We start from the raw sequence: 60,948 nt of genomic DNA, 5'->3' as shown, positions 1-60,948 counted from the left end.
GAAAAACTCCATTCCAATTAAAAAAGGAAGTGCTAGATTATCAGAAAATAGAAAAAGAATTGCTCACATTCGCATGTGATGTGTCTATTAAGTTGCTATTTTATTTCGTTTTACTCAACAACTGTAAAAGTTCAATTATATTGGTTGATGCTGAGCTGTATTTCGAGTTAGATACACTTACCAAAATGAATAATACAAAATAAATAAACTAGTGCTTATTTATAGAATTCAATTCATTGAATATGCGTCTTGAAATACAATGTTACATTGTAATCAGAACATTAAAATAAATCTAACAAGATAATTTGATTGAATTTATGCAACTATAGACATACACCAAAAATGTAGAACCACGCAATACAGTAGCCATGAATTATAGCAGCTCTCAACTCTGACAATATCAAGAATTTCAGTTTCCCTGGGCTATATGACACGCGAACTTGAATCTGCCATCTAGTCTAATTTTGCTTGTCAAGTTTCGTCATGCTTAAAATTTGGGTATTTATATTCACAACCGTTTCCAAGACAAAATGATAAAATGAAGTTAACCGCGCAATCAACATTAAGAATCTTCATCCCCATAGTTTATTGATCCATTTGCTCCACAGATGTTTAGGATGTTTGGAGATGGAGCTTCCAAAAATGATTCTAGAGTTGCTCTAATAGAGTGGTGTCACGAATAAAGGTGGAGGGCTAGGAAGGTTTCAAGATTATATCATATATCACACTTTATGGAAACGAGACCTTGAAAGGAGCAAGTAGGGTGCATTTCAATCATTGGCTTGGGGCATCATGAATCTGATCTGGGAGCAGTAAAAGATGAAAGAAGTCCAGCTGCATGAGCAGGTAAAATATCTCCAAACGAGGACATGGCAGCTGCAGATCTATCTTTAAAAATGCCAACTTGTCCATCAGTTAGTATGGATCCCAGTTTAAAAGTACTCTCGCCGAACCTGCTTCCAACCTAGAAAAAAAAAAAAAGAAAAAACCGGTATCAAGTACCTACACAACTAAGCAATCAAATAACGTATTCTAGATCACAATTTAGATATAAGAATGGAGGGTATCGGTATATAAATGCAGATTTAATATGATAATGTTACCACAAAAATTTGCATATATGCAGCTAATATGTAAACAACGCATTTAGGAATCTACTTGGTTAAGCAATACCATATTATATGCTCAAACATAGCAAGAAAATATTCTGCTACAATTATAAAGAATTTGCATCACAAATAAAACAAGCAATCATAAGTGAGCGGATAACCTTTTCCCGGCTAAAGTAATACATAGTACTAGTAATGGATAAAGTTTAATCCGGTCTAAGAATTTGAAACGACTCGGCATTAATTATGTCAAATACCGCGGGAGAGCTGACCAAATATCATCACGTTTAGCTTATGTATTGTAATTTCGTTTAACAGTTCTCTACAGTGAATAAAAATAACTTGTTTTAAAAATACATTTATGTGGCTGCATAAATGGATGGAGTTCACTGCAGCATTAGTGTCATAGATGTGTATGAATATAATGTGTAGATGAATGGAGTTATGGATCAACATCTCATAATATCTTAATTAAAGAATAAATGTACAAAATTAAACTGCAATAAGGCAAGAAGTAGTACCGATATTTGAAAAGGGCTTACCTGCATAAAAGACTTCAGTAATGGTGCTGCCACCCCCAGACTTGAACTGTCATCCAAATTTATCTTCTGAGAAAGTTCTCCATTTGTTATTGAATTCCATGAGCTCCTTGAAGAGATTTCATTTGACGAAGGAGTAAATGTCTTCTTTGTCCCTCTAGAGGACAATGCCGGTGCACTGAATTTACCAAGAAGTTTGTAAATACGATATGACATTTAGAGCATTAATGACTTGCTTCGTAGTGTACATCAATAGGTTTGTTAGCAAAAAACCACCCACAAAAGTAGTCAGTGAATAAACCATTACATTTCAAGCTAATTTAAATTAAATAAATAAAATGATGGTATTGGAGACCAGTTCGTAACTTTGCATTATGAAATGATAGACAAAGCAGAAATGAAACAAGATCAGACTAACCTGATGGGGAGGTATTTAAACCGGGGAACTGTAGAACACCTCAGAATATTAGATTCTGAATTAGTAGGCAATTTCTGAACAGTATCTGTGTACATGCGGTTAAGTTGCACGAAGAAACCAAAGAGCACAGCATGTCGTAGGTATGATTGTCTCTCATTCTCCCAGAGGTATGGTTCATACCTTTAAGATAAAGAAAGAAGATTTCAGACGACATTGCAGAAATTAATATAAGTTCTTCAAATCATTACACAACCAATTTAACCCTGTGCGAGAAATGCATCTACAGATTTTCTCTAACCATGGGTTTACAGCAAAGAAAAGAAAGAAAGAAAAAATGTTTCAAATTTCAGATTGAAAAAATGGACCATGCATGTGCAATAGATGTACTTTCAGATTCCACGCTATTGCTTGAAATGAATTACGGCCTCGTTGAAATCCCAGATTTCTTTTAGTAATCTATTTCACTCGCACCCTTTGGAAATTTTTGTGCTCTATTATTCTATTTTCTAATTATAAACTTACCTAACTTTGCAACTTCCTTGCATATGTAATCGTTATATAAGGCATCTGTTCATGGATTGCACATCTCATGTCCCTTCAACATACCAAAACAAAGAAAGGAAAACTTTATCAGAAGAATAGGATACTTACGTAAGCCAGTCTATGGGATCCAGCTTCTGAGATAGACGAGTTAACAATTGATCTGAACGTTCTTTAATGGCAGAGGTTGCAGAACTTTGGTCTTGTTTCCTTCTGACAGGTATCTTTGCTTTTGGCTGACTAGATGGTACCCCAACCACATTTAAATCACCGCCAGAGAGAATATCAGTAGCAAATTTGACATCTAACAAGACCTGTAAAACTCCTTTTTCTGAAACTTGGTGAACACCACTCTCTTCGGTGGAGAGGAATTCCTCAAAGATTCCAATTACCTGTATAATAAGATACAAACATTGTAGATGTACATGCCGTCAAGAAAATAGCAGAACAGTCATTGGAACAATAATGCATGATAACTTGATAACCTAGAAAATTACAAGCAAATGTTAAACAATTGAATATAAAAAACTATTAAAAAGGAACTGGAATTCAGTCTCAATCTCTGGAGTAAGGATCTCAAAATAAATAGGGTTCCTTTTACACTTTAATTAAGCTGGATTACAGAAAGAGTGCGTCAACAATGACCTTTGCACAATAAATTGATAACTCACTGCCTAGAAAACTAAATGCAAAAATTAAACAGTTGAGTAGAACAAAATTATTAAAATGGAACTCGAATTCAGTCTCAATCTGTTTCTTGGGGATCTCAAAATAAAATAGGGTTCCTTCAGCACTTTAATTAAGCTGGATTACAGAAAGAGAGGGTCCCCAATGACACTTTCGTATGAGTCATATTTGCTATGTACCTGTGTTCACGGTAAAATATAAACAACAAGGCACTATAAGCCGTTGTAAAACTTAACTCGAGTGATCACTAGAATTGGAAACTGGTAATATGGCCAGTCTGGGCACCTCTATGGATAGGTTATGCACTCAACTTGATACGGACGGTATAACTTGGCTGGCTTAGACTGGAGCTCACATCTAACTGGCTGAGACGTATACCTTTATAAAATGATTTTAGAAAGAAATAGACAGAACTTGCTCAGTTTGCAGAAAGGGAACTTGCTGAAGGTTGAAGAAGGTTGTTGCAGTACACATATAGAAGTAGAGAAAAGGAAATAGAACGAAACTATGTAAAGAAGGGATCGATGGTTCCTTAATTCATTTGCCCAGAAAAATAATCCACTGAATTCGAGAAATAAATTGGAGCCCGGTGCTCCTTCACCCCAAAAAATGAGATGGTTGAGCTTTGTGAAAGGAAGAAAATATTGAATTCAAGAAATGAATGAGAACTCAGTACTGCTTCACCCAAAGGTACTGAGACATGGATTTTGTTTAAAAAACGGAGGAAAATTGATTAGACCTGTAGTAAGCTTATTGGGCAGTGTTAAGATGTTGATGGAATCAGTTTTACAATATAAATGCGAAAAACACTGGCATTTTAAATCAAACACTCACAACCTTGGGCTGGTAAAGCATACTTTAGCCACTATGCTACAAGTCATTTTAAATATAATATTAACAATTCAATATTGTAATATTTACGTACAATACTAGTTCCTGCAGTTATCATTGACACACTATTTCTATCACTAATCCAGTACCCTGACTAAATAAATGATCAGCCTTATTTTATTTAGATAATGTTGAAAGAATTAGTGACAAAACAGGTCACGGATGATGGTACCGTAACTAAATCAATGATCGGTCTCATTAAGTTAATGCTGAAAGAATTAGTGATAAAACAGGTTATGGATGATGGTAGTGCTTCGGAACCATGTCAAGAAGAGAGAAACCGAGAAGGAATATAAAGAATTTTGTGTGTTGTGTACACACATTAGTCTTCTTACTAATAATGAAGAAGTGATACAACAATAATTAGATTTAGGCTACATGCTGCAGAAGAAATTAATGATTTAATGGTAATTTTACATTTTTCAATGTTTTTCATCAAAAATACGTTTTCAAAAGGCTTAACCCATGCATTGCGAAGGCCAAACTATTTTTTTGCTTTTCTGATGCTACATTGCAAAAAGCATGTAATGCCAGCTGTCAATATTATGCCAATGTAAAAAATAAGAGCATAATTGAAAGCGACGTGCACTCTCTCATTTAGTATACAGAGAAAAATTTAACCTTCTAGATTTCAGAAACTTCTATAGCCCTTTTGAATACCAAGACGCACCAGCTCATTCACACAAGGTATACTCATAGGAACTTCTCAGTTTTTTGTCAGGACACACTTTCAAATTTGGTTTACACCAAGAATAAGAACCCATGTGCAAAAGACACACTAGTGTTTAGTTATACGTAGCTCCCTCGCAAAAGCATATAATGCCAGCAGACAACATTATGTTAATACGAAAAAAAGGTGGGTCTACTTGCATGCCCGTGTTTCTATTCACTCTCATTTAAATCCACTCTCGTCAATTCTATGCAGATAAAATTTTGGCCTTCTAGATTTCAGAAACTTTCGTATCCCATTTAGCACCAAAACCAGTAAAAAGTGCCCCATTTCAACTATACTCATAGACCACTAGACATACCAAGATAAATTATGAGATCAAAAGTATTTAGCACGTCAAATTGTGCTCTAAAGGACCTGATTGAAACAGAATCTCCCTTTTTGAATTCTCCTTTGGCCACTAACCAATAATCATTAAGGTTCTCAATAACTTGATTGCAATTACTTTTTACAAGGGTGTAGGGGTGTGTTTGCAGATAGCATGCTTATTTTTTCCATTACTGTAAGATTCTAGTGACATGAGAACAACTCCAGTATAACTATAAATAATTTTGTTATAATGACTTAGTTCAGCAGCATGAATCCGAGAATAAGAACTGCTCCAAATCTCTCTGACACAGAAAATGGGACGCAGCCACAATTAATACAACTAATTTAAACTTCAGTTTATTCTTAACATGCTATTGAAATACTGCAGAGAGATTCCTTCATGCATTCTTAGTTCACTTCTTATTGTCTAATGTCTTCTGTTCTATATTACTTTGAGGATACATTATCCATACCATCATTTCTCTTTTATTTTAAATGAAAATTCATTTTCTATAAATAACAAAGGGGAAAGACAGGAAACATATTAGTGAGAAAGTCACGATGGTAAAAATTAAGATCAAGCAGACTAAAACATCCACAGCAAAACCTACCTTTTCCAGTAGCCTTGATGCAAGTTTATGCAAAATCTTCTTGTCAAGTACATGCCCTCCAACTCTATGAACTTCATCACAAGCTCTAAAGAGAAATGAGATGATGTACAGAGAAGGCATAGATGGAAGAGAAATTTTCATCTCCGATTGGTTCTCCTCAGATTGATCTTGCTTGATAATGATATCCTCCCATCCCTGTCCAAAAAAGCAAAAGTAATCGAAGATGAAAAGCTATAACTTGGCCCAACACAAGGTCCCACTACGAAATAACAACATCAGAACAAGACAATGTGAGCTTGATGACACCCATTATCCTTTCAAGAAGGCAAGCAGACGTTAATCTGATTTTATATTTAAGGGCCACAACTTTTTATTAGGTATATCACCAATACCCACAAGATTCGTTAATACAACAGTTGCAGAGTAAAAGTTCATAATGCTGTGTTTTGTTAGACAATTTATCATGTCAGACTATAATCACGTGATAAGCTATGCTACAAATTCTCAGGAACGGATCAAGATTTTGTCCAATATCAATTTGTTAAGTGGTTTTCCCTGCTGGTGATGTACATACAAATAGAACGAGGAGCTTAAACTGGCTGACTTCCTCTATTCTCTGTTTTCATTTTACTCTATATCCGTAAAGAATTTCTTATCCTCATTGTCATGTTTTTCTTCTCCATTTCTTCACACCTAACAAACTTTTTAAAAACAGGGGTCTTCAGAAGGAATAAATAACTATTATAGTTTGACATAAAGGTTCATAAAAAACTAAACGTTCACAAATGATATCGACAAATCATAATCTTACGAAAAAGAAAAACAAGATTAAGCCATCACGTACAAACAAAATGAAAAACACATCAAGGGAGAGATGACTATCACTTACCCTCCAGGGTGTACTCAAAGATAAAGCATCATCTTGTTTAAGATCCCGAGATACAGTGGCACAAAGTTCATCTGAGAGCCATAATATCCACAAATTGTAAGCTCTAATGCTAAGGTCTCCTATAGTCTTATTCAATTCTTCCAATTCAGGGCTTGCACCTTCTCTCACCCCAAGCAAAGCAGATATGGAAAATGAATTTTGTCTTTTAGAGCCAAGACTTGCTTGTTTCCCTGGACTATCACAGATAGTAGAATCAGATCCAAATCGAGATTGTTTCACCAGAGACGGTAATTTTGCAACTGCAGATGCACTTCCACCAGCCCAATATCTGGGAGAACCAAGTATCAGGGGTATATGTTTAGAATGATTTTGGAATGAAAACAATATTCGTCCAATAAAAAGAGACTTTTCAACAGTAACAGCGCTTGGCGATTCACTATTTCCTGCTGGGGCATATAAACTATCAAGCTCTTTTTTCAGTGTCATCAATATTGAAGATACACATTCATAACATTTACTTTGCAGGTATGGTGCCAGATCCTTCAGTCTTTGAGATGCCTTTGGAGATTCTATGAAACTTAAAAGATCCTCAAGGATGCTTTGACAAGAAACATCAACTGCATCCCTGATTCGACTGACTTCAGGACCAAAGTAAGCATTAAGACAAGAGTGAAATTCACTCTCTTCAGGATGAACTTTAAACCCAGAAGCAACTCCAGTTTTTCTGGCATTCGATTCTAGAAACCAAACACCACCAGCCGTAGAAGGTCTGCTCAAGTACACCTGAACATCATCCAGCTTGGTAAACAACTCACCTACAGCAGAAATTGAGTTTACCACGTCAACAGCACCAGTTAGTTCCCTAAATCTCAAGTCAATAATTGCTTTCATCCTGCCAAGAAAAGCAGACTCAAATATCTCATCCCAAAGATCTGAATCATCTTCCAAAACAAGTTCCCGAATCCTACTCCAAGGCAACTCAATCTCCGAGCCAAAAACACTCTTCAGCCATTCTAGACTCCCCTGAAGAACTTGCTTGCTTTCCATCGTCTCCCTTATTGATTTCTCAGCAGAAGCCAAATCCTGGCCACTGCCAATGACATCAATCAAATTTCTTCCACTTATCTTGCTCACGCACTCTCTCAACCAAGCAAAACAGGTATCAGCAATGTAACGCTTATCAAGCATCACCATGATCGATTCCAGTCTATCTCTGAATGACTTCCAGAGCCTAACTTCCTCGTCAGGATTGGGAATCCCACCAAACAACTGAGATGCCGGAGGAGATCCCAGTATGACTTTGTAAAAAAGGGGCATATCATTCAAAACCTGCAAAAACAACTCACCCACCTGACCCACAGTAACCTGAATTATACCCAACACATCGCACAATACCGAAACCACCAAGGAGGAAGCATCACCAGGACCAGCATTCCCCAAAACTTGCAATATCCACGACTTCCTCGATTCCAAAAACAATCCTAATACCTGTTTTACAAAAAAAAAAAAAAAAAAAAAAAAAATCAGTTTAAATCGAATCCAGCAACCATCCAAATCTTTAAACTAATTAAGTCCATACAAATCTTTCTTTAGTCGACTAATCACTCCACAGTTCACAACCACAAATCTAGGCACAAACCCAGAATTCAATGCGAAGAAACTAAATACCTGCTTAGGCTCGAGCTCGTCAATGACGGCGACAGCGGCAAGTGCGTCGGAGTAAGCGGCAATGGCGAGGCCGCGATCGAGCAACCGATCGCGGCTGCGCTGGGAGATCTGCGCCCTGAAGCTCTCAACGATCTGCCACTGGTGTTGGAGCATGGCGAAATTGGAGAGGAACTTCTTCTTCTGGTCATCAGAATCGACGAACAAGTGATGGTGCACGTTTTTGGCACGCACATAGCGCGACGCGGCCTCCAGAAACATCCCTTCATCGAGGCAGCCCCAGATGTTCTCGGGCGTGTCGGCGAGGTACTTAACGCGGCACGCGGCGCCGTAGGTCCAGGCACGGGACTGGGAATGGAGCTTGGCTTGGGACTGGGACTGGGAGAGGGAGAGGGAGCGGATGCGACCGTGCACGGCGGTGATGTTGCTGGAGATGCCGTTGCAGGAGGCCTTCATGCGGACGATGGAGTCGGCGGAGTCGATCAGGTCGCGGTACCTATTGCCGACCAGTTGCCTGAGCTCCTCTTTCTTGTCCTCGATCTGCCTCCGCGTCGCCGCCTCAGTCTTCCGGATCTCAGCAATTGGCTTGGTGCGGAACAGGGACTCGGCGTCGCGGCTGCCGAGGTTGGAGATGCGGTGGTCGTCGCCATGGGGCGACGGCGTTGCCGCGGAGGGGGACGAGACTCGCATTGCGGTGATGGGTTTGGGGGTTTAGTGGATTGGCATTGATCTCTCCGGCGGACGGAGGCGCAAGGAGAGTTGAAAATTTGGAAAACGGTCAATTGGAAACGGGAAAAAATAGAAATTCAGGCGAGTTTCGTAAAGGATAATTTTGCCTGCGACAAATGAAAACGACGTCGTTTATCATCGAAGAGGAACAGTAAGTAATAGTGTTTTGCTTGAATTGATTTTCTTAATACTAAACTTTATATTTAGAAGTTACTAAAACAAATTACAGGTTCATTTTCAAGCTTATAGTTCATGATACACCTATTGAATTCATTTTTTCATGCTCGCTTCAAGATCATTATAAATATTAATTTTTTATACGTATTAAATATAGCTGTCAATATTAAATATGATAAACTAAATTTAATTAAATTAATTATCAGAAAATGTATGCTTAATTATTATTAAATTAGTTTTAGACGGATAATATCTATATTTAGATGATTTTGTTTCTAAAATTACCGACAAAAGTTAATGTCATTTTTTTTTATCTAATTCAAAGTTCATTTTTCTAAAATTATTTTAACTCAAAATCAACTTTAGATTCGAGTTTAATTCATTATGAAAAATCAATCAATTTTACATAATTGGTGCTTTAAATTCGAGGAATGCAAGTTTTTCATTATGTGATCAGAAACAGGAAATATTTGTAATGTACTGTTAAAAATTACACTGATCAACTAAAAATTAATTTGTTTAAACTGAACTGTAAAATAGTTCAGATAAACTTAACTGAAATGTTTTCTATTTCATCAAACTGAATTAAATTGTACTGAACTAAACTATGATATAAACTGAACTGAATTACTAACTAAATTGTAAATTGTACTAAATTATAATATAAATTGAACTGAACTACTAACTGAGTTATAAATTGTATTAAACTATAATATAAACTATATTAAACTATTAACTAAATTGTAAACTGCACTAATTTTAACTGCTATATTATTTTAATTTTTTTAGAGAAAAAAATACTCTTATTAAAAAGGAAAAAAACACTTAAATATATAAATTAATTAGTTTACATATAAATTTGTTTGTAAAATTTTATCTAATTATTTTTTAAAGTATATAGAAAAAATAATTTTTTCTTTTCTTCCATAAATACGATGCATCATGTAGTAAGGCATCAAATATCATCATACACTCAAAAGAACCCAACATACAATTATCAAAAACACATTCACTTTATAAAAAAAAATCCATTCCTATAAAATTTATATAAAATTGAACATTTTACAATTTAAATTGAAAATATATAATAAAACAGCATGGAAATTTGAATAATTCGAGAGTAAAAATAAAAGGCATGTTAATGAATCCTATAAAGTGGGATGGCAAGTCGGTCCATCTGCTGTATTATTTCGGTCGTTCTGGATCACGTTTGGACAATCTGCCTAAGACTTATAGGTTAATGTATAATTGTAGATCTGTTTTCTTATGAATTTACTTTACTTGTATAAATTAAAAAAAAAAGTATATATATTTTTTTGATTTAGATAATTTTAATTCAGTTTTTATTAAAAAATTAATAAGTATTTAACATTTTCATATTTTTAATTAACATTTTGTTATTTTATTTTTTCATTAATTTGGGTGAAGTGTGTGATGAGATGAGATTAGGGATGAAAAAAAATCCGCGGACACGGGTATCCATGGGTAAAACCCGTGGCGAGTAGTTACTATCCGCTGGTAACGAGTAGTGAGTATTTTAATATCCGCTTCTAAACGGGTTGGGTACAGGTAGTATACTACCCGAGACTCGCGGATAGCTGTTACCCGCAAAAAATAAATAAAAAATTAAATTTTATATTTTTTTAAATAAATTTAATTAAAAATAAAATAAAATTATATTTTATTAGATTAAAATTAATTAAATTAAATTTTAATTTATATTTAATTTAATTTATATTATATATATATATATATTTTTTTTGTAATTTTATTTAAATTTTATTTTTAAAAATATATAATATATATTTTTTTTATTTTTTGCGGATATCTGCGGGTACCCGTGGATTTTTAAAATATCCACGGGTATTTTTTAAACGGATATCCGGTGGGTAACGGATCGGGTGACGGGTACATTTTTATCTGAGGGATCAGGTTGCGGGTAGGCACTATCCGTACTCGACCCGACGTGTTGTCATCCCTAGATGAGACATCATCATCCACATATTCAACAGTACAGTTAACTGCAGTATATATTATAGTAAAAATGATTGAATTCTTTTTAATATAATATTGTAAAATTAACTATACTATAATTTTGTATTTTTTTTCCAGCCTTAAAAATTAGGCATTATTTACGAAACAATAAATTTTCAGAGAGAAAAAAAAATGATGAGAAAGATAAAAATAAAAGACACAGATGAAGGAAGATTACCAAATTTTCATTTTTTATAAAACTAAAACAATGCCATTTTAATTAAGATAGGTGTTTTCCTTAAATGTAAAATTTAAATTCCTTCTTGAATATTTCATAAAAAAACACATTTCACTGGTAAAAAATAAAAGTCTCTTAAAATTGTAAAAATCTAGAAAGTATAGTATTAAAAAATAATAGTCTCTTAATTATAAGATTCTAGAAAATACTTTATTAAAGTTGATAGATATTTTAAAATAATAAAATCAAGTATTTTAATTTTAAAAATAATTTAATAATATAAACATAATTTCTTAGACTCCTCTCTTTAAAACTCTTTTTTTGGATAATGTATGGTTTGCAAAGGAAGTGAAGTTCCTTCAATTAGTTCGGAGAGGAATGTCAATATGAGAGTATGTCAAATGGTTTAAACATCTTATCCGTTTTCATAAACTAGACATGGATGAATAATGGCAACGTAGGAAGTTTGAATATAGGCTAAGAGGGATATCAAGTTGATGGTAGCAGGTTTGTGCATTAAGGAGTTTCCTGCATTGGTTGGTTGAGAGAGTCAAAGTTGATGGTAGCAGATTGTAACCTTATAAATACAAAGATGAATTTTATTTCATTTTTTATATTCTTATTGAGACTGTTACCGTGGGATTTCTCAGGATTAAGAATTCTCACTCCTTTTTGTCATGCACTAAATTGTATTCTGTAAAACCAGAATTTAATCTGGCCGAGGTGGTATATGGATTAAGATACTCTATAATGTTTTGAGCAATGAAAATCTTCATCCGATGCTGTCTTTAGGTACATTTGTCCCATCTGAAGAGGTTTCATGCTAAGCCATACCTCAATGATTCCGCTTCCACGGAGAATGCATTCGCTTGAAACAATAACATGCATATAGCTTAAAAAAGAACCATGTCGCTACTTGATATGATGAATTTCACTGAAAGCCTAATCTAAAAGTGTGTAGACATCATCAAGTATCAACTCATGGTCCCTCTCAACAACACGGTACCCTTCATCACAAGTCTTAAAAAGTTGTAATTTGCAGCCTTTGAGATGCTGGAATATCTGTACTTCCATTTTATTTCCAGTTTATGTTTTATGGTAATTTTGTTTCTGAATAACATCAACTTTTAAGCAAATTCTAATTTTGCTTTTTTAATCAATCAAGATACATATTTTATTGAATTAGATTTAAATTCTATTTCTTAAGATAAAGTTATTCATAAATTATGGAATTTATATTAAAACAAGGCCATCTTTGAAAGAGAAGATCAAGATTGTCACGCAGCTTAGGTTAGAGAAGGGAAGGTAGTAAGCAGAAACTGTCAACATGCTTCAGTATTCCTGATTTCCAATTTATATTATTTATTGATAATTCTTTCCAAGGGATTTCAAATACTACACAAACTTTTGTTGTTTTGTTTATCTATGTTCTTTGTCTGTGTCCATATAAAAACAATACAAAACATGACAAATAATGGTTGTAAAGTAATGTATGGTACTAAAACAAATTGAATTGTAGCTATGAGCAGAAGAAACTGCATTCTGTTCCTTGAAGTGAATGGGATGACAGCCAAATGACAGCCACGTGGAATAATTCTGAGAAAAGAAGCTCCTTTATGAATTAGGAACAAAGGTGCCAACATAGCCAACCCCTACAACAAAGAAGGCAATTGATTGCAGGAAAAGATATATGAAGTAGTGGTTCCTCCCATAGGTAAGATCATAGCATCCACAGAAAAAGAGGTATGCCCCCACTAGAAGTTCCAAGAAATGAAGCCTGTTAATCATCAAAAAACAAGTCGTGAAGGTGAATAGTGAATGCTAATTATGAAATCACATACTAAGTTGCTTGTAAAATTCGTGTCCAAACTGTTCAATTCAATCCATGCGACAAAAGATGTAAAATTATGTTAAAAACAACTTTAAATCTAACTCAATCTTATAAAATCAATTTGTAAGATGATGTTCGTATCTACTTATAATTTATGCAAGACTTCTGACAAATCATAAGCTTATATCAGGTATAAGGTTAATAAAAGTAGAGTATTCTCCAAATATTGGTGTACCTTTCACTAATCTTGATACGAGGCTTTCTTGGTGCTTTGCCACCTGATTTTGTCTTAAGGGCATCTCCCAATTTCTCAGTAACTACCCATTCATTTACTCTCCCTGCCTCTAGCAAACCTGTGAGTGTTGCCTTGGTCCTATGCATTGACATAACATTTTCAAAGAGTATCCAGAATACGAGTAAGTGGATTGATCTGCACAAGATGCAGATGACAAGTTACTCACAAATCAATACAAGAAAACCTTGCCTTCAAAAAGTTGCTAACTTATAATGCTTATACCTTGGAGTTCCAACTGCATTGAGAAGTGTGATGATAGAAGGTATATACACAGCACCCCACTTAGGAACTTCCACTTCTGGAACTAGAACAGTTGCTGGCATAACCACACAGTAGAATACAAATGTGACCACATGGGCTACGATTTTCCGGACAAAGAAGAAGCTATAAATCACATAAAACTTCTTCCAGGTGGAGACTTTCTGCATGGCATGGTAAAAAAGGAATTACAAGAGAAGAGGGATAATAATATCATTTGACCTCTTCAAACAAACTATATGAAAATTGAGTTTTACAAGCAAACTGATACCTTGTTTCTCATGATTTCCATTGCCATTTTCTTGAAAAGATTAGCCGGGCCACATGACCACCGGTGCTGCTGATAACGAAAGGCTTTGAAGGTACTCGGCAGTTCACTTTTCACCTAAATTTGTTTAGATAAATTGTTATAGAAAACAAATAATTCAGTATAGGAGAGAAGACAACAGAAAGTAGACGTGTTACTGAAATTACTTTCTGTACAATCTTCTTATCCAAAATACTAACTCAACAAACTCTTGAGTACATACAAGACATGTAATTAAAAGATTGATCATACCTTGAGATCGCTAAGATACACAAATTTCCCTCCTTTGAGGCCAGCTCGCACAGCCAGATCCATATCCTCCACTGTTGTGCGGTCCTTCCATCCACCAGCTTCATTTAATGCTGAAATTCTCCACACACCAGCAGTGCCTGCAACATATCATCTACATTATGACTGCTTCTACTGCCCAATGAAAATATTTGCACTGTTTATTAGGGAAATGATTTACCATTGAAACCGAAGAAGGCATAGGTTGAGGACCCAACTTCCTGCTCCACAAGGAAATGATAGTCCAATGACATCTCTTGCATTCTTGTCATTAAGCATTCATCAGCATTAACTGCCACACACAAGGTATATTAAAAATGAAGCACAGCTAGATAAACCAGATGCAACTTAAGGAAGTTTTAACTGAACAGCTATATTTTGACACCAGATGCCAGATCCTTTGCTGGAGAACACCGTTTTGATTTTTTAAGTTTTAAAGTAAGCATGCGGAAAGGAGTTTCATGAGGGTTTAGTGAGAAAAAAACTTACCAAATTTCCATCGAGCTTGGACAAGTGCAACTTCTGGGTTATGAGCCAGAAATGGTATTGTGCGCCGAAGGAAGTTAGGCTCAGGTTGGAAATCAGCATCAAAGATGGCCACATAATCACACAAGTTCACATAGCTATGCTTCATGCCTTCTTTAAGAGCTCCAGCTTTGTATCCATTTCTGTTCTGTCTGATCTCATACTTTATGTTTATGCCTTTGCTGGCCCATCTCTGGCATTCCACTTCCACCATTTTCTGAGCATTTTTTGTTAACAGAAACAGAAAGGTCATGTGAGCACAAACTAAGAGTCAAGGGTCTAAATGAATGAGTTAGTTTTTACAAGGATTTTAATAACGTTTTACTTTTCACAAATTGATGATGGCCATTTTACTTTACCATCTAAATATTAAGAATCAGAAGCATGACTTGCACAATTTTGTTTCAAGAAACCTTGGATTTTCTGACAGAAAGTAATGTTGTTTTGTGAAGGAAATATTTCCGTGCAAGTTGACCTTGCACGTGACTCATGAGTAAACCTGCTTTCTAGTAGTCCTTAGAGAGTAGAAAGTATATGAAAATAGGCTTTTGATGACTAAGGAAAAAAAGATCTAGAAATATTTAACATGGTTTAGATACTGAAAGATAAAGGAGCAAATTTTCAGTTAACTTTATTCTAGGGATGGATAGTGTCAACCTTAATGATTGGATCAGTGGAATCATCAAGAACTTGAATTATAATCCTATCAGAAGGCCATGATATCCCACATGCAGCTCCAATCGATAACTGATACACCTGCAAGCAATGAAACAGTACCCACAAAAAAATTGAGTAAAAGAAAAATTCTCTTCCAAGAAACAATGCATGTGAGAGCAATATATCCTTTGTAGAGGAAAGGAGTCTGTTAGATGTGATAACTTTTCAGTAGTACCTCTTTCTCATTGTACATAGGAATTTGTACCAAGACCATTGGGTATGCAGAGTTTCCAATCTCAAGGTCATCTCTGAGAGGCTCCCATTTATACTTCTTATCTGGTTTGTACCTAAACAACTTCACAAAGATTATGACTATACCCATATAAACTCTCTCCACAAACAGCATAATTGACATGGCTAGGCACAAAGCCACAAGCAATTTCAGCGCTGGAACCACAAGGGGTGCCCTGGTCTGCTGCCAAATCAGACCCATCTGGCTTGCACTGCCATCGTAATGCATGTTTTCAAACGTAGCTGCTGATGAAAGCCGATCCATCTGGTGGCTTTCTGTGGTTTCCTTTGGAGAGACAAATTGCACTGCTGGAATGGTGTGACTATATAGAACAATGTGATATCACTCACTCACTGTTTGTGCTTGGTCTTGGTGGCTCGTTGGCTTTGCGAAAAGAACACGAATTGTTTGTAGTTTTTTTTGCCACTCACTCAGTGATTGTTGCTTAGGAGTTACGTTAAGGCAACAAGGAAGAGCAAGAGAGTAGAGTCAGAAGGCACTATTATAGCACAGTACTAACAAAGTAACAATGCATTTACACTATTATAGCACTAGCTAGAGCAGCTCCATGTGCAAGATTTTGTAACACCAACCTAACGTATGGTGCAATGTTTTTCAACCTTTCTCTCTATCTCTCTCTTTTCTTATAGTTTATGAACAATGGGAGAGAGATAGAGAAGAAGGGTATTTGGATGTGTTGAGTAATGATAGAAGAAAGTGTGAAGTATTATTTATATTCCATAAATTGCAGAGTTTCTATGGAAGGAGAAAAAAATTGCAAAACGATTATGATATGATGAGATGATTGGATTATGGACACAGCTTTCTTGAGAGTTGAAACCAGAAAAGAGTGTCACAATCCAGTGGCTAACAGAATATTGAAATATGGAGCAGTGCTTTCTACAAATTATTCACTATCACCAAGGTTGAGATTTTCTCTATAAATTTAATATTTTAAAAAATTATTCTAAGTGTAAGAAATATTTATGTTTGGTGCTTTTGGCAAGAAGCATGAAAATTTGAAAATTTTGATTTGGGTTCCTTTTACATGTGCGCAATTAGAATGAGTAGAAGGTGTTGTTGTTAAATTAGACAAAGAACAGCCAACAAAAACCATGTACTTGGTGGTTGACATGTCCATGTATTTTATAGGTCTCAAGTTCTATTCACCTTAATTTTGTATCGACAAATTTCATGCTAAAACAGTACACATGAAAATTGACATATATAATGTTTTTGGCACTTTATAAGCATAATAATCAAATTGTATGATAAATTATAATTAATATGTACCATCTTTTTTCTCCAAATGAATTTAATCGAACTTGATGGATTATGACGATGTCATAATTCACATTGAAAGGCCACTTGGTATCATCATAAATATATATTAAAACCGTTGTTTAATTCACTTAATTAAGATGAGAAAAACGTATAAGTTGGGAACTTGAAAATTTACTTATAATCTATTCATTTATAATCAAGCTAACTACTCACTTACAGAAAAAAAATAATATATCCTTATAAGATATTTCAATCCAAATAAACAATAACTATCAAGATTAAAAATTTGGGGGCATGCTGACGTGTTAGGTCATTGTTTATTGATTATTTGTATAGTGGTAATTTGCTTGTTTTATTGTAACTGTTGACACTTTTGGGAAAGAGATTCCAAATTGTGATAATTAATAATTATAATTGCATTGTTTTAAAAAGCTATGAATTTGGTTATAATTCAACATTACTTGCTTTATGATATGAAAGAACTACTTTTTAAAAATTGTGATCAGTGTGTCTACAGTTTGGTTTCTGAAACAGGAAGCAACACTTCAACCATAGATTTTCCTTTCTCAACAATACATCACTCATTAGGGTTAAACCAACATCAAATTATAATTAACAAATTTATTTACAAGTATATGGCATTATTTTTGAAGAAAATTAATGATGTCCTGCTCAAAAATAAAAGAAAAAATTCTTACAAAATATTTATAATCAAACCACACTTTTTCAACAGTAAAATAATATAGAGGTAACATACACAATCTGAAAATACATTTCAAATTACATAACTTAAAATAAGGTAAAAAGTTTAAAATCATACAAATTAAAATATATTACTTAATATTTTAATTTTTTGGAATTTACAATTTGAAACCTTTTTAATCATTCAATTTAAAATCTTTCCAACGAAATTGTATTTTAACATCTGCATACCCACCCAGTGAAAGTTTAGGGAAAAAAAAAATGAAAAGGATGGTAGTTTCCTGTAACATGGGCTTGCATCATAAATGAAAGGTGTAGTTTCTTCTTGCACCTCCATAAGTTTTTTCCTTCATCTTTATATACTGAAATTTAAAAGTTATTTTTGACTTTCAAATTACGTAATTCAATTCTTTTAAAAAAATATATATTATTTTTAGATTACATAATTCATTTTTTTTATTTTAAAATTATGAAATTTTGGAATTTGAGATTATTTAATTTAAAAATATTTTTTTAGTTTTGAATTGCACAATACAAAAAAGAAAAATAGGAATTTTCTTTTATAGGAATTGCACCCCTATAATTTCTAATTGCATCCCATAATTTTAAAATGAGTATTTTATCTTTTATAAAAGTGACTTCCAACTAATTTATTGTAAAAGTCTTTCCGAAAAAGTTTTTCAAAATATTTTTTATCATAATTCATATGAAAAAAAATTCAAAACACGGTTTTGGGAACAAGGTTTTAATAACACATGAAACACATTTCAGAACGAGAATAGGAATTTTGAACCAAACTTTCCAAAATAAAGTTTTGGAAACATACAAGATGCTTTCCACAGCAGTATTTTTTGAAACATATATAGTTTACTCTCTTTTCTTCTTTCTCTCAGAGAGTGCAAGCACGATGGTAGCAATAGTGTTATAGTAGTGCAGTGATGAAGAATATTTTAGTCTTTTTCCTTTTCGATAGAGGTGAAGGTAGTAATCATGGGGTGAAGAAGGAAAACACTCACAACAAATGGGTTCAGATGTTCTAAATTTCGCCCATTGTCAAAGTCAATTTTTACAACAATGTTTAAACTATGAAAAGAAAGAAGGAACATATTGGATCTAACTATTTATTTAATTTTACAATAGTATACAATGTTTTGTATGAAAACAAACGTTGTGTTATTGCACTATTATACTAATAACAATAATAAACATTCGTATTTTGGTTTATATAGAGAGTTAAAAGTGTAATGAAAATGTGAAAGCATAGAAAATTGTTTAGGAAGTTTTTGTACATGTTATCTAAATTTATTCTGATTTAATAAAGAATTTTCGTATTGTCTGAAATAAGTATGAGTATGAACAATACCGATGTTCTCATTATGGAGAGGGAGATAAATATCTACATATTCATTTTATCCTAGTCTTCATACATGTTCTATTATCTATCTTCACCTCAATCTCTATTTTCATTCCCGTTTTCATTTAAATTTTTAAAATTTTAGTAGTTTATTAACGCGCGTAAGCCTGTTTTTTAGTTAGTACATTTTAGCAATATGTATCGGGTTATAGTAGCCAAATATATCCTCATATATTATGGATTCTAAGTTTAAGTCAAAGGTATTTGAATAATTTTCATTCTCAAAACTTAAAAAAAAAAACAAGAAGCCCCAAAACCCTTACTCACCTTCCTCATTCCTCTCAACTTTTTCCTCTTTCATTTCTCTCACTTCTGTCAATATTTACTGTAGCCCCAATTGAAAAAATCAGAAATAATGGCAGTTAAACAATTTCTTACAAAAAAAAAATGATTTTATAATGAATTTTCATTTTATAATTTTTGTCTTATCTAATTTTATCTAATTTTTACAAGCATAATGACATATGAAAGAATTGGTAATTCTCTTGGAAAAAAAAGTCAGAAACACTCACTATTAAACAATTTTCCTTTTATATTTTTTGTCTTATCTAATTTTCACACGCATAATGACATCAAAGCAGTTGGTAATTGGCCTGGAAAAAATCAAAATCACTCTTGGTTAAACAATTTACAAAAAATGATTTTATAATGAATTTTTATTTTATAATTTTTATCTTATCTAATTTTCATAAGCACAATGGCATAAGAATGAATTGGTAATTGGCCTGAAGGTTTTTTTAAGAGATGATGATTTAAAATCTACAAATGATAAAATTAGAGAGGTTAGTGAATCTCCCATAGAATGATGGAGAGATGATAGAGAAAATGTTTTTTAGTTTTGAGAATGAAAATTATTCAAATACCTTTGATTTTAATATAATCCATAATATACGAGGATATATTTATTTACTATAATCCCATATATATATATATATAAAAGATTTTATTAAAATTTAAATAACGATAAAATATTTAAAATATTTTTAAATTTGATTATCCATTTTAAAATATTTTTAAACTTTTTCAACTTTATTTCATTAACTTTACAGATTAATTAAATATTTTAGTTTCACAAATTTTTATTTTAAACTATAATTTAAAATATATACAATTATAATTTTGTCTAAATATTTAATATTAAAAACTTATAATACATTTTTTATATTAAATATTTAATACTATTATATTCTTTTTATAATTTATTATTATTATTTTGTAAAAATAATTAATTGATATTAAAATACAGATAAAAAAAATAAGAATTAAACAAAATTTTCATACTCATTTAAATTTAAATCACAAAAATAAGAAAAAATTTAATTTTAGAAATGAATATGAAATAAGAAAATCCTTCGCGCTCCGTGCCCCCGTCTGGTTTGCGGGTTTGCGATTCTGAATCTACCTATGATTTGGTATATTCTCACTTTAACCCTTTTTGTCAACTTGAATAACACGTATTTTGCTCTTTTCTTTTATATCTTTTGCGTAAGAATTAAGCAATTAATAAATTTTGTTGAGTTGGAATGTCTTTAATGTATTCTATAATTCCTGCAACCTTCTTCTTTTCCTTTTCCTTCTCATGGAACTTACATATAAATTTTTTTAACGATTATAATAATGCTTTGATAATATTTTTTTTTTAAAACATCTTAATATTATTTATGTGTAATTCTGATCTCTAATTATTTTATAATTAATAATAATAATTATAAACACTAACATCGATTAATATATCGTTATCAATTCTCAATCCAATAAATTTCGTGTTTTCGAAACCCAATGGTCAACAGTTTCCAATTCCCATATAAGCACTTTTTTGGTTTGTTCATCCACAACAAAATCCACTTTATCACACATTTCCAGAGAAGCTTCCAATAAACCCCAATTCCTAGCAAGAGAAAGACAGCATAAGAATGTTGCTTTTGCCGCATTATGTCGCATATATAGCAGTGGTCGTTAAGGAGAAGCTTCTTGCAAGTGAACACAGTTTCTTCCATTTTCTACCAAAATGTGTTGTTGCCGTTTCACTTTCAATGAAAAAGGGCATAGGCGGAAATATTTGATAAGTAAAAAGAAAAAGGAGATATTATAAAGAAAGTATAAAAAAATCCTAAAGAAGGGAGAAACCAAATAAAGTTAGGTAGGTTAAGGAAAAATAAAAAATTGAAATTCTTGACGAATTGATGATTTACTTTGTTTGTAGGTTTTGGATCCGTTAGGAAACCGAATAAAATGGATATTGTTTTAAAATGTTACGGAAAAAGTGTAAAATTAGTTGTATTTTTGGTCTAAGTTTGAGACATTGAAGATATTTCTTGGTGTTGAGGAAGTCAAAGAAGAGTGTCGAATAAGCAGAGCTGAGACTTTTCAATAAGACAGTGTTGATGGGATAAAGTAAGGAAAGGAAAATAATATTTTAACACTAATTTTTTGACACCATTCTAACACTGGTTTGACGATTTCAAATTAAAAAAAAAAAAAACTTTGGTTTTTTTCTTCTAAATATGTCTTTGTCTTAGTTTTTTTAATTTGAAATCGTCCAATCATATTTTGACACGTGTACAATGTTAAAATAGATCAAAAATTTGTATTAAAATATCATTTTCCATAAAGTAAACGTGCATGCATGAATAGGAGATAGTGGATTATTATTAGTATTAGCGTCATTTTCAAAGGTTTAATTGGAAAACGATGTGGTTATGAGTAGCCGACGGAGAAGGAAAATTCAAACTTCAATCCATCCTTGCTTTGGACGGTGGCTAACTTCTTTGCATTCAAGCTTCTGGGACAAAATATTACTCAAATTTCTTTTATCCTTTTAACTTTAAACTAGATAGGAAAATATCATTTAGAATATAAGATAAATTTAATTGTTTTTTTTTTTAAAGAAAGAGTCAACTTTCTTATCACTTTTTATTTGAAGACAAATGATACGAGTGTAAATAGATTTAAATTAAAATATATCTTATATGCAGTATTTATTATAATGATATTATTTTAATTAATTATGAAAAATTAAGATAGAATTAAAAAGTGATACAAATTTAAATATAATTTTTTTCTTGATTCTCTAATGCGCCTACTTAAGATCCATATAATAATAATAAGAATAATGTATGTGTATGGTTTGTCTAATTAAGTTATTTTTATTTTTGATTTGTGACATTTATATTTTTTTATTTGAGTTTTAGATATTTGTATAAAGAATAGGGCACGAATTTCACATATATTGTTCCCCGTACGTAATTGACCTTCTAAACGTTGATATGTTGTAACACACGAAAAATGAGATTGTTACACTTTTAACTGTTTTCCGTGTGTGATGTTATTTTTTAAACATTAAATATTTAAAATTTAAACTGTCTCAATAAAATTTCGTTGTAAAGTGTTGGATAAATTTTTCAGATGCATGTTCAATTTGGGTTGTAGTGTTTGATGCTGCTCATATATATAAATTGCTCATGTTTTCGAAAACAATCATGTAATCAAATGTTTATTATAGACATATATTTAAACCTTAATTCATTGAGTGGTAATAAATTAGTGTATCTGTTTTTCTAAGCTTCAACTCTGAATGATTAATTTTCTAAAAAAAAAATTAAAAAACCTAAAGAAAAGATAGAAAACTCTAAAAGAAAAAAAAATCTAGAGAGATAATACAATAAAAATCGTTTATAAAAACTTTATTTATATTTTAAACTTTTATTAATAAAATAATCAAATTTCTCCATTTTATTCATATTATCAATTCTAAAATATATATTTTTTTAGTTCTTACATGGTCTATATATATAGTATCTATATCATCGTTATATCTTTCTGAATATGAGTAAAATTTATTTATTTATATTTTTTAGTGATACTCTTCTTAAAATATTAAAACTTTAGTTAATGTATGACATATAATTACATGATTGTCACATGCACCTTTTTCTTTGATGAAAAAGACATTTTAGAAAAAAAATAATTAAAAGGTTCAATGCAATTAACTAATTTCTTTAATATACGTGGAATTTTTTTTGTATATATAGATGTAAATATAAAAATATAGTAATTATTAGTATTATTACTATATTGTTATTATTGTTAGTATTAGTATTATAGTTAGATCAGCATTTAGGGTAGGAAGAAAATAAATAGTAAAAAACACATTAATATATTAAATAGAAAAATAATTTTGTAGCTTGCATAATATAAAATAACTAAAATAAAACTAAGACTGAAGAAAATATATTTATTATTTATTACAAAATCGTAAAAGCACCAAATTAAAATTTTAAATCTTTGTCGAATTCTGAAATATAAAATTATACATTTTTCTAATTTTTAACATTTTTATCCACTCCTAGAAACCGAAATCTTATATTTGTTATTTAAAACTTTCTCAAAATCTAAAAAGGATAAACATAAGTAGGCAATTTTTATCACCTAATCTTAGTTACCAAAATCAAGTCTCCGTTTAATTTTAAAGTTTATCCCATTTCTAGAAAGACAAAGTTTGAATAAAGATCAACAGGGACCTTTTTATTTATTTATTACCAAATTCAAGTCAAATTAAAATAACGCTATAAACTATTTCTTAACAGTCAAATTTAAATAAATAAAATATTTCAATTTATTAATTTACTTATTAAATAATCATAAACTATCAACTAATAGCAATTTTTTTTAATCATTATACATAGAATATTTTTTCAAACTAGAAGATTATTCTTCTCTCTAAACTCGTACCCATACAATGTAACGCATGCGAAAATAAATTTACAAATACACATAAGAATCTAACGAGGTAAAATTGTCTGTTATATTAGTGTCATTATAATGAATAAGAATCTAACAACGACCTAAGAAAATATTATTCTATCCACTCATTTATGTCTTGAATTCCACGTAATATATATTTTTTTTTTTTAAATTCTACTTAAACATCAAGGTACTTGAAAACATGTACAAACTATTATTAGTTAAACATGTTGAAACCCAAATAACTCTCGAAACACTTAATTGACATGGTCTTAAAATATCATTGCATGGTTATACAATTATTATGTAAAGGTTAAAATGATCATAGATATAGATAGTACATTAGTTCTACAAATTCGATATGATATGAAAGAGAACCTCGAAGAAATACTTAAAAAAAAAATCATATTTTTTAATTACTTAAAGTATAAAAGTATTCATCATTTTCCAAAAATATAATTAATCAAAAATATAACCTTTAGATACTATTTGATTACCATTCATAATTTTTACAAAAAGTAAAATGATTTTAATAAAGGTTAATTTTGTATTTCAAAATAAATAAAAAAAGATAATAAAAGTCATACGAATGTAAAATGAAATTTTGATGTGAAACTACTATTGTCTTTATCTGATACTATAGAAAAATGATATTTTTTCACCAATTTTTTGATACTGCACACGTGTCAAAATGTGATTGGACGATTTCAAAATGATATTCTTATCTCATTTTTTTTAATTTAAAAATGTCCAACCACATTTTGACACGTGTATAGTGTCAAAAATTAGTGTGAAAATATCATTTTTCGATGTTATACTGGAAGCATGAAAGCAATGAGAGAATTGAGGTGTGGCAGGTTCCTGCATGTGTGAAAGGTGCCAGGCTGGATCTGGTCAACCATTGTTGCAAAAATACAGAATATATATAAATATAATAATATAATTCAGTACAGCTGATTAAATTGACTTGAATATTGATGTTGGATGAGCCACCTTACTGCTTTATTGGCAACCTAGCACACCTCACAAACATGCGACAAAACTCAAAGCATTCTTAATAAACTAATCATCGACCAAGCTGTTAACTGTGTGTGTCAATGTCCGATAAACCATTCAAAATTATCATTTTCCAACTCACTGAAGTTATGCTTCTTTGACCACCCTGACTCAATCATGTTTCTTCACCTAAACTGTTTTTGGTCTTTTTCAACATTCATGTCAACTTGCATCTCTTCTTATTTATCTCTCTCTCTGTCAGATCATATACTGTGATTCTTATCATTATTATTTGCTCAAGGTACATACATACATACAAATTATAATATTAGCTGCAGCGGAAAAACCAAACAAAACAAAAAAGCACTCAAGAACTGATTCATACAACAGAGAGAGAAACTGGGGACAAAGATGGGAAATGTTACTCGCAGCTCCTCTGAAGTTTATACAAGTGACAGTGAAAAGGGGTTTGCGATCAACCACTCTACTCCAGCAGAGCTAGATGCAGGGGCAAAGTTTGTTCTTGTATCTCGAGGTGAGCCTGCTTTTCTTTGTTCTTGCTATAAAACAAAAAAAAAAAAAAACAGATTTTGATTTTGACTTTTCGATGAAGATGAGAAAAGAGTGTTCGTTGATGAATTGTCCACCTTACTGTGATGTGTGCAGGATCATGGCTGCACTGTGGGTATCATTTGACTACATCTATTGTGGCTCCGGTGCTTCTTACTCTTCCTTTCTCCTTCACTCTGTTGGGTTGGGTCGGAGGAGTGCTTTGGTTGACCCTTGCTGCCGTCATCACATTCTACTCCTACAACCTTTTATCTGTTGTCTTAGAATATCATGCACAACTCGGGCGTCGCCAGTTTCGCTTCAGGGACATGGCTAGAGATATTTTAGGTCATTCTTCACCCTCTTTTGCTTCATTTCATGAATCAAAGCCTCCCATTTTTCACTCAACTATCTTCTTCTTTCATGCTGCATAAGATCAGCATGCTTTATACTTCTAATTTTGAGTAGTTACTTCAGCCTCTTGATTATATAACAGAAATATTGGAGAGAAAATATGTTGAGAGTATAGGCAATAGCAACCAGTTATCTGCAGAAACTTTCTACTAATTTAGTTTGATTTTTCTTTCCCCCTTTATAGAGACTAGTTGGTAGTTACCATTTTCCCCTTTAAATATGTTTGTGGCATTAAAAGCTAATGGTATAATTTGAATGTTGTGGCAGGACCTGGATGGGCAAAATACTATGTTGGCCCGCTTCAATTTGCCATATGCTTTGGCACAGTGATTGGTGGTCCTCTAGTGGGAGGAAAGAGCCTCAAAGTAATTAATCACTGTTGTCATTTTACAGTATCTTAATTTCCCATTCTCATGTTACTTTGTTTGTTGAGAAGCTACATTTTCTTCCTTTTTGCAGCTAATTTACCATCTGTACAACCCAGAGGGATCAATGAAGCTGTATCATTTTATTATTATATGTGGAGTCATAACACTGATTTTGGCTCAACTTCCATCTTTTCACTCCCTGAGGCACGTCAATATGATTTCTCTGATTCTTAGTTTTTTGTATGCCACATGTGTCACGATCGGTTCTATATACATAGGTAAGGAAAATTAAGGAAAACACAATGGCTTTGGCTGGCAAATTTGTAATCAACTTGATGTCTTTCTTTCTTGTATCCATCACAGGTCACTCAAAAGACGCGCCACCCAGGCATTATTCTGTCAGAGGATCTGATGCCGATCAACTCTTTGGTGTCTTTAATGGTATCTCTATCATTGCAACCACATATGCTAGTGGAATCATTCCTGAAATACAGGTTTGTGTAGCATATTGGCATTCATTTTTCAGAGAAACAAAAGCAAATTTAGTACGGAAACTTCAGTTAAAAATTGTGTTCAGTTCGAACAGAATAAGCACCAATTAGACACCAATGCATTGTATGAAGTCACTAAGTAGAATTTTTTTGGCATTTGCAGGCAACTTTAGCGGCTCCTGTGAAGGGAAAAATGTTGAAGGGACTGTGTGTATGTTATTCTGTTATAGCCACCACCTATTTTAGTGTGGCCATATCAGGTTATTGGGCATTTGGTAATGACTCTGGTGCTTCAGTTCTTTCTAATTTCTTTCATGAGACAAAGCCTTTGCTTCCCAGATGGTTTTTCTTGATGACTAATATTTTCATTCTTCTACAAGTGATGGCACTGACTGCGGTAAGGAAAGCCTCTTGTTTACTACATTTGTTAATTTTGCAATTGGCATGATGAATAATAAGCATAGATTGGTTATGTTATATTACAGGTTTATCTGCAACCAACTAATGAAATATTTGAAGCAACTTTTGGAGACCCTAAAATGGGACAATTCTCGATGCGCAATGTTGTGCCAAGGGTGGTACTTCGGTCAGTGTCAGTGGCAGCAGCGACAGTTTTAGCAGCAATGTTGCCATTCTTTCCAGATATAATGGCATTGTTTGGGGCATTTGGATGCATTCCTCTTGATTTCATTTTGCCTATGGTTTTTTATAATATGACTTTCAAGCCCTCAAAATACACCATTATCTTTTGGGTGAACACATTGATTGCAGGAGCATCATCAATTTTAGTTGTAATTGGAGGAATAGCATCTATTAGACAAATTGTTCTTGATGCCAAAACATATGATTTGTTTGCAGATGTGTAAAGAGTTTATACCAATATACATACAAACACCAGTACTTAGTTTCATTGCAAGTCTTTCATTTATCGATTTTGTTAGCAATATACCAGTACAGACACTGAAACCCAAACATCAAAGAATATTCTACTACGATACAAATCTCAATACAAACTATATATAAGAAACAATCATGTGTCTAATCAATTGATAGAATGATGGATATCAAATGAATCAAACAAAGGACCAAAGAAAACCATTAAAATAAGGTTTTTAGTTTATCTAAACTAAATATGTCAATAGGAACCAATGGAGATAAATTGCTTTGTCCCTATACTCAATTTAAAAAATTAAATATTAGTCATATTCATATATACGTCAGATTCCTAATCAAAATAATGACAAATTAAGAAAATACTTTAGAGAACAAGTTTATTTATCATCCTTACTTTTTAATAAACTTTATATAGATAAGATGATATCTATATTGCTGCATATATTTGGTGTTTATCTGTATTTGTAAAGAGTATTTTTTTATCTCTGAACTTATTTTCAAATCTTTTCTTATTCAGGGTTAACATAGATTTTTTGTAGTTGTTTTTTTATCGACATTATTAGAGTTATTGATTGGTCCATATAGATTTCAACTATTTTTTCTAACATTTTTTAGATTTTTTGTGATAATGAAATTATTTTATGTAATAATTATTTTTCATCTATATCTACATAAATACTTTTACCAATGTTTTTTGTGGCAATTTTTGCACTTAATATTTCTATTTTTGATAATGATTGAAATATTATTTCAAAACAAAAAAAAAATAATAAATTTGAATTGTTTTCTTTAAATAAAATTTTTGGGTATTTGCAGTTGTGTTATTTATTTGTTATAATACACGTAAGAAATTAAGATATAATCAATCATAATTACTTATATCTTAATTATAATCAATTGTAATTAAAACTTCATAATCAATTATATTTTAATTAATTATAATCAGAAAAAATAGATAAATACGTTATAATCATAATTAATTATAATTTAATTATAATCAATGGTAATTAAAACTTTATATTTTAATTTATCCAATTTTTTTCTCGGGTAATAATTATAGACTTGTAATTCGAATTTCATTAGCTGATAATAAATTACGATCATGTTTTAATCCATTACCAATGATTTTAATATATATTTAAGCTTGTAATTGATTATCAGAGTTAAAAAAATGTAGAAATGCATGACTTATATGTAATTAAAAAAAAATTACCTAAATCAATAATATTCAAAGTATTTTTGTCCAAAAACGTAAAAAAAAAAAACTACGTTTTTTAATAGAATAAACTCGTGATTTACTAATAATCATACAAAACTTAATCAACACAATATTACTATAAAAAATAAACAAATTTTTATTTAATAGAATAAATTTAAACATATTTTTATCTTGAACAATGATATTTTAATACCATTTTTTGACACTATTTTGACACTGCACACGTGTCAAGATGNGATTGGACGATTTCAAATTAAAAAAGTTGAGGCAGGGGTATATTTGGAAGAGAAAAACCAAAGTTTGTTTTTTAATTTGAAATCGTCCAACCACATTTTGACACGTGTGCAATGTCAAAATAGTGTAAAAAAATGATGTTAAAATTTTATTTTCCTTTTATCTTTTCTAGAATGAGTAGGTTTTTTATTTTCATCTCATTAATTATCCTTTTATATTTGTTCTTCTAATACCGGAAATAAATACTTTTTATTCCTACTATTATGTGATATTAATTGTTATTGAGTTGAAATAAATATCGTTTATTTTTTAATTAGTTTTTTTAATTTTTTTCTTTTTGTAACTCTAACGAAATGTATTTTAATGGAAATGAAAACTGAAAACTAGTCGACATTTCAACTCATAATGATATTATGATATGATAAGAATGTCCAGATTTCATAAAAGTAAAAATTTATATATACTAAAAGGAAAATTCAGTAATTTTAAAAGAATTAAAAATAATAATGATTAATTAAAGTTAATTTAAATTAGTGAGAGAGATAAGAGGCGTAACAGTGGAGATGTGATGTTATATGGTTGTTGTAACAACCTAAATCCACAGTCTAATATTGAATTAGCTCCTACACTTTCTCAACGGTCCAAACCTGGTTTTCTCTCTATATAAACACGTCAGGGTTTTATTTTAATTCCCATTGATATCTCCGTACCTTCGACAATGAGCAGAGACACAGAGCAACAACCACCCAAACACTCTCTACCAAATTTCTTATCTTTGATCCCTAAAATCGATTTTCAGTTTCCTTTTCCCCCACACCTGTTGCAACCTCCACCTTCATCTCCACCTCCACAATCCAACTCTCAGGATGAAGCTCCCAAACACACGCGCAACGTTGTCACTTTTCCCAAAAACCAAGCTACGGTCGTTTCTACCACGCCTCTGCAGGCCGAAATTGACGCCGCCAACTCTCCCGCCGCCAGGACTACCAATCCTTTTTTACTCTGGCAGGTAAATTTCTGTTTCTCTTTCTAAGCCTGAAATTCCACTCACATCTGCCATATTAGGGTTTGAGGACAGTTAGTTTTTTAATTCTCGAATGTTATCTCTTTGTTTCTGAAATTTAGTTAATAGTCAGATTGATGGTGGAAATTTCTTCGGTGGTGGTCCCTCAGTTGTCGAATTGTACTTTACCTCTAGCTTTATTTACATCCGTGGAATTTGCATGATTTTATCCTTCCACGTGCTTAATTTGGATTTGGATGACTGAAATATTCTTCTGCCTTTGGATTTTATTTGTCTTTTATTTCTGCTCCTTAAGTGGCCACGAAGGATGGATATGTTCTTTAAAGGTCAGCAATCATAAGCGAAACCTTGGAATTAGGAAATTTCATGATTGTATATCCAAAATATGGTTCAGTGAATTTCTTACTAATGTGGCTTACTCTTTTTGGGCATGATAATTCTTGGCTAAATACTTCGTAGACACTCTTATAAAAAACATATTATAATTATTGCAAGGTTCATAGTTTTTTTTTTTAGGTTGTTTCTATAGGACTTAGCTAGTTATTTTAACTATTAAAGGATTTGTTTTGAGGGCTGTTATTAACTGAAAACAAAAAAACCTGGCAATATTAAGGTGGTTGTTTAGTTTTGTTCTGATGTCTAATCAAATAGTCCAGTTGTACTTGGTAGTATTGTAATACAACTGATCTATGTATTTTAAGTATCCTTTGATTTTAGGATCTTCACAGTTGTGGTCACTTGTGTGTATATCTAGTTGTTCCAGCTGAGACAAATTCACATAGATTTTTCCCTAAATTTCCTTATACACTGTTGAGAAGACTGTCATGCAGCCAAGTAGTGTTGGAATAAGAGACCATCGATTTCTAAGTCCAGAGAGATGTAGCATGTATCCCATGGGAAAGGGTAGTTAGACTTATCTATCAGATGGAGACCTTTAGTTTTGATTTTCAGTTTTATTTAGCTGACAGTGGTGGTGGTATGGTGATATTTAAAAGGAAGAAGCCCTGTAAATGGTTTTACGAAAGTTTTCCCTGCTCCCTCTACCAGTCTTGTCTGTTTTGTTAGCTCTTCCTTTTTCTCATTTTCATATATTATTCTTCTACTTCTCATTCCTGAGGTTTGTTTAATCTGAATATGACTTATGATGTGGGAGTAACGTATTTAATCCAGTGCTGTTTATGTAAATACCACATCAGCTTATTTTAATTAATTTTATTGAGAAGCTTCCAAAGGTGATTGATTTGATAAATTAGGATATTCCGTGAATTTGCATTTTCTGACAAGTTGAGTTGATTTGAGTGGTAGATTTACGCATTAGGAACGATCGCGATTTCAACATGGTTGTGGGCGAGGTGGAATGAGAGGAAGGGACGAGGAGGGTCTCCCAATGATGAGAATAGGCATTCTGATGATGGTAATCACTGAGCTTCAGGCTATCAACACAAATCCACATTTTTATATTACGTTTCTTTCTTTCATTACTTGCTGAAGTATATATTTTCTTTTATTTCAAATAATTGCATCGATTCTAGTTCTCAAAATGCCAATGCTTTCTGTATTTCACGTGCCTTTTTAAATTCCGATACGCATTATCCAGCCTACTTATAAAGGATAAAACTTATTAGTTCGTGTTTTGCGATCTCCTGCAAATATTTATCTTGGATTATTAAAATATAATGAAATAGAATTTAAATTGACTTTTAATATTTAAAATTTATCCAAAAAAGTTTACAACAAAATTTTATAAGAAACTTAACAACTAAGGTGTGTGTGTGTGTCTATATATATATAACATAGTTTTACTACTGAATATTTAAATTTGTCCAATCAGGCCTAATTTGGTTTTATAAAATTCCATTTCTGAAATTGACATGTGTTGTTAACCGTTGGTGTACAATAAGATTCTTTTATTCATACTCAAATAAAAATGAAACCAAACATATAATAACATACTTGAAATTGTAGTCAATCAATTTTATTTCGGATTTGTAACTAGAAAGCTTTTTAATTAATAATTATTAATGGGAACTAAAATTTCTATTGTCAAAATATAAATGTTAAGATAGGAAAACTTGATATTATTAGAAATATCTAAAAAATATCATATTAGCAAATGGAGAAACATAAAAGAACTCTTCTAAATGGAGAACCTAATTCATTTTCATTTGTCTATAGTCGTCATTTTTGAATTAAAATTTACACATTATATTTAATTTTAGTAATAGACTTAGTAATAATATCCATTTGATTCTAAATATTATTAATATTATTTGTATATGTTAGGACCATTCGGACTCGTATCATACATCTTTTCCGTAAAACAGATCAAACTTACCTTTTCCTTAATGTATAGGTCCTTCAGGATTTTATTACTATATCTCACTAAATATAAGTCCTTCTGACCTTATTATCTTATTTTGTTGAATTCAAATTTAATAGTTATATTAAATTCAAATTCAATACTTATATTATTAATTATAATGGATATATCTATAGATGGGTAATTTGTTTGCAGATATCAAATGAAATGAATATGGATAGTTGTTTGGAGGAGTGATTTGTTAGCACTAGAAATATTGAACTTTTGTTTTGAAAAAAAGTTTAACGAAAACACTTTTGTCTATGTATAATTTGATCGGAGACAAAATTTTGAAGGTAGTAGAACCTACACGAACATAGTAATTATATTATTATTAGAAAGTAAAGCTATTTTTATTTTTGTTAAAAAAAATAGTGTAACAATTTTAAAAAAGGTATATGATGGTATGAATAATAATAACTAGTGAAACTTTTATATATTGATAAATATGGATAATAATTGCTGAAAACTTAGACGTAATAACCCGTTTGTATATCCGCATCTACGTTATCAAAAAATGTTATCTCAACAAACTAACAATTAGCACGATAAAGAATAGTTTTCCATACTAACATCTAGCATGATAATAAATAGTTATTAAAACTATAAGAATACAATTACGAAAAAAAGTGTACATAAAAATTCATTATGAAAATTACCTACACTATTTCTTTTTAGTAAAATGAAACAAAAAGTATCAAAATAAAAAAAGTAACAATTTTTTCTTTAAAAAAAAAACTATATGGAAATAAATGGTGTGTATATACAAGGATAAATTACAAATAAAAACATAAATGATATATTAAAAATATAAACAAGCGTAATATAAACAATTTGGATTACCTTTTTCATTGCAACTTCATTCTGGTTTAAAAATATTGACAGCAAGGTGCCTATATTCATTGGATATTGGTCGATGAGGATATTTGAATGAATAGATTCTTGGATGCTTAACTGGAAACTGCGATTAAATTCAACTGCTTCCTTCTTCAGACACCACTAGCGTGAGTAACTAACTATTATAGGTGTTGGTTAGTACGCATTCTTGAACTTCAACGTACATATCATGTCATAACCTATTGAACCTCTAAAACCTAATCCTGTCTTATTTTAGTGAAATATAATAAATACCAAGTCAGCGTATTCTGCATTAATGAGGCAAGACTTATACTTGCTATATACATTGATCCCTCTAGATATAAAATGATCATCTGTACAAAATTGATCTTATTGAAGAACAATTATGATTCAGTGACTATTCTAGATATGAATGTACTGAACATTCTCAAATAGAGATGTCTGCAGCTTGATGATCCATAACCTGTACAATTTCCGAGACCCTATAAAAATGACAGGGTCCTCTACTTCTCCCCTTTTTTTGGTCACGAGGAGTGGAAAAAAGAATCAACGACCATTCTCATTGTTTAAAGAAACCAAAATTGGTTACGCAACTGTTCACTGCTCACTCAGACTTGAAATAACTATCATTAATTGACAGTTGGTCAAATGCATCAAAGTTTGCCTTGAGGCCAACATACTGGCTACCTAGTTGAGCACAACCACCATTTGGCCACCTGCAGCCTCCACCTCCAGAGCCAAATGGGCATAGAGTTTCACATACCCGAACAATCCCACTGTTTCCATCATCATCATCTGCTGTAACTTGTACTGAAATAGGAGGGTCCGTTTTGTCATCACGCACATTACTATTTGTTTCTTTTCTTGAGGAACAACACAGAATGTCTGGGTTGCTTTCAATGTCAACAGTGCATTCACCACTACCAGAGACATGAACCTTGCACCCCATTGATTGAATTGCACGCTTTATAGCCATATTTTCTTTGCTCACACTCTTTGCCATGTTCATAGCTGAGCTGTTTATCTGCTTCTCACGTCGTAATTCAGCATTCAGTGACTCCATGGAATTTGTAACTTCTTTAACTTTTCTTTCTGCCATTTCTTTAGCCTGTTACCATCCGAACAGATCAATACTCCACAGAGGGCGTTGTAAGGAAATAAATAATTGTTTTGACAACTGACAGGAAAAAAGTGAATGACAGCCACCAAAACTAAGGAGCTACAACCATGTAGTAATCAATGGTGACTTTCCAAAAAGATGGAAGTCAATTGCTTTTAATGGGTCATAGCCAAAATCAGAAAATAGAGGAAAATAACTACCTTCTGCATCTCAGAGCATTTCATAACTATCTTCCTGCACTGCGCTTCAATCTCCCCAGCTTGTGCTTCTTCTGGGCATGCCCAACGAAGGTGAAATTGGGGCCACAATGTAGGCGCCAATGCTGCTGCTGGGGGTAGAAGAGCACCATTATGCTTGAGTGGATCATAGAAGGGATTGTAATGCACATGGGAACCTCCTTCCGATGTCCGTAAATCAGCTAAATAAACCCACAGACATCCACATGCCTCAAAAACATTGCATTTCTGCCTCTCCTTCTCACTAAAAGAATTGTAATCAGAACAAATACAATAACTAGCATCAAGACAACTGCAATTTGTCACATTCTTATTTCAGATTTCCAATACTTTAATCCCCAGGTACATTTATCATTGTTACCTCTATTGAGGTCATGTTAAATGACATTTACGGCCTCTAGTTTTAAAATAAACATACAACTACTTAGGTTCTTAACAAAATAACAAAATAGACATCCACCTACCTTATAGTTTTAATTAATAAAATGACATTCATCAACCTTATGTTTTTTTTAATAAAGTGACACTTGCCTTATTTTATTTAAATATAACATTTACTAAATCATAGATAAAAGGTAGGAAATTACAAATTAAAATTTTAAAATATAAAGATCAAAGGATTTTATAAGTTTAAAATTAGAGAGGCGAGTGTTACTTTATTAAAATATAAGATATGTAAATGTCAATATTTATTAAAAACATAAGGAATGTGAATGTCTATTTAAAAACTATAGGGGATATACGTGTCTTTTTATCAAAAACATTAACAAGTTTCAATTTTAAAATTAGAGGGCAAGCGATTGTCAATTAGCATGATTTCAGGAGAGGTAGGTGTAATTTCCTCTTTATCATTTAAAAGAGACACAAATATGGGGCTTCTTTATTGCCAATCTCAATACAAAGAAGAAGTTAAATATTCCTTTACTAACCATTTCTAATAATGAAAAGCATTTCATGTTTTAAAACGAAATCATCAAACCAGTATGATGTGCTACTATAGGTTATACTACTGAGTAGGGTAATGGCTTTGATTGAAAATTAAAAGGGTTGGCAGTTACAGAGCTCACAAAGGAAAGGAGGATAGCAGAAACTAAGTATCTCTGAGAATAACGACAGAAAGTGCTGACTAAGTGAAAAAACAGAATATCATATCATGTAAATATAACAAGATGCAGTCTGATATAATGGATAGAGAAAAGCTATGATTTGAGAATTCTCTCACAAACTTATATTTGTCAAGTAATTATGGTAGCTATAGTAAATTAGCAACAATATACCCAGAGGGATCCGAACCTGCAAGTCATCGCAGCCTATTATGGGTTTCAGACGAGACAGGATTGGAATGAAAATCTTTAGAATTGAGGAAAAAATTAGACTCAACCCACCTTCCACCTAGGTTGAACCATGGTGTCAACCTATCTAAAAAATGAAAAAATTAAATCACCTAAAGTCAAAGATATTGTTAAATGAAAATTTTAAATTTTTTTAATTAACTATGTATTATGTAAAAGCTTGGAATAGATAGATAGATAAAACGAACCTGGAAAACATGAAGTTTATGAGGACTGACTAGGGAGTTGCTATGACATTTTTAATTATGTATTATATGCAATCTTCAATTCTTAATTACGGAGTCTTCATTTTCATGTATTATATTTTGTTAAATATATTAAAAGTTTAAATAAAATATAACTATTTTTAAAATAAGTATTTTTAATTTTAGGTGGACTAGTTTAATCCACCAACTCATGGTAGTCCACACTGAACTAATATTTTTGAATCACACGTTGAATGTGTTGGGCTAAGCCGACACATTTATAAGGGTGGTAAAGGTGAACCAACTCAATAGCCCATTTTTACAGCTATAAATATACTGTGGGATTACTTTTGTCCCAGTAAAATAACAAAATTTGAGTGATAAGTGAAACATAACTGCTGCAAAAAATGAAGCGTAACTTTTCACAATTGTTTACTATATGTCAGCCTATGAGCAAAAAGTCCATATTGCTACGAAATTATTATTCGTAAATCCTAAACTACGTGTTGCTTGTGAAACCTACTCACACTACGTTGTTATCTTTCACTGCATTCTCAGTGACAAGAGTTAGAAAAAGGGTGTCAATGACCACAACCATTCCATGGAGAAGACGAGTATCAAATAAAGTACCTGTTACATAAGAAGTTTCCAAAACGACAAGAAAGCATGCAGTCTATGAAGTCCACCAGGAAAGCCTGGGTCATAGAAAAATGAAATAGAAGTTACTAAAAGAAAATATATTAGAAAGAAAACCATGCAACGAAACAAATACATAAATATGCAAGGGTGCATACCGCAGAGAATTGAAAAGCAAAAGGATACATCCGCAATAATTGTGAAACACAATCAACCCACTGAAAAAATACAAGAGAGTAAGCTCATAATAGAAAAACACTGAAGATAACTGTTAAAACATAGATTCAAATCGAAGTAAAGCACCAATCATAGAAGGCAAAGAAAGAACAAAATAGCCATCCAAACTCCAAATCTAAACATGCAACTTTGCACATAATTAAAGTCAAGCTGAAATTGGTAGAAAAATATATTTTATGCCAGTATAACAATAATGCCATTAAATGAATTTGAGTACAAGCTAACTCACAGTGTAATACTATAAGCAAATTAACCAACCATCATTTCAAGTTAATAATACAAAATCATCCTTAAAAATGATATAAAAATGAAGAGCATCCTTGTTAAATACAATTTTAAAAACATGGAAAACCAAAATGAAGTTTAGTAAAGATTGTCCAGCACGTGTCATACAGATACAGGAATAGGTGTAGGACACATGTCCCACAATTTGATTCTTGAAGCAAGGCAAATGTATGTACTTCGTAGCTTACAACAATACGGTCATATTTGTAGTGATATGAACCTTGAAAGAATTAGGTTAAGCCATTAGAAACTGAAGCATTTACTGCAGCCTCTATTTGAATGAGATTTCAAAGAAGGAAAAATCGAGAAAACATAACCCAGTTAATTTTTATAAACTACATAGTTGATTAAATGAAGCCCATAAACAACAGAACCCTGCTTCCCACTGGGTGCAGTTAGCTAATGCCTAAACCATTTAATCCATATCTAAAATAAGAAACCAACCTGCAAAAAAATAGGAGAATAGTTGTTGTTGTTATGTGAGTGAGATGAAGCTGGAGGTTGTGATGAAAATGTTCCTGCTGACTGGTGGACAGGTGACGGTGCAAAATTTCCAGTTGAAGGCTGCCTAGATAACTCAAAAGGCATGTTGCCAGTTCCAGAGACTGACGGCATTCCCACCCGATCAGAAAATGGATGACCAAAAGCAAGCCAATCTTTTTCAACAAGTGCCTGCATAAGGAAGAAAAATGTGAAGCAAAATTAAATTGAACACGTAGTTTTGAAAAGCAAAATTCATTTTCCAAATGTCAAAAAAATGTGATAGTTTGACTATGGAATGTCAAATAGTTAAACTTGCTAATCTTCTTATGGTGACATTGAAATAGAATTATATTCAACAGTTGATTAATGCCAATCCCTTACCTGAAACCCTGTGAATGTCCGATAATATGGATCAAGCAACAAATTAGCAAGTGAAACCAACTGGCTTGTCCTATCCCACCCATCACTGCATTAAACAAAAGGGAGTTGAGGGGGTGAAAGGCTGCTAGATACGAAACAAACTTTAATATCATCAGAAGGAATAGATTGATAATTCTCAATCTAGATTTCACAGTTTTAGACTACCACCTGCAATGCACAAGAACAGAAGAGTTTTCAATTGCAACACGAGCAGCAATCCAAGCTGCTCCAGCCAACACATTCTGAACATGCAGTAACCATCCAATGTCCCCAAGGGTTGATACCGAAGCAGACATACTACTTAGATTGCCACCACCCCACGTTGACCCACCTTGTCTCTAAATAAACTCGTAAACAGTGAGAATAAAATTCGGAAAAAATTAGAAACAGACTATGTTAATTGATCCCCAGCAAAATTAACCTAGCCAATCATAAACTGAGGATATCTAAAATTAGATTAAATCAGTTTGGAAAAGAAAAATCATCAGACCCAATCAATCATTAATTCATCATTAAAATAGTTTGGTTTAAAATTTCAATCCAATTCAATTGACTCGAATTAAAAGCATTTGGGATTGGATCAGTTTTCAATTTCAGTCTTATTTTTATTCTTCTTTGAAGTATTCAAAAAATTACCAAGATATGTAATTAATATAAAAAAAAATTAAAAACATGAAGTATCTAATCTACAAGCATAATAGAGCTAATAGTTGTATGACTTTTCAAATCTATACAATTAAATTCACAACTTGAAAAATGACAATTATGTTTATATACTTTTATGAAATAAAAGTAAATATAAGTGATCTCATAAATTTATAAATAAAAATATCAACATACTTATAAGTTTGGTTTGGATTAGATTGATTTTTTAAATCGAATCCAAACTCCAATACAAAAAATAGTTTGTTTTTTTTTTTAAGTTTTTTGCACTGGTTTTTATGAACAACCATACATAACACAGTTCAGTAGAAAAGTATGAGAAATGCCACCAGGATGAATTCTTAAATTGTTTAACCATACTGGATGATTTGTGGAGGTACAAGAGAAATACTTTTGTGCATGCATCATGATTCACATCTAAACTTTTCATCAACGCAACAATTTTAAAAACAGTTTACTCTAACAGCTCCAAAGCGTGTTATTCTAATAGCCCAATCAATTCATCTAATGCCGCAACAGGTAAAATGTTCAAACATTCACAGACTAACCAAGAAAGAGGACATTCCATCTGATGACGCTCTGCCATGAGTGTCCATGTATTCTCGGAGCCGAACAAAGCTGTCTCTCATCGCATGGATGTTGTCTATCCCCAAGAAGACTACCTGGTAAATAAAATAAGAATTCAGCTACTTTGGAAGTAAAGTCAAATTTATAATTATAAGTGGACAAAGCAAAAAATCACAACTGGTCAGTTCAAGCCTATCAAAACCTCGGATTGAAAATAGTTTGATGATGATTCTGAACCACCTCCCATGGCTCCATTAGCCAATGCATTTTTTCTTGGCCGTGCATCAACAATATATAACTTTCTGAAATATAATTTGAACAGCAGTTTCAAAAAATGAAGAAGATCGGACCAAATCACACCACAACCAGCACACTCCCTCACACACAAAAAGAAGACACAACTACCTGAAGATCACATATTCTGTAAGTAGAATATTTAAATGTCAGTAAAATTACTTATGGAAATGCTTCACTTAAGGCCAAAAAATTCAGGTGGTTTTTCCCAGGAAGGATAGGGAAGGAAATTGATAGAACTCTTGACATAGATAGAAGGAAAGGTAATTTTTAATTGACTAATAGGGAATATCTCCCTATGAGAATGACCCAAGCTCCAGATATTTTGAGAGGTCTAAGCAACTCTTCACAAGTTTCTAATTCACAGATGTCCCCCTACAGTATCCCATTAAACCCCTTTTATAGCAAGTGTTAAACTGTAGGGAAGAGAAAAACACAAAGATGAAACCTTGTGTTTCTAAGTCAGGGAAGATACCTTCTTTATATGGAGAAAAAGAAATCAATGCAATAAGTAGAGGGATTTGATATCCTCCAATAGCAAAGATATGATACGGGAAGAAATAAAAAAGATTCCTAAAAATACATGTATAATTTAGATATTCTTCATTATACAGGATCAGCTCCTTGTTTGCTACCCTGATTAGATAAGATCTACTCCTTATTTCTATAATTACGGTACTTCCCCTCAAGCTAGATCATATAGGTCGGATGTACCTAGTTTGATGCAAATATAATCAACCATCAGTCCTCTTAGACATTAGTGAATGTGTCAATCAATTGTTCATTAAAGTTGACAAATCTAATGGTGATGTCTCCATGCTCCAATTTTTCTCTTATCGAATGACAATCAACATCAATATGTTTATAACACTGTCTGGTTGTCAGATAAGATGCATTTGAGAAGTTTCTCCCAATTTAAGTTCTTTGAGGAGTTTTCAGCCATATGAACTCATTAACTAGTGTCATTATTTTGCTTCTGCTACAGCATTTTGTTTCTTACTTTTACATGATATTAAATTACCTCCAACAAGAATACAACACCCCAAGTGGAGCATCTATAGCCTACTGACCTAGGGGTGGCAAAGCATGTCAGCCCAGCTCGTTATTGGCCTGAAAAAAGTGGCACAAAGCAGGCTGGCCAGCCAGAGCAAAGTGGGTCAAAAATCTTGACCTGCCCCTCCCAAGGGAGGGCTAGTGGGCTGGCCCACCAACTTTTCTTTTTAATTTGTATTTTTTTTAAAAAAAAAAAATAAAATATATATATATATATATATATATTAAAATCATCTATAATCATATAAATGTTTTTTAAGTTTTTAATTGATTAATTAATGTCTTTAATTGGATAAATTAAAATAAATATTACTTTTATATGTTAAATATTCCATTATAATTAATAAATAGAATTTAGTTTATAGGTGTTAATGATTTAAGCTACAATATTACTTGTTTTAATCTTGATACATACAATTTGTATGCTTGACTTGACTGGGAAGGGTTAGAATACATATTAAATAGGTATTTAATGTAGGTTGTTAGCAATTGTACCTATGAATTGTTAGAGTTAATTACCTAGATATTCCTAATGTAATTTTCTTCTATAGAGATAATCAATCTCTTAAGCTCTTTTTCTCATATTTTCAGTCTTGACTAACAATAAATAGATTTGATATCTTTTAGGCTTAAATAGTGATTTGGTCCCTATAGTCTTTTTAGTTAAATTTAATCCTAATATTTGTTAAATAGAATCAATTTGAGCCTTTTTAAATTGTTGCTAATGTCGTTTGAAAGTGTCACATGTCAAAATCAACTTCATCTTCTACCATGGAACCATTCTTTTTCTTTTTTGTTTTCCTCCGCCTTCATCCACTAGGTGTAGTTAAGAAAACAAAATTGAGATTTTAACATTTCCCACCCGCTCTGCTGTGCTATGGTGAGAATTTTGTTTTTTGGAATTGCATAAATATGGTTAACCTTTTGAAGCAATGGTGTTTTATTTGAAAATGGTGCAAAATGAATATTCAATAGGAGGTGGAGGGAGGTGATGGGAGGTAGTAGGAGGTGGAAGGAGGTAAAGGAAGGTGGAAGGAGAAAAATAAAACTATGAAACCATGAAGAAAAAAAACAGAAGAGTTTTAAAGGAGAAAATCAACCAAATTTTGACACGTGACACTTCCAAACAAGGAGTAAATTGACTCTATTTAATAAATATTGAGACTCAATTTAGTTAAAAAAAAAATATAGGGACAAAGTAAATCATAGTCCTAAATATAGGGATACCAGATTACTAATAAAGCCTATCTTTTAATAATGATAGTACAAGTTGTAAAGGTTGAGAAAAAAGCCAACTGCTCTTCTCTTTTCCATGTCTTCTTCCTTCTCATTCTCAACAACTGAACTTTGAATTCTGGATCAGATTTGGTGCCCTAAAGATCCAACCATAGAAAGCTCTCATCCGCATTCAGTCAATTTTCAATTCCCTCACCGGTAAGCCAAATTCTCCTCTCTTAAATTTGGGAATCATGATCATGCAAAGGAAATCTGCTGCATGCAACTTTCCTAAGCTTTTTCCCCCAAATTTCTAATCACATTCAAACTCTAAAATCTGTTTTTTTTTTCCCAAATTGACACCCCATAGGTGATTCTAGCCTACTTTGAGTCACAAGCAAGCCACTGCGGTTCCGTTGAGTTGTGTCACCGTCGAGGTAAAGGGAGCTAAATCCAACTGAATTTTTGAAAATTTTGTGGAGTGAGTATGATCTGAACTAAACCTTTGAGTATGTTGTTGGAGGTATTTAAAACTTGTTTGTTCCTTGAGAAGGGTAGAAAATCTGTTATAAGTTCATTTGATGGTTGGTAGGATGAATTCAACTTGATTTTGGACTAGCTTTAGGAGTTTTGACAAGTGATATTTTGAATTAGATGTTCTGGGCTATAGGTGCTGATTTAGGATCTGTTATCGAGCCAATTAAGACTTGTTCAAGTGGTTAGTTTGCAGAAAACAAGTGTATAAGGTGTAGGTTTGAGTTTAGGTGTTTTTGGAATGTCAAAAATGGTATGATACACCTAGTTTCGGGTTTGATGATCCAATTGACGTTTAATTTCAGTTATAAATATGTTTTTCCATCAATTCTAATGTTTAGGAATCCCCTTTGAGGATTAGATAAGTTCCAAGTGTATAAAAAGCTAAATCTGCACTTGCTGTCAACTGATATCGCGCTCAAGCGCCACTGATCTCGCTCAAGCGCCACTGGACGCAGCAACACTTTTCAAAATTTGTTTTTGGTAGTTTTTGGGGTTCCGGACGTTCGTTTTGGATGTTCTTTAGGTCGTTCTAGGGGTTTTTGACCCTTCCGGAACCATTGGTAAGGGTCTCCAAGATGTTTGAATTACTTAAGTATTGGTAATTAAAGTTGATAAAGAAATTGGTAATAATAAATGATGTTTCTGTGAAAATATGTAGTGTATGAGTTGTATATGTTTTATTATACTTCTGAATGAGATTGTATGATTACTTGAATGATCTTTGAGGTATGAAATATTGTGTGAATTAATATGCTTCTGAATGAGATTGAAAGATTTATTCAATATGGATTGGTGGAGTGAAATATGATAAAAGGATGAAATTGTGGTCTTTGAAAATCAAATAAGATCTCTAGGTGAGATCAAATTAGTGTTTAGAATTATTGTAGAGGCTTTCATATGGGGGGTTATCCCTAACACTCTAACAGTCTTTCATTCTCACTTAGAGAGGATTGACGCGTGTGGTGAGAGTAGTGGGAGGTCCTAGGGTAGACGCTATCACTGGAGGTCTATTCCGCGGTAATGGACTAACCTTGTGTGTGGTTGGGTGAAACCCCTCGGCAATGGCTTTGCAAAGCAGTAGAGGCCACCACAAGTGCACAACTCGCCCCAGCTCTACATACATTCTAAGTCCGGACGAGTCTAGGTTAACTAAGGTTTATCTCATGCCTGAATTGATTATTAATTGTATGTTCTTCTTGATTAATTGTATTAACCATGTGCATGTTTTGAATACTAGCTTACCCTTGCTTTGTTTGCTTGTGTGTGCTGGGTATGATTTTCTCTTTTGCAATAGATCATCCAACTTTGGATGTGAACAGAGGCCGATGATGATACCTCTTTGGAGCAAGCACTAGACGGTGGAGATGCAGCTCCCAGTTCCTAGATTTCCATTTAGTTTCTTCTCTTTCATTTCATTTTGAAAGACTTTATATGTATGTAAAGCTTTTAGATTACCCCTTTTGGATGAAAATATACCTATATACTATCATCTAGTACATCTTACTGCTTTCTAGTATTATAGTTGATGCATTCCATGGTCATATACTAGCTATATATTTTGGGATGTTATACAAGTGTTGGGAATATAAGGTTCAAGTATAACAACAATTAAAATTCCCTTGTTGCCCACTTTACATGATCCTCAATATATTATCATAACTTTTTTAAAATCCAAATTAAAATTGCAAATTTTTATTAAATATTATATAAATGTATATATATAAATAATGAGTGAGAATTATTTCTATCTACATTTGTTGTCAAATTTTTTTTGTTTTAATTGTGGTACTCAAATATCAAATCCTGAAATTGGTTTCATGGAATAAATCATAAAAGTTATATATTTTATGTTTGGAATAATATAAAAAATAAAAATAAGGATAGTTAAATACTAAAAAGAAATTAATGACTAAAAGAAAAAATTGTGTCCGTTATATATATATATTAGTTGAATTATCCGAGGCCAATTAGTTGAATTATAGAACATGGGTAATAAAGTCTTACCCAAAGGAGAATACAAATTCATAAAACAGGATTATTAGCTGTACACCAACAATAGTGTTAGCTTCGCAACACTTTTTTGAAGCACTTCTTATCATTTTTAACTGCTACCTGACACTTTATTTGTGTCAGATATATCCTGGACATGGATACGTAAGCCTGATCCATGTATCGGTGCATTTACATAAACTCGGAAGAGCTTTGTAAACTCATCGTAGACTTGTAAGACTTTATTTCATATGAAAAATATTTTAAAATGACATAAATAACACAATAATTCAATATTATATGTTGCTAAAAATAATTTTTATATCTTTTATTGTATTATTATTAGTTTATCATATTATATATTTTAAATATCTTTTCTAATACTATTATTATTTTATCATTATTCTAACTGATTATATGATATATTATACTTTACATAAAAAAAATGTTGAACTTAAATGTTGGCCCAACAGTTCAACATAGTAATAAAGGAGGCCTAATGGTCCAGCATTGTAAGAGCGGATTAAAAATGAAAGAGATAAAACCCTAACATGTTGTGCCTCCAACCCTAAAGCTGAGGTGGAGAAAAGAAATGGGAGTAGTGAGATGGCAAAGTGTGGAGGAGAATCAAAACAAAAACAGAGCAGAGCAGAAAAGACACCAAGAGAGATCTATAGGTGTAATAGAAGATTGCAACATCAACACTCAAAATAGCCAGATTATTGCAAGAGAACCAATGAACCATGAAATCATTCCCTTGGTGCATTTTGCATATATCTTGACCTGGAACAAACAAAGCTAGTGGCATTTTTGGCTAATTTATAGTGTCCAACTCAGCTCACTAAATTGCCTCTAAACTCGCAATTTCACAGTTTAACCAAGTTTACTCGAGTTTTCATGAGCCTACTTAAAAACGATTCTAAGAGCGAGTTTAAACAGGTTTAAGTGAGTGAGAACATAAAGTCAAGTTTACTAGTTGAATCGTGATTTTGATAACCATGCTTACTGTTATTCTTTATAACGAAGATTCAACAAGGTAAAATGGGGATGTACATTGCCTGCATAACACAATGCAAGAGTATAATATTAATATACATCTTACCTCCTTGAGCCACTATCTAGCTTGCTACAGAGTCCGGCCACAAGTTTTTCATCCATGTTGCTGGAGGAAAAAACATGAAAAAGCTTGTCAGTGTTCTGATCATTTCATTTATTATAAAAGAACTTATTTAAAGAAAGCATCATCCAGAAAAAGAAAAGAAAAGAAAAGAAAAGATCTAAGCAGTCGCCTGTCCCCCATAAAACAAATAAATGAAGTAATCACTACACCATATGTAAAGAAATCACATTTCATTCCATTCACAATATACCACACTAAACGAACACAATACTACATGGACTTGCAATCCATCCATCTACAGAGAACAAATACTCACTGTTTAAGCAGTACAACAGAAGTAAATCAGATTCTAATATCTATAATTATATAAATATGATTCTTACTTTTATAATTGTAACAGTCCTCCTTAAATTGGAGCATATAAGTCATATTTGCTCAGCTTGCTGCATGTGACTGATCCTTGGTTCTCTAGAGATTTGGTGAATATGTTTGTTTATCAGTTAATCACTGGAGTTAACAATTCTAGTAATGTTAGGAAGGGAAATATTGAGAGAGAGAGAGAGAGAGAGAGAGAGAGAGAGAGAGAGAGAGAGGAATGTGTATTATAGAAGTGAACTTGGAAATAAAAGGGGGTTATGCGGTTAGTTGTTTTGGGGGAAGAGACTCTCAGAAAGTCTATAAAAATACTTTCCCTTTGGAAGGTGTTAAGGATCTATCTTTTTGGCATTGAAAGTCTTTGACTTCGGTGACAGGGAATACCCTGTGTCAAAGGAAGTTCTTCCTTTGTAAACATTGGTTTTTTTTAGCTAATAGTGAATAAGTTAGCTTGTGGGTTTATCTTTGCTTCTTTTTTGTCTTGTTCTTTCATCACGGTTTCTAGACTCCTAATAGGTGACATCTCCATACTACAACTTTTCTCTTATGAAATGACAATCTACTTCATTGTTGGGTTCTCTTATGAAAGATAGCATTAGAAACAATGTGTATTGTTGTTTGTTTGACAAATATAAGGTGCATTTGGAAATTTTCCTCAAATTTGAGCTCTTTGAGAAGTTCCTTCGTTGCCCTATATCTTGCTTCTGTACCTGATCTTACCACAACAATTCACTCTTATTTTTTGAAGATATTAAACTACTCCCAACAAGAACATACTATCCTGAAGCAAAACATCTATCATTGGGTGTGCCTGCCAAGTCAACATCAAAATACCCAACAACTTCCACTTATCTTCATAAATAAGGTCTTTTCTTGGGGCATTCTAAATATATCTAAGAACTCATCTGGATCCCAATGATCTTGACAAGGATTACAAAATTGACTTATTACACTCACTACAGAGGCAAAGTCAAGAAGTAGCACCATGAGATAAGTTAGTTTACCAATTAATTATTGGTATTTCCCAAGATCCAAATACGACTTTCCTTGGTCTAATACAAGTTTGATAACTGGATCCATTGTGTGTCTACAGGCTTAGCTTTATCCTTATTTCTTTTAAATTATACAAAGCACATTTCTCTCTTGGATTGAGCAACTTCAATACCAAGGAAAACCGTAGTTGATCAAGGTCTTTGTCAGAAACTCTTGAGTTGGTTACAGTTTAGATGGACAATAACCCATTATCACTACTTGTGATAAGAGTATCATCCACATATACAATAAGGTAGATATATCCTTCGGGAGAATGATGGTAAAATAACCCCACTCTGTAACATTCCAAACCGCTAGATGTCTAAACCATGCACAAGCTGACTGCTTCTAGCAATAAAGGGGCCCACGAAGATAACACACCTTGTCTAAGGACTTTCCTAAGTGACAAATCCAAGAGATTGCTCCATGTATACTTCTTCATCAAGATTTCCACAGAGAAATGCATTCTTGATATCAAAAGGTCTTGATATTCCTGATTATAAAGATATGATCCTTATTTTTGTAATTATAACTACCTTACTTTAGTGAAACGGGAATGTAAAAGCATCACTATACTTGCTACAATCCCACATGTTTTATAATTGTTCTATATAAATTCAACTGGTGCTAGTAGTGGAAGATGGAAACTTGCAATGGCAAACCAGAACTGATAATGTATGAAAAATAAATACAGAGGATGGCTTTGTGGATTATAGTTGAAACATGGTGACTATGAAAAATAAATAATATTTACACTAAAACCTGAAAATATTATAAATAAAGAAAAATTAATATCATGCTTTAAGAAAAATAAACTAGAAACCTTTGAAATATAGCAAACATATCACTCATGGCTTAATATCATACATATCAGACTGACTTTTGTAGAACAACAGAATCTCAATACTTTTGTTGAAAGAGAAATAGAAAGAACAAAACTTCAAAACAATTTTATAAATAAAAAGCAAAATTATCAAAAGTAAATAGTGGAAAAGAGTATGATTAGAACAGAACAAGGAAGCTGAGAGTAGAGTATGTGTTTTGTTATAAAAATAGTATATGAACGTTGTTAACAAACAAGTGTGATTGATGGGAAGAACAGAAAGGACAGGACGAGGGAGAATAGAATAGGAAAAAGAGGGAAAGGAGGGAAAGTAAAAAATAGAAAGAAAAAACATAGCAAGACCCCTATTGACTGCGAACAACTGGAAACTTGCATGAATGTCTGAAAGAGGGCATGAGAGTAGGAAATGGAGCAGAGAGAGCCATGGCTGACAGTTTAGATGAATGTTTGTGTGAAAATGGCAGTGAGTGTAACTATTCGAAACTTGGGTCATGTAGGTTGTGACATTTTCAAGTTTTTCAATAAAAACACTAAATTATGTTTGCAGCGAATTTGCAAGATAGTGCATGTGCACCCTTTGAAATTTACAAGATAGTGCACCCAGCGAATTTTGTCCACCATGGACACCACACTGTGCCCACCAAAAGCTGCAACACATGCACTTACCATGGTGTTTACACAAAATTTACAACAGTATTACACCAGAGTGCCATTTGACAATGCACCTAGAACAAAACAATACGTTTCTTTTGCCTTTAAGAGGGCATATTTGATAAATAGAAAGCATTACCTCCTCATGTTCATCATAATACCAACTAAGGGTTGAGAAGATCGTGCAACAACTGCTCCAGTCACTGTGATCAGCAACTCCATAGAGTTAGAAGACCATCCTCAAATTACAATAACAAATGGCAAAAGTACAGAAAAGTAAATAATGGAAAATAAGAAACATAGAACTGTGTCAACTATTAAATGAAACCTAGATTCTGCACATACATGGATGGCACCATGAAACTACAGGCAGTCGACTTCTTGCACGGAAGCTGGATGCCTGGAGCACTTCTTCATCACTAGCATTGAGACAATTCGTTGTAAACATATAGTGGTCTCAAGCTTGTCAATGTAGACAAAAATCACAACTAGTGCAAAAGTAGAAAGTTTGGCCTCAATAATTACCTAATGATCTTTGGAACAACCAAAGCAAATGGATAACTCTGGCACATTGTATAACTGGAATTCACGCTACTTATTCTCCATAGTTCATTTGACCAGGTGAACGACCCATTTTCAATTATATCGATTGATGCATGATAAGAACCTAGGCAAAGAAGCCGACAATATTCATCTAGTAAACGGACTAATGGAGTAGTGTTCTTAAACCTAGAAGGTCCTGATGCAAAAGCATAAAGATCCCATAATCTTGTTGGCTTTGTACACCTCAGTAGCGCATCAAACACCAAACGTCTCTGTAAAATTTTCATAATTAACATTAGATCCCAAACATGTTAAAAGAAAATAAAAAGCATCCACTGACATCCTCACAGGCCTACAACACTCTTAAAGTGAAGTGTACCAACTACTTCAGATATTTTCTGTCATAAAATATAATAAAATTATTAATAGAGCACCAATAATTCAAACTAGCACGTGATATAATTAAATTTCCGCATTTTCTCTAAAATTTCTTGTTTTTTTCCTGCCAATGAAAGTTGGCTCAATTGGGACAGTCGTGATTTAAGCTGAACAAATGTATAGGTCTTGGATCTGATTCTTGCTGATGATCCACTATCAGTAGGTATCCCCTAATTGTTGTGCACTTTACCTAGGTTGTGAAACAACTCATGCACCTTCACAACTTTTGTATAAAAAAAACTCAAAGAATAGAAACCTGAATACAATCAGTAAGAAGATAAACTTGCTCTATATTTGTCAAAACCATGCTGCTCATTATGTATTTTAGGAAGTTTTTATTTGATAATGTCTATATTTTTAATCTTTATTACAGGTGTATCTTGCTATTAAAACTAGGGTTATGTATTTAAAAACAATCCATAATTACCAGGATTTGTTTCCTAAGAATAAGGCCCCTATATTTCCTTAAATAAGTAGCAGGCTCATATATCTATAGGTCCAATGACTTCATTATTGTAATATAGAAAAAATATATTATTATTTCTAAATTCTGAGAACATTTAAACTAGGCTCTAGGGCATGTTAACCAGGCTCTCCACGTACGTAAACCGAAAACTAACCTTAAATGTTGGGGCCCCTAAAATTTATAAGGTCAAAAGCATATTAATGAAAAAATCAATTAATTCATTAGTAGAAGCATATATCTTGAAGAGAACTTGCTAAAGAAAATTAAACCATCTATCCTGTCCAAGGATCATCTACAAAGACCTGCTGAAAAGAAAACAGAGGTTTGTATTTCATTCTACCCATGTTCGCTGAAATTACATGTGCTTAGAGTCGTTTATGATGATCACATAGGATCCATGTGAAGAACTTTTCTGTGTTTGGTTGCAGTTCCTGGTGAAGGAATGAAGGGAAACTAAATTGATACATTAGAAGTATTCACAACAGCCATTTGAAAGAGATGTCAATGACATTTTTACCATTTATAAAGATTAACTTCAAAAGTGTAAATAAAATCACGCTACGAGTGAAACGTGCACCATTTTACAAGGTCACACAACTACTGTCATGGTAGAATTACCTGTTTTGTACGTGGTCTGAAACTGAAGACTAAAATTCTCATATCTTTTCCTGCAGAAGTAAATCAAGAATAATATTATTCTTCTATAATAATAAAAAAAAAAAAAGCTACTTAGATTTAAAATTCTACAAATGTGGAGTATAAAGAATCCCCTCCTTAATAAAAAAAGGAAAAAGTAAAGCAAAAAATATTATTGCAGAAAGCTGCTCAATTTATATCATAAAGTAAATCCTTAAGCCATGCACTTTACACCCAACAGAAGCATTAATTAAAAAATAAATACACAAACAGAAAGAACTAACTAGCTAGCCATTAAGGCATCAAAGTTTAAAGTTATAACCAGTTTTAGCCCAAACTCAAAACATTGTTCCAAATAAAAGTTGTCATCACAGATTACAATAGAACATTTCAAACCATAATACATGTAATACATATACCAAAAGCGCAAGCAATTTATGGTGCTCATAAATTTGCAACATATCAATCTCTCAGAAATATATAACCGACTTTGTGTGCCTTCCCTAACAACTAAAATTTCTAGGAAAGTTGGTGCTCAACATGGTATCAAAGCATATATGATTAAGTGGGGCACGATTGCAATCTTTGTCAACCCCATTCTTCTAAAATATGTTGAATTTAAGCAAAAAGTAGAACAAGCATGTATACTGTCCATGCTTTAAGGCTGAAGGAATCTTGAATAAGAGGGTGTGATAGAGGTCTATAGCCAATATTGTAAATGTGTTTTAGGCTACTTTAACCCATTGTTTCATTTGAGCCTATTATTGAATGTAAAGGGACAACCGTGAAGGGAACTTAGGTTTCCAATCAATTGCAAGATTAATCTTCTATTTAATAGTTAATAGTTTATGTACAAATCTTGTACAGTTATTTCATTAATTACATATTTAAAAGAAAATGACTTGGAGGAGCTTTTGCATACCAATCACCTGGAGCAGTCTCTGAGCCGGTGTCTTGTCTACATAACGATTATTTGACTGAACCTTTACAACCTAGATTTATAAGAGAGCAGTGTATGAGATTCCAGATAATTAAAAGAAAAGAAGGTACCAGAATCAAGCCACAAAAAATACACTCGTATGTTCATAAGTCATAACACTACATAAATATAATTATTTTCACAACATTAATAGAATAAGAAAGAGTACAGATAATAATTCCAGTTGCTGAGCTCATATGAGCATATCACCTAATGACGCAAATCCATCTCATTGACAAGTCAATCAAATAAAAAAAAATCCAGAATCATTCAAAAAAATTGTTTTTATAGAACTAACCATTTAAAATATCAAAGTTCTATTTTCCATTTATGAATCAGTCTAAGTACACTTTGGGTATTTTTGGTAAATACAACAATTAGTAATGAATTCAAGACTTCATATATTCTACGACCAATTGCTAAATTCTAATGTAAAATAATATGAAAGTGTGTCCACGCGTGAACATTTGCGCATTGAAAGGGGAAGCAAAGAATAAAACAAAAATAAGTGAAGAATGGGATTAAAATGGAGGCTGAAAAAATGCATGCAAAAGGGTCATGCATGGTCACACCAAATTATTATTCAAATTTCATTTCCCATATGTCTGCTTGTAGTCAACATATATGTGAACAAGCAAAGAGAAAGTTTGGATCAATCTAATGCAGCATAACTAAAGTAGATAACAATATACACACAAAAGAAAATACTTTGCAGAAAATATTGCATAAACTTACTATCTTGTTAAACTTCTCAATGGTTGCTAGTGGAATCGTTCCAAGGGAAATAACTTTTCTAGTACCCTCACTCTAGAAAATGCAAGGAAATCAAAGAATAAAGTCAATACAGGTTATTTACAAATAACTAGGCAGGTAAAAAAAAGGCACACCAATCCGCAACAGAAGTCAGGAGCTTAATAAGCCTGATATTGGATGAAGGTGAGGCAACTAATTGCCACCAACTGTATCCAATAAAAGAAACAGAATTTGGCACCAGAAAATAATGTTCCATAAACTGATTATATAATTCACACTCCATACAACAGATGCTAATGTTCAGCATATGAATCAAAAGTTAGATTCTGCAAGTGCAATACATAAGTGACTTACAAAAGAAGATAAACCACTAAGCAGTCAGATTTTAAATGACTAATCAAGGGACATCAACCAGCACACAATAAAAAATAAACTCTTCCTCTCCATTAAATGCAACACTCCAAACCAGTTTCTTTAAGGTAGAGCAGTTTTTTAGTGGCAGTTTTCAGTCTTCTTTTTCTAATCATTTTACATATTTTCATACAATTGATATTATATTTTATAGTTTTTCTGTGGAAAAAGTATTTTTGGTCCCTGTACTTTTGGTCAAATTTAATTGGGTACAAAATCATATTTGACATAAAGTTCAGGAACTCAAACCATATATTTTCCCTTTTAAATTTTGAGTTAGCAGGCACTGACCTTGTTAGAACATATCTAAGCCTAACACCGGTAAAAATTGAAGTTGGTGTACTTAAGATTGGAATCGACCATGGCTAGAAAGGTAATCACGAATTATGCCTAGGCTCACACACATGCATTAGCCACAGTTTCAAGATTGATGGTCAGGTCAGGTGCTATGAACAGTACCAACAGCATAGATATTTAAGGCTTGAAAAGATTTGGAAAAGGAAGAATTGAACAACAAAAAACCATGGTATGGAGAATGTTTAATGACAACAAAACAACAGGTGGAAATTAAAATGCCACTTTTTCTAATATATCGAAAGAGTTAATCATTAGCTATAGTTTCAGGCTTGATGGTCGGGTCAGGTGCTATGAACAGTACCAACAACATACATATTTGAGGGTCAAAAGATTGGGAAGAAAGAAAAAAAGGTCAACAAAAAACTATGGTGAGGTGAATTTTTTGACAGCAAAGCAATAGGTTTGGGTAACATGGAAATTAAAATGCAACTTTTTGCTAAAGAGTTAATACTGTCTCCAAAACTTCCTCTTTATCAAGTGCTCAGGCCGAATAAAAATTCAACAATTCTTCAGCCAGCAGCATACCATGATTTTGTCAACAAAAATTCTTAATTATCACACCAATATATTAATATTATCTTTCCTATGAGTATTAATTGCCTTTCTAGGTCGCGGGCATTCCCAAATCATAAATTCAAGACTTCTATGGCATCATACTACCTGTAAAGAATTATCCAGGAGTTATGTAGAAAGTACTACAAAACTGAACTTACCAGAAAAATAAGACGGAAATTTGTTACCATCAATGTGCCAGCATCATCTGTATTAACAAGAACAACACCATGTCCCTGAAAATAAACACCAACACCAACTTAGATTCATTTCATATATTCAATCATGATAAGTGTGAAAATATCAAAGCTTTGTATTAAAAGTTAGCAAAAGGTTCACACCAAAGAAAAATTTCTAAGAACACTTGCTTTCCAGGTATATTATCATCCTGTTTCATTGCTGAAGGTCCACATTGAAGAGAAATCAGTTGCTTTCTTCGGTATACTTTGTTCTAGTACATGCAAGTCAGGATTTCTAAAAACAATTCCAGATCATATTTTAATTATCAGTTCACACATGCTTAGATTCTCTCTCCCTCGTTTCCTTTCCAAGTATTGCACCATTTTCTATGCATCACATATTTTCAAAAATCCTTTGTAATTCTAGTTAATGTGCCAAGCATTACTTTTGCATCTCAAGCTCAACATGATTTCAAAGAAAAAACAATTGCCTGTAAATTAAACCAAGAGAGATGAACTAAAAATAAAGGCAAGGGAAATTAACAGGAAAACGCATAAACTGAACTAAATGTTTAACTTTCATTATATCACTGCAAAAATCATAATTAAGACAAACATCTATCAACGCTCCGCTGCCAGACTAGAATACATGGCTAGTCAGTCTTCCATCTATTGACAAAAAGGAAGTGGTTTCCATAAGCTGATTTTTCCTATTTAAGCAATAGTGAAACAACCATCCAATTTGTTTCAAAATATGTTCCACTTTAGCAAATCAATAGTGTTCATTTTCCTTTAAATAAGGATACTTTGATCAAAGTTTTCACTGTAGTGCATTTTATTTTTACGTATAAGTGTGATCTGCAATTTATTATTACATAGAAGTGTGATTTGCATTAAATTTTGGTAATGGAGCGAGTATATAAGAAACCTAACATAGTTGAGAAAAAATATTAGCTCTTTAGCAACCCAATTGCAATAAAGATATGAGCAGTATCAAATAAAGTAATTTATAAGAGGCATTGGTTAGTCAACATCTTATTTTCCCAATAACTGGAGACCGTTTATAAGATGTTTATGTATCTTAGTTCATTTATACATAAAACAATTCAACCCACTAGTCCAGTGCTTAAAATGTCATATCCAGGTCAAATATCTTCAACTCTATGTTTGTTTTCGGAAGCAATGTCATCTACCAAATTGAGCTTGCAGTATGATAATGTGAAGAGAGGAACAGAACACTGACCCACACTTTGCACACAAAGTCCTATCCACCAGTCCCCACTCCCCCAAGAACTATCCTACATCCTGTTTGGCTCCATAATTACTTAAAATATTGAGAAGAAAAGGCCGAGTTGCTCACGTTGGTGCTCAGCTGTATATTATATGTTTGTGTGTATTATATGTGTAAGTATGTGTCGAAAAAGCAGCAGTGAGTAAATCAACAAAAAAGAAGGCTACAATTTGGAATGGGAGAGGAACCTTGGAATCATTTGCTAGATTAATTAAATGGGGAAATTTTGGAAAAGATAGTGAGATGTATAAGGAGCCATTACTAAAAATGTGATCAAAAGCAACTAAATCAATTAGTCATGGAGCTTGGCTATTGGATTTAAGTCCAAGATATTCCTAATACTCATCTTCAGAAAGCTTATGCTCAATCTTTTGACTTGGATACACTGGTTGTTTTCACAGGAAAACCACGCAAGGATTAACATGTTTCTTGAGTGTGTCCCATCTTCTTACAATAAGGATTAACATCTTTCTTGAGTGTTAACAGCTTAAACCACGCACATTTTCCAATCAAAACAGATACCGGATGTATCACACAACATAACAATCAATATCTGCACCATCATATTTTGAGTAAATGACAGTAATGATTCAGAACCAATCAGTTGAAGGAAAGAATTTTCATATAGATATTAAATTGGAAGATTGTTTGCAGGTCACATGCATCAAACTCAGAATGCAGTGATTCCACAATGTATTGCACCTTCACACGGAGGTAATAAAAACAACAGAAATACTAACCCTGATAAAGTTTTCAAGAAATTCTGTAAGCTATTTCGTTGGTATTCATACAGAGGTAACCAAGACAACAGAGCCACTGAGCCCAATAAAATTATCAAGAAATTCAATAACCTATCTAGTTGGGTAAAGAACGTGATGAGTTCGAGACAACTTAAGTTTCTCAAACGAATCTTTGACGAGCTAGCACCAAACCCTACATGTACTTCTGGCAAATCCCCAGTCACCCTTACCATTCTCAGTCCTATCTTCATTCCCCACATTCCACACACTTTCGAAGACTCAACACACGATCAAAACCAGGCTAATTCATTCCAAAACAAAACTTCTACACAACAAAACCACAACCTCTCCACAAATAACACTAGAAACAACCTAGATTACCAATAAAAAAAAAAAGACAAACGGTGAATTCTCAAAAATCTTGGAAACAAATGAAACAACAGAGAGAGAGTTTAAGGAATTGTTGCGTACTTCGGCAACAACTTGCTCCGACTCGATCAAGAAATCGAAATTCGCATTCGAGACGAAGGGCGTAATTGGCTGCATATAAATTACGTAGAAGGTGAATAACAGATTGAATCGAGAAATGAAGAAGGTTAAATGAAAGAAAAGAAAAAAAAAAAAAAAAAAAAAAAAAAAAAAAAAGGAACCTCAATTTTGGTCCATTCGAGGGCGTCCCAGCTTCCAGTTACTTCCATCTTGGAGAAGTCGGAGACGTCCCGGAGAGAGGTTGTTCGAGTGGCACGGTGCTTCGGCACATCCATGCCAGAAACGGCGGAGGAGGTTAGACTCCGGCGAGTGATGTAAGAAGAAAAGAGAGAGAAAGAGAAAGGGTTGCGTCAAATCGAAGATTACCAAACGTTCAAGCGGGTTATGGTGTTGTGTAGTATGGTAAGTTTCGTGCTCCCGCGTCACATTATTAAGTTGCGTTGTGACAAACAAAACGTGTTGGTGTTTGTTTGTAGTGATGCTTCTACCGCCCCAGTGTTCCAAGCCAAGCTATCGTTATCTTTCTCTTCATAAACATCCCTTAATATTTCCATCTCCACTATTATTCATACAACCCTGTTTTTCTAATTTTTTATCAAATAATTCTCTTTAATTTTTTCTGTTCTTTTCTGTGATTTTTTAGGACTTTTCAAAATAATTAAAAATCTAATTATATGTTGGGATTATTCAGAACAGTCTCTCAAAAAATTATTGTAAATAAACCTGAATTCAACTTCTACTTTTAAAAAAGTAATTTCTATTTCTTTATATAAAAACAATCTATTTTCATTTTAAACAAAATGATTCATTTTCTAACTGTCCACAATTTTTTTTAAACGAATCTGTAAATTAATTTAAGATAATTATTTGTGCTTGAAACTAGTTTATGCATATTTTTAAAATAAATAAATAATTTGCTTTTGACAGACTCGAATTAAAAACTTTAGTGCATTACATGATGGTACCATACTTTAGCACGTACATTACATAAATATTTTGATTCTCTTATTAGTTTTTATAGTATCTAAATTCTTAAAATTTAGATTCTCATTCCAAATTTCTTTCCTTTTCTTTCTTTTTGTCGGAAAAGAAAAATATTCGACAATTAATAGAAATTTAATGCATGAATAAGGTGACATTGCTTTCAATGTATTGGCAATGAATGACGTGTAAGATAGTTGAATGAAAATAAGACTTCATAATGTTTTATTTTTATTTTTTGTATAAATATCTTATACATTTTCCTCGATACCAATCCACATAATCAATGTCATGACACGCATTTGATATACTCTCATTAATTATTGAATAAAGTTTATGATGAGAGATTTAGTCTTAAATGATGAAAAAAATAAAAATTAAGTGCTAAAATAAAATGTCATCATCATTATAATAAAATAAAATGTTACTTAAAAGTATAGAAAACGTATAATATTTTTTATTAGATCAGTGCTGAAATAATATAATCTGTTTTCTATTATGTTGTCCTTTTAAAAGGGGGAATATAAAGTATTTAAACCAAGTCATGCACTACCAACGTATGATGTACGTTTAGAAATACATTACTCACGGTATAAATCTCCCTTTGGTGCTCTAAGTTTCAACGAAGTCCTTGAGAAGTTAAATATATGTCTTATCTTAGAGATGCTACGTGGTGATCAATGTTTGGTTGTAAAATACAGTAAGAGAAAATAACTTTGTCGTTGTTTATCGCATTCATATTTATCTGCAAAATTTTGTATGTGTTTCTAAGCTTGGTTCTTTTAGTGCTCCTAATAGTGTTAACTTATTTTACATACAGAAATTAACATAATAAATGTAGTGTTATATTTTGCATTGCAAAGGAGCCTCTGAAATGTGCTGTAATAGGCTTGGTCTTCATCACTCAACCAAGTCGTTTTCTGTAGTTGAACTAAAAGGATGATTGAGCCAGTGAAAGTTTACTTAATTAATGCTCCTAGAATATGCTCACTGCTAAAAAGTCTTGTATGCTGTTAGACCAGTTATAATTTAGTTTGAACATGTCAAATGATATTTTTTTGTTTTTAAGGTAGTTTCTTATTTTTCTTCTCCATCAACAACTCCTCTAGTATCAAGGAACAAAATCTTTCATCTGTTGGTAGCATTCTGTTTACAGATACTGATAGACTCAACAGAAAAAATGGTTCAACCTTGATACACTGCATCTTTCTCTTTAATTTTATATTTTTTATCATATAAAACCAACCATTGGTATTCTTGAGGGAACTGTGAAATGGATATTGAATAAAGTTTCTAGCAATTTACTCTTACCGAGTTTGTTGGGAAGAACTAAGAGTTTTGTAATATTAGATTTGTGGAATGATATGGCAGATGATTTGAAGTGATACCTACCATGACTTAAATAATGCATTACAAGGAGAGAAAAAATATGAAGAAGGCAAAATATAAGGTCTGGGTGTGATTGTTTTAAATCAAGAATAGAATGAGTATGATACTTGGATAATTCTCTCCATGAATAATCAAATAGTAAGTTCAAAATCTGTCTTTCATGTAATCGCAATATTACTAACAATTTAATGTTGATTGAACTATTGCGGGAGCAGGGGCCCTCCTTGCCCCCTGGATCTGTCACTGGTCATAAAAATATCATTTTAATTACGGTCTGTAACAGTCTAAAAGCAAGAAATGAAATGAAAACATTATAAAATTGTTTAAATAATAATAAAAATAAAAATTAGAAAATATCTTTACATATAGTAAATATAAAGCATTTGAAATCTTTGTGTCTCACCATTCAAAAGATATCGACGTAGAAATTTATAGAATTCAACAGATATCAACATAGAAATATCCCGGCTGATAAAAACTATACATTTAATACATATAAAGCTCATAAATATGCACCCATAGGACAACTATTCAAAGATGAGATATGCGATCCAAGTTAAATCAGCAAGATCTCCTCAAAGAAAAATAATACTGAATATTTAAAATGAACATTTCTCACCAAGAATGCATTTCTGACACAATAAACCAGTGTATGTGGGTATTTCTCTCGTGCTCCAGGGCACCTGTTTCACATTCACTGAGATCTAAGAAGCCAGAAGATTTGTCTCCCAGAAAAGATTCATCCAAATCAATTGCACGGACTGCATTTTTGTTGAAAAATGAATCCTGCCACGAACTTGACATAAAGTGCTTATACATTCAGTTGGGAATATCCATTATCTACCCCACCATGGCCACAGTCTAGCAGAGCTTTTTTATTGAGCTCCCTAGCATATCTCCACACATAATTCAGACCCACAAGAAGCTCAGTTATTATTGCTTCCGTTTTTTCTTGATTTGCAAAGTAAAGGGTTTGTACCAGCAGCACATTTGTCCGGGAAACAAAGCAATGTTGCTCATAACTTCTCTCAGATTGCCATCTTAGCATGTTGTGAGCAAGCGGGGCTAACCATTCTAAGATACCGGTCATTGCTTCGGTCCATTCTTCCGCTAGACCTGCATCATACACTGCTGCAGCCATGGCCTTGGAATATGGCTTCAGTTTGATGCTAATAGCAACTCTTACACGTCTCGGTAACATGTTGTACAGATCATCTCTTGCATCAAGACCAATCAAGTAAGGAGATGTTGCCAGTTTCTCAATCATGATGATTACATTTGCATAATGCAGGGCTAAAGATGCAGCACCAAGGGACTCAGATGGAGGCTTTAACCTGCATAGGTAATGGAAAGTTGATTGAGGACTATGACCCTCTTTTCTAGGAGTAACAAGGTTTGCCTTAGGGTCATTGGGATTCTGTGATGCTAAATGAACATCATTTGGGCTTGAGTGGCTATCAGTGACCAAAGAACTATCGGCCAGTATAGATCCTTTGAACGGTTCTACTTGAGTCAGTCGACTATGTCTTGCATTAATTTCCTTCCCACTTACAGCAGTTGAGTGGCCATTTAAGTTCCAAATCTTGCTGCTTTTATTTGTTCCATTATCTGGGACAGGCTTTTTTGAGTTTCTTCCAAGAGGACCTGAGAAAAATCTGACACTTCTATTCTTTACTGAACTTAGGCCTGGCTTTGTGGACGAGTCTCCAGCATCTAAGGGAAACATGGTAGCTTTATTTGTTCGAACATTTGGACGAGATGTAGCAGCAAATGCGCCAAGAGGTCCTGAAGCAAATGTGGCCCGAGCTTTGCTGGAGGACTGGACTGAAGGTTGCAATAATTCAGAAACTGAACGACTACCATCAGCGTGATCAGAATTCAAAGCACTTCGATTCTTGATTTTACCAACATCTATTATCTCTTGAATGCCAAATACATTGTT

General features: G+C 32.6%; 6 protein-coding genes across 9 annotated transcripts in view; 2 read left to right on the top strand and 4 right to left on the bottom strand.

The window, feature by feature from the left end:
• Window positions 1-200: 200 nt before the first annotated feature.
• LOC106772033 (conserved oligomeric Golgi complex subunit 1) lies at window positions 201-9,239 on the bottom strand. Its single transcript, XM_014658165.2, has 7 exons — window positions 8,392-9,239; window positions 6,724-8,211; window positions 5,835-6,029; window positions 2,718-2,998; window positions 2,067-2,246; window positions 1,652-1,826; window positions 201-964 (listed from the first exon to the last, which is right to left on the bottom strand). Exons 1-7 carry the CDS (start codon window positions 9,076-9,078, stop codon window positions 791-793), a joined length of 3,180 nt encoding a protein of 1,059 aa, XP_014513651.1. The 5' UTR covers window positions 9,079-9,239; the 3' UTR covers window positions 201-790.
• Window positions 9,240-12,815: 3,576 nt separating this feature from the next.
• LOC106770780 (glucomannan 4-beta-mannosyltransferase 9) lies at window positions 12,816-16,725 on the bottom strand. The gene is made up of 9 exons (XM_014656579.2): window positions 15,903-16,725; window positions 15,668-15,766; window positions 14,975-15,227; window positions 14,667-14,777; window positions 14,450-14,586; window positions 14,162-14,275; window positions 13,855-14,054; window positions 13,573-13,767; window positions 12,816-13,283 (listed from the first exon to the last, which is right to left on the bottom strand). The coding sequence occupies exons 1-9, from the start codon at window positions 16,221-16,223 to the stop codon at window positions 13,121-13,123; spliced, it is 1,593 nt and encodes a 530-aa protein (XP_014512065.1). The 5' UTR covers window positions 16,224-16,725; the 3' UTR covers window positions 12,816-13,120.
• An 8,446-nt stretch (window positions 16,726-25,171) lies between these two features.
• On the top strand, window positions 25,172-27,846 carry LOC106770991 (GABA transporter 1). The gene is made up of 7 exons (XM_014656858.2): window positions 25,172-25,633; window positions 25,765-25,995; window positions 26,329-26,426; window positions 26,521-26,707; window positions 26,793-26,923; window positions 27,084-27,317; window positions 27,406-27,846. The coding sequence occupies exons 1-7, from the start codon at window positions 25,510-25,512 to the stop codon at window positions 27,784-27,786; spliced, it is 1,386 nt and encodes a 461-aa protein (XP_014512344.1). The 5' UTR covers window positions 25,172-25,509; the 3' UTR covers window positions 27,787-27,846.
• Window positions 27,847-29,905: 2,059 nt separating this feature from the next.
• On the top strand, window positions 29,906-31,918 carry LOC106770944. Its single transcript, XM_014656802.2, has 2 exons — window positions 29,906-30,276; window positions 31,597-31,918. Exons 1-2 carry the CDS (start codon window positions 29,986-29,988, stop codon window positions 31,714-31,716), a joined length of 411 nt encoding a protein of 136 aa, XP_014512288.1. The 5' UTR covers window positions 29,906-29,985; the 3' UTR covers window positions 31,717-31,918.
• A 1,853-nt stretch (window positions 31,919-33,771) lies between these two features.
• LOC106772055 (phosphatidylinositol-3-phosphatase myotubularin-1) lies at window positions 33,772-57,159 on the bottom strand. 3 transcript variants are annotated; one of them, XM_022785395.1, is made up of 20 exons: window positions 57,003-57,159; window positions 56,798-56,896; window positions 56,619-56,687; window positions 54,099-54,173; window positions 52,600-52,671; window positions 51,808-51,877; window positions 50,868-50,917; window positions 49,328-49,617; window positions 49,148-49,221; window positions 48,942-49,005; window positions 45,883-45,942; window positions 39,895-39,994; window positions 39,674-39,787; window positions 38,631-38,800; window positions 38,424-38,508; window positions 38,004-38,231; window positions 37,196-37,255; window positions 37,032-37,096; window positions 34,829-35,108; window positions 33,772-34,616 (listed from the first exon to the last, which is right to left on the bottom strand). In XM_022785395.1, exons 2-20 carry the CDS (start codon window positions 56,843-56,845, stop codon window positions 34,113-34,115), a joined length of 2,478 nt encoding a protein of 825 aa, XP_022641116.1. In that variant the 5' UTR covers window positions 56,846-56,896; window positions 57,003-57,159; the 3' UTR covers window positions 33,772-34,112. The 3 variants fall into 3 exon arrangements, with proteins under 3 accessions (XP_022641116.1, XP_014513688.1, XP_022641117.1); XM_014658202.2 differs by having other exon boundaries at window positions 56,798-57,159; XM_022785396.1 differs by lacking the exons at window positions 56,798-56,896; window positions 57,003-57,159 and adding an exon at window positions 54,279-54,336 and having other exon boundaries at window positions 56,619-56,650.
• Window positions 57,160-59,411: 2,252 nt separating this feature from the next.
• Window positions 59,412-60,948, bottom strand: part of LOC106772576 — a 3,831-nt gene continuing 2,294 nt past the window's right edge. For both annotated transcript variants that reach the window (XM_014659073.2, XM_014659074.2), the window contains exon 2: window positions 59,412-60,948. This exon is cut by the window's right edge. In XM_014659073.2, coding sequence (XP_014514559.1) covers window positions 59,818-60,948 — 1,131 coding nt within the window. In that variant the 3' untranslated portion in view covers window positions 59,412-59,817.

This window comes from Vigna radiata, chromosome 8 (genome assembly GCF_000741045.1).
Source record: "Vigna radiata var. radiata cultivar VC1973A chromosome 8, Vradiata_ver6, whole genome shotgun sequence".
Taxonomy (NCBI): Eukaryota; Viridiplantae; Streptophyta; class Magnoliopsida; order Fabales; family Fabaceae; genus Vigna; species Vigna radiata.
Note: the sequence above shows the minus strand (reverse complement) of the source record. Positions and strands in the feature narration are given on the sequence as shown.

What these genes read in the sequence shown, in the direction of transcription:
- LOC106770780 (XM_014656579.2), bottom strand. Translation starts at nt 16,223, where the DNA reads ATGGATCGGCTTTCATCAGCAGCTACGTTTGAAAACATGCATTACGAT. An exon ending in CCACTGATCCAATCATTAAG is followed by an intron (nt 15,228 to 15,667) that starts GTTGACACTATC and finishes AAAAATGCTCAG; the next exon opens with AAAATGGTGGAAGTGGAATG. An exon ending in AATGCAGTTGGAACTCCAAG is followed by an intron (nt 13,768 to 13,854) that starts GTATAAGCATTA and finishes CATCTTGTGCAG; the next exon opens with ATCAATCCACTTACTCGTAT.
- LOC106770944 (XM_014656802.2), top strand. Translation starts at nt 29,986, where the DNA reads ATGAGCAGAGACACAGAGCAACAACCACCCAAACACTCTCTACCAAAT. An exon ending in ATCCTTTTTTACTCTGGCAG is followed by an intron (nt 30,277 to 31,596) that starts GTAAATTTCTGT and finishes TTTGAGTGGTAG; the next exon opens with ATTTACGCATTAGGAACGAT.
- LOC106772033 (XM_014658165.2), bottom strand. Translation starts at nt 9,078, where the DNA reads ATGCGAGTCTCGTCCCCCTCCGCGGCAACGCCGTCGCCCCATGGCGAC. An exon ending in CTTTGAGTACACCCTGGAGG is followed by an intron (nt 6,030 to 6,723) that starts GTAAGTGATAGT and finishes TTTTTTGGACAG; the next exon opens with GGATGGGAGGATATCATTAT. An exon ending in TTTAAATACCTCCCCATCAG is followed by an intron (nt 1,827 to 2,066) that starts GTTAGTCTGATC and finishes TGGTAAATTCAG; the next exon opens with TGCACCGGCATTGTCCTCTA.
- LOC106770991 (XM_014656858.2), top strand. Translation starts at nt 25,510, where the DNA reads ATGGGAAATGTTACTCGCAGCTCCTCTGAAGTTTATACAAGTGACAGT. An exon ending in GTTTGTTCTTGTATCTCGAG is followed by an intron (nt 25,634 to 25,764) that starts GTGAGCCTGCTT and finishes TGATGTGTGCAG; the next exon opens with GATCATGGCTGCACTGTGGG. An exon ending in GATCGGTTCTATATACATAG is followed by an intron (nt 26,708 to 26,792) that starts GTAAGGAAAATT and finishes TATCCATCACAG; the next exon opens with GTCACTCAAAAGACGCGCCA.
- LOC106772055 (XM_014658202.2), bottom strand. Translation starts at nt 56,911, where the DNA reads ATGGATGTGCCGAAGCACCGTGCCACTCGAACAACCTCTCTCCGGGAC. An exon ending in TCGAATGGACCAAAATTGAG is followed by an intron (nt 56,688 to 56,797) that starts GTTCCTTTTTTT and finishes ATTTATATGCAG; the next exon opens with CCAATTACGCCCTTCGTCTC. An exon ending in GGAAACTTCTTATGTAACAG is followed by an intron (nt 35,109 to 37,031) that starts GTACTTTATTTG and finishes CAATTCTTTTAG; the next exon opens with TGAGAAGGAGAGGCAGAAAT.